We start from the raw sequence: 72,089 nt of genomic DNA on the forward strand, positions 1-72,089 counted from the left end.
GAGTTAGCACACGTTAGTAAGTGCTTAATATAAGATAGCTGTTATTATTAATATTATCCTACTAGAGATAAAATACATACTGCCTCTTCTTGAGAGATTCACAGATTTGAGTAGACAGTGTGTTATCCATAAATTCACATAAAATATTTTAATGGTAGCTCAACTCTAAATAAGATATGCCAGATAAATAAGACTTACCTGAGGGATTTCAACTGCCTAAAGTTTTTAGTTTTTCCTCTGAAAATAGTAGATAAGTGAAGTGGTTTATGGCACTGAATCGAGGGAAAAAAAAAAAAAGGATTGTCTCTAAAAAAGATCCCTCTAGAGTCCGTATAGAATAGAGAATACAGGTAGAAGAAAAGAAAAATGTCTTAGGAAAAAAAAAAAAGAGAGAAAGTGTGTTTATAAATGGTTAGTTGTGAGGAGGAGGCTTTTTTAGAATAAAATGATATTGAAAATGATAGCTAGTTAAGTGAATAATGTAACTTAGACAGAAGGAAAGGGCTTGAACAATTCATTTAAAAGAATTCTGAGGGGCCACTGCCTAGCTTCTATCTGAGTATTTACCTTGTCATCACATAGCATGGGACTTTGGTAAATGTGATAAACATGGCTATTTATCTTCCCTCAAGTCACTGACCCAGCCCATCTCTACTAAAAAATACAAAAACTAGCCGGGCGAGGTGGCGGACGCCTGTAGTCCCAGCTACTCGGGAGGCTGAGGCAGGAGAATGGCGGGAACCCGGGAGGCGGAGCTTGCAGTGAGCTGAGATCTGGCCACTGCACTCCAGCCTGGGCGACAGAGCAAGACCCCGTCTCAAAAAAAAAAAAAAAAAAAAAAAAAGGCAAAGCAGAAGACAACCCTATGTGGAATGTCACGCAGGTGCACTCATTAATCAACCTTTGAGTACCACAGTGGTTCGGTAACTAAAATGTACCCACTGTAAGTTTATCTAATCTACAAATATTCTCTTGCTCATTTTGGCCACTCAACTATTATTCACTAATGAACTAACCTCTTTCTGGGGTTCTTCATTTGTCACAAGTTATATATAAGGGAAACAGCGGAAAACATAATCGGGATTCCTTTAGCAGAAAGCATTTGAGTTGGTCCACTGAGAACTACAGGAAGAACTACAGCAAAGTCAGTGATAAAGTGCTTTATGGGTGCTTTCTCTACTCTGTTTTAGATTCTGGATTGCAAAGGAAAGGCCGTTGGCGTGAAACAATTTATGATACTATCTCAGTAAATATTATTTATATGTCACAATGGTTCTCCAACATTTTCAAGAGGAGCCATTATCAACTTTACTGTTCTCACTCATTCAGTGAATAGATGTAAAAGAAAGGCTATGAAAGAAAGAAAATCTTTATTAATTTTCTATTTTGATTCAATAAATGCAAATATCATTTAGAAATACTATGTCACATAGCTTCACTAAGGGATTGAATAAAATAAACATTAATAGTTCTATTTAACAGATAACTAAACTGAGAATCAGAAAGATTAAATGACTCACCAAGGTTACATTGCTTTTAGGCGGCAATTTGGTATTCAAAAGCTAGTTTTTGTGAATTAGAAGCTACCTTGTTTGCATCATCCTATATCCCAACATTTAGTTGCAGAATTGGAAAAGTGCTTCAGGTTATTGAAAAGTTTAATAAAATCTGCAAGATGGGCATTTGTCATTTATTTAATTCATTAATATTTGAATCCTCGTAGTGAACATGTGGAACTCTGCCCAGTGTGGAGCTCTGCCCAGATCTACTCAATGTCCTTTCATAATTTCTGTGTACTTCTTGGTTTCTGAAAGCCTCTGCGTTGCTCTCCAGCGGCTTGGACATGCAACTCTTTTTCAGAGGACTATCCTCAGGCTGAGATGCTTCCTCGTTATTTACAGAAAGCTAGAAGTGTCTGGAAATGTGTATTCCTTCAGGGTGCAGTTTTTAGTCAATGGCTGATGAGTTGGAAGAATGGAAAATCTCAGCTCTCTTGTCTTGAAGCTATAAAATGTAAGATAAATTTTATTCTGGGTGACCCTTTCATACCTTATTATCTGAGTGACAGGAAAGTCTCTGGACTCAACGGCTCCCCCAAACCAAGGCACAAAAGCGACTGGTGGGTTCTTGGTCTTATATAAAACATCTTTTTGTTGTTGTTGTTTTTTGTTTGTTTGTTTTTTTAATGTTCACTTCTATGTGCCATTCAATTTATTTCTCAACCCTCTGCCAAATGAGTGCTGGTATCTCCACTTTATTTTATGTATGCCACTGTTGTTTTACAGGTTCCTGGAGACCTTGCAGGGTAAAAACTCTGAGTCATGTATGAGGGCTCCTATATTAATATTCTCCATACCCCACTGGGTATTCTAACGCTTGCACTACCCAACATGAGGTTGTTTTCTGTTTCTACACTTCTGATAAACAACCTCTCTTTATCACCCCTTAGCAGAGGGAGTAGGTTGCAAAAAGTCAACATTTGGTTTTATTGATTATTTTTATTACTTTTCTATTTCATTGATGGCAACTGCAATTAAAAAAAAATTCTTCCTTATGCTTGCTTTGGGTTTCAGTTGCTCTTTATCCCATTACTTGAAGTGGAAGCTTAAGTTATGGTTTTACATCTTTATTGAGGTTAAACAATTCCTTCATTTTTATCTCACATACTTTAAAAATTTCAAATAAAGGTAACGGACACTTTAAAAAGCTTTTCCTAGTTGTACGCTAACATCTTAATTTTATCTAGGCATTTCTTTCTATATACTGGTATTTAAATAATGTTAATTTTAATTTCTTCTGCAAGGTACGATTGGGGATGATTCTGTAGTTTAGCCAATGTGCATATATCATTTTAACAACAAGTTATGTCAAATTCAAATTAATATAGAAATGTGATTAATAATATACCTTATGGATTCAATGTTTCTGCTTGTTATCTAACCAAAGTAACATAGACAATCGTCTATAACTCAATTACTTTCTGAAAATTTTTATTTTATAAGCTAAAGAATATTTCCAAAAATATTTTTACATTTAATGATCTATGATACATGGCTCACAGTTACGAGTCTTTAGACAGTATGATCAACTCTCTTAAAAAGTATTTGAGGCAGCTTAATATCAACAATAATACTAAATTTTTTAATTAAAATAATATAGGAGACCACCAAAAAGACTTATGGTGAGTAGTTATCATATGGTGTTTTGTGTGAATTAATTAAAAGTCAACATTTATTTCTATTTTTTATATATTTATAAATATATAAAAGAGTATTTTTAAAAATTTCCTGAGAACAAAGAGGAAACAGAAATTTGTTCCACGTGTTTTAATTTAAAGACAAATAAGACACAAGAAATACATGGAGTAATTTATTCCTATAAAATTTTGTATATAAGGCATAAAAGCTTTTATACTGATGCTTCTTATACATAGTATATGTAAAAGCTTATGCCATAACACTGAGTCAAAAGGTTGTCATTTCCCCTTCAAATATTACTTATAGGTTTATATTCCACCTTGTTTAGAAATGATGTAAGTATATTACAGTAAATAATTTCTTAAATAGGAACACACAGTAAAAACTTAGAGCTCTTATTTCCCTTGTCTTCCTGTGACTCTTTAAACATAAATGACTTGACAAGGCACCTTCTTTTGGAATTTTATGTAACCTGAAAAAAATAAAAGTAAGAAATTACATAATGATTTTTAAAAACACAATCCCAAATTTCTAGGTACTATATATACCAAAATAATAGAGAATAAAATAAATCCCTTAGAAATATAGAACCAGAAACTTCCCTTGTCCATTTGTTGTATAGATTGCTAATGACGGTGACCACTCAGAGCTGACTAGATTTAATTATAATTTGTAGCTTAAACAATATTTGAAAAAAGATCTTTCAAGCTCAAATTAGAGTCAGGTTATTTTCTTAGCTCTCAGAATCTGAAGGACATTATAGGGCTAATAAATAATCTGAAGGCTCTCCTCTCAAATGTGTTGTGTCTTTTCTTAAGTCACTGTTGAACTTCTGAAGATCCACAATCATAAAAATCTGTCTCTTGTAAACTGTGACAATTTGGTTCTATATACTCTCTTTGGATAATGAAATGTACTAAAATATTTGCTTCAAATTCCATTTATATATTGATTCATATATATATGTGGGTGTGTGTACATATATATATACACTCACACACACACCTAACATAGAAACACCAATATATCCAAAGCCAATTGAAAATTTCCATTTGGAAACTTTACAGTCATGATTAATATAAATTTATGCCTAAACAAAATAAACTAAAGTCTATATGAACAAATCTCAGATGAGCTAGAATCATGAGTCTAAACTTGCATAAATTAAATTGTTTTTATTCTATATGTTCACATATTTATATTTGGAAGTTTCTATATTTTACTGTATGTTTCTATCCTTTAAAACAAGCTTGTCCAACCTGTGTCCCGCAGGCCACATGTGGCCCAGGACGGCTTTGAATGTTGCCCAACACAAATTCACAAACTTTCTTAAAACATTATGAGATTTTTTTGTGTGATTTTTTTTTTTTTAGCAAATCAGCTATTGTTATTGTTAGGATAGTTTATGTGTAGCCCAAGATAATTATTCTTCCAACGTGGCCCAGGGAAACCAAATGATTAGATAGGACTGTTTTAAATAGTAATGTATTTTTTTTTTCAGATAATTAACCTAATGACACTTCTCTCTTAATTTTAAGAAAAATCAAATTTCGAGCTACTGTGATCTAATAGGAAAATAGGCTATCAAAAATTGGACATGTGCAAAAAAAGAAACAATCATTCATTTATAATTAGGAGACCAAATATACATTAGTACGCCTTTCCTGTTGATTAATTCATTTGCTATTCTTCCAGACTCTGTGCTGTTCTGGGACCCAGAGCTAGAAGAGCCTAGCTTCTAAAAAATCAAGAAGAGCAACTTCAAGATTCAGAGGAAGCTTAAAAGGCAAGGAAAAATACTTTCTTCATCTGGGATAATCTTGTGTTTATAGAATATAAATACTTTTTTCTATGTGAGTTTGAAATAGTAGAAAATAAAGTGAATGAGTGAGTTAGTGGCCAATATATGAATGAACTTAGACAAAGTGGCCTAAAATATATGGAAGGTTCAAAAATTGAAAGATACGTTAACAGTTACAAAAGGAATAAAACCTTTCTTCTATGTATGAGATGTAAACATGATTAATAGAGCTTTCGAGTGAACAGATCATTAGACAAATTGATCATTAATTAACTGGCAGTAAGCAAATTTGTTTTAGGTGGACTTGCTTTCTTCTAATTCAATATGTCTGAAACCAATGCAGATACTTTTATTTGAGCTCAGTTTCAAAAGTAGCACAAAATGTCTTTGTAAGTGTTGAGCATTTTGTCTATATTAAAATAAGGAGGATTGGGTAATAGGCACCAAAATGTCAAGTCAAGTAAGTAATTTAGGCTGTCCTTTTCACAAATTCATCTGAATGATCCATTTCCTTATAAAATGAAATTTAACACATGGGGTATTTTGAGATAATTTTTGACAAGCCATGGTACCAAGTCTACATAATTTTTTAAAGCATAATAATGTATTTTCTCATCAAAATGTCATTGAAATTTAGAATCTCAGCAAAACATGTGTGAAATACTTCGTAATATACACTATTCTTAAGAAGAATGATATATTTCTACTTTGTCCTATACAATTTAACTGTTCTCAAATAGATTGGCCCTGTTTATGTACATTAATTTAGTTTTGAGACATTTGTGGCATAATTATAGTTAGGTCTTATTTTCCTCATTAGCGTAAACACAAAGTTCTTATTTTAACAAACCAAAAACAGACCACCCACATTGTAGACTTGAAATCTCATTAACACAGTACAGAACTAGAATCCAACATACGATATGAATGTGTATATGTGCGTCTGTGTGTGTGTATGACAGAAAAAGACAGCAAAAGACATAGAGATGGACAGAGAGAAATTGAGACCTGAAATTTTCAGGGATATCTCAATATTCACTCCAGTGATTATGTAGTAGGGAATATAATACTCCTAAATCATGCCACATTTGTTTTCTACAAGATGCTTTCTCTGAGTTAATTAATTCAAGATATATGTTCTTATTGCCTACTTTCTAACATTTTCACTAAAAGAAACTGATAATTCAATAATGAATAAGTAACAGATCCTTCCAAACTGAATGCTATATAGCTTAATATAATGCAGTGATGAGAAACATGAGAAAAAGAACTCTAAGCACCTGAAACGTAGCCTGCTGTGAGTAGACATTCTTCCACTGTTTCTGGAAGATGTTCTGTCCACTTGATCTGTCTGCCTTTAATGCTAATCTTTTAAATGCAATGTTCAGTTGGTGTCACTAGGTTCTAATATCTATAATAATATCCAAAGCTATTTTAAAGTAATGATTTTATAAAGCCAGAAGAAATGATCCATGAAAATATCACAAATTACAATATGAAATAAGAATTATATACAGTTAATTGGAGTTAAATTATGTGTTTAGAAAGCTGTATCTATTATATTTCCTCACTAAGAATTGCTACAGTTGCTATGAAAGGTATTGCTATACTGTCCTGCTCCTTTTTGGTTACTCTGCTTTTAATATTTTCTTCAAGAGACCTGTCTTTGGATGATCTGCTTGAGGCTGCTAAGAAAATTCCCAAGGAATAAACAATGACAGACGAAGATTTGACTTTTCTTTTTTGCTCATGAGTTGTTCGAAAAACTAGTTCTTTGCATCATTGCTTTCTATTCTTCAAAATAATGTAACATTAAAATATAAAATCATACACATTTAAAGGAATAAAACTTCACAGAGACTAATTTTTATCTATAGGCCGAATAAAGCTAAAATTGTAGAGAAAAATACAGCTAGTCAAAGCCATAAGGCAACATAAAGTGTTAAATCTGTTTTTACTGAAGGATATAAAGGGAATGGTGCTTCCCAAACAATGAGGTTTGAAAGCATTTTGAAGAAAAGATTGATTTTCACACTCAATGTTTGTAAATGGCCTTTTGGAAGAGAGAAATCAAGCCACATCAAATCACAATACAACAATACAACCGAAATGTAGCTGCCACCACAGGACATCATGAAAACCCTCCAAGGGTAGTGTGATGCCTCCAGCTTTGTTATTTTTGTTTAGGATTGTCTTGGCTATATGGGATCTTCTTTTGGGTTCCATATGAATTTTAAAGGTGTTTTCTATTTGTGTGAAGAATGCCCATAGTGGTTAACATAATATTCAACATTAATATTTCACATTAATTTCATAATGTTTTCATGGAAAATATCGTAAATTACAATATGAAATAAGAATTACATTCAGTTAATTTGATTTAAATTATGTATTTAGAAAGCTGTATCTATTATATTTCCTAAGAATTGCTAGTAATAAATTACTACTAATAAAATTAACATAATATTAAAAATGACATTGAACTGATAAATTATTTGGGCATTATAGGCATTTTCATGACATTGATTCTTCATATACATGACCATGGAATGTTTTTTCATTTGTTTGTTGCCTCTCTGATTTCCTTGAGCAGTGGTTTGTGGTTCTCCTTGAAGAGGTCCTTTACTTCCCTTGTTAGCTGTATTCCTAGGTATTTTTTTTTCTTTGTAGCAATTGTGAATGGGAGTTAATTCATGATTTGGCTCTCTGCTTATCTGTTGTTGGTGTATAGGAATGCTAGTAATTTTTGCACGTTGATTTTGTATCCTGAGACAGCTTAAGTTGCTTATCAGCTTAAGAAGCTTTTAGGCTGAGAGGATGTGTGGGGTTTTCTAGATATAGGATCATGTCATCTACAAACAAAGATAATTTGACTTCCTCTCTTCCTATTTGAATACCCTTTATTATTATTTTTTTAATCTTGCCTGATTTCCCTGGCCAGAACTTCCAATACTATGTTGAATAGGAGTGGTAAGAGATGGCATCCTTCTATTCTGGTGATTTTCAAGGGGAATGCTTAGAGCATTCATGCTACCTGACTTCAAACTATACTACAAGGCTGCAGTAACCAAAACAGCATGGTACGAGTACAAAAACAGACACATAGACCAATGGAAAACAATTGAGAACTCAGAAATAAGACCACATACCTACAACAATCTGATCTTTGACAAACCTGACAAAAATAAGCAACGGGGAAAGCATTTTCTATTTAATAAATGGTGCTGAGAGAACTGGCTAGCCATATGTAGAAAATTGAAACTGGACACCTTCCTTACACCTTTTACACAAATTATGTCAAGATGGATTAAAGACTTAAATGTAAAATTCAAAACTATAAAAACCTTGGAAGAAGATCTAGGCAATACCATTCAGGACATAGGCACAGGCAAAGACTTTATGATGAAAATAACAAAAACAATTACCACAAAATCAAAAAGTGGCAAATGGCATCTAATTAAACTAAAGAGCTTCTGCACAGCAACAAAAACTATCATCAAGGTCAACAGATAACCTACAGAATGGAATAAAATGTTTACAATCTATTCTTCTGAGCAATGTCTAATATCCAGAGTCTACAAGAAACTTAAACAAGTTTTTAAGAAAAAGAAAACAGCCCCATTAAAAAGTGGGCAAAAGACATGAAAATACTTCCCAAAAGAAGACATTTATATGGCCAATAAACATATGAAAAAGAGTTCAACATCACTCATCATTAGAGAAATGCAAGTCAAAACCACAATGAGATACCATTTTATTCCAGTGAGAATGGCGATTATTACAAAGTCAGGGAACAACAGATGCTGGCGAAGCTGTGGAGAAAAAGGACTGCTTTTCCACTGTTGGTGGGAAGGCAAATTAGTTCAACCATTGTGGAAAGCAGTGTGGCAATTTCTCAGAGATCTAGAAGCAGAAATAACATTTTATCCAGCAATTACACTATTACGGCATATACCTAAAGGAATATAAATCATTCTGTTACAAAGATAGGTGCATACATATGTTCACTGCAGCACTAGTCCCAATAGGAAAGACACAGAATCAATCCAAATGCCCATCAATGATAGACTGGATAAAGAAAATGTGGTATATACACACCATGGATTACTATGCACCCATAAAAAGGAATGGGATCATATCCTTTGCAGGCACATGGATAGAGCTGAAAGCCATTATCCTGAGCAAACTAACACAGAAAAAGAAAACTAAACACCACATATTCTCATTTGTAAGTGGGAGCTGAATGATGAGAACACATGGACGCATTGGGGGATCAACACACACTGGGGCCTGTCAGGTGGGGCAGGGGGATGAAGAGCATCAGGAAGAATAGCTAATGGATGGTGAGCTTAATACCTAGGTGATGGGTTGATCTTATAGCAAACCATCCTGGCACACATTTGCCTATGTAACAATCCTGCGTATCCTGTACATGTACCCTAGAACTTAAAATAAAAGCTGAGGAAAAAAAAGTAGTAAGCTAGAATGATAAGGTCAGTTATAAAATCAATATATTCTTTAAAAAAAGAAATCTTTCAAGGACCTTATTTTCTCCTAAATCCTCCCTGTTAACCAACCACTAAATTAATCTCAAGATTTGATATGAAAAACAATAAATGAATGTTCCCTGCCTTTTAAACAGAATTTCCCTGGAATATAAATGACATAGGGAAATTTATAGAAAAGACTGACAAGTAAAGCATGAAAAAAAAATTAAAACCCAGAGAAAAGTACGTAATTGTATCCATATGATTAAAATACATCTGATGAAAACATATTATGCTTATCATGTTTACAAGTAGCATATGACGTTTCTGTCAACTAAATTGTGAACTCCAGGAGATTTTATGTTTATTAATTTCTTAAATGTTTAAGCATATTACAATGCCTTAAACACTATTTGAGAGTCAGCAAATAACTGTTGAATGAAAAAGCGAATTAATGTTAAAAAGATTCATGGTTTAAAAGTTACTAATATTAAAACTTTTCTATCAATTCAGTTGGAAATGAATTCAGCTGATGCTTGAGTATGTACCCAGCAGTCTTAATTCTACACGTACATTTACCAATCTAGAATCGAATGTGTCCAAAGTACTACAATAATTAAACAACAAATATAACAATAAAATAAATAGACAAGGCCTGCTCTCTTATGGAGCTTACAATTTATCAGAAAAAATAATATCCCAGGTCACTCCAAAAAAATATGATTAAGATGGAGCTAGCAAAATGTATTGAGAATGGAAACAACAGGAAGACTTAACACAACTTTAGCTGAAATCTAACGGATGAATTGGAGTTAGCCATTTGCAACTGTAGAGAAAGAGTTTGTATAGCAACTGGGTAAAATATATATATAAAGACTTGGATTGGGGGAAGGGCTTGATTAATCTCAGGAACTGAAAAAATATATTACAAATGGAATATGGGGACAGGCATAGCAAAACAAGGGACTGACTGACAAAATAATGAAGAACGAATTGGAAAAGAATGTTGTAAGACAAGATCACTGGTTTGGTTTTTATTCCACAGGCAATGAGAATCTGCTAGAGTTTTATTTTAAATATACTGACATTTTGTTAAGATTATTCTGACTGCAGTGTGGAGATTGAATTAGAGATGAAAGGCCAAATATGAAGCTTAACTTCTGCTTTATTCCTCATTTGTGTCTTGCATTAGTATCACTGTAGATATTAACTATAGAGACCATATTTACAAAAATCAGTGAAAGCTCTGTTAAAATCTTCGGCATCAAATAAAATCTGAACAAAATTTTAATAAAAAAAGTTATTTCATATCTAGGTCAAAAAGAAAAAAGAGTAAGCAAGAGAGCTAGGAAAAAGAAAAGAAATTGTACTAAATATCACACACAAGTACTTTAGCCTCACTGACATATATTAAAATTTAAAGAGTTAAAATAAACACATAAATCATGTTTATATATTTTACAGATAACACATTATTCCTAATACTTTTGTTGTCAATGCATGAACATTCAACAACCATTTACATAAAATACATATATAATTGTCATGCTTCAATTGTTATGCTAATAAATCCTCAGTATTTCTGATGGGGGAAATTAGCATAAGTATCTCATTACAATGTGGGAAATTTTCTACTAAACAAACCAAATTATTTTGCAAAGATCATTGAACAGCTGTCAAATGAAAATGACTTTTGGTCAAAATCAGTGGATGTCTGATTCAGACTAATAATATACAGGTTAAATGTATGTAAGTGACTCATCAGAGCCCCAAGTCTCTCTACCATTTAAACAAAGTTGTCAGGCAAGACAGGGCTCATGATAATTCTTTCCATATCATTAGCAAAACTATTGTGCAATGTTTTAGGTTAACAGACTCTGCATATCCAGAAGGCATGTAAATTTCCTGATGAATAATATATAGAATGATGCAAAAGTGTGGCACTGACTTCTGATGATTTATATGCACTTCTTGAAGATGATTTTAGTAAGCCATAGATAAAAGATACATACTGTATGTTGATTTGCTAATTTAAAAAAATTGACATTTTGTGATTAATTTTCACATTTTATTCACAATGAAAAAGTTATAAACACATCAGAGATAGTAAGTAATAAATGAAAGAAAACAAAGGCCAATGTAATATATGTATCTACAAATATGTAAATTTTTGTATGTAAAATAGAAAGGTCTCTATAACTTTGTTTTATAAACTAATCTGTGATTTGATAAAGGCAATTGACATATGTACTTTGTCATCTTAGCCATTTCTTCTATTTGTATTCTTTCTCCTTACCCCCTTCTATTCTTCCTCTTCATCTTTCTTTTCTACTATTCTGTAACAACTACTATCCATTATTATAATAATGACAGCAATCCTTCAATGATTTACTTGATATTTACTGTAAGCCTGGAACTCTGCTAAGCTAATGACATTAGATAATCTTATTTAATTCTCACAATAAATTTATGAGGTAAGAATTATTATTTTAATTTTCCATTGAAGTATCAGTCTAAAATAATTTAAATAGGTTTTCCAAGGTCACATAGCTAAAACATACAGGGTTGGTCTTGATATCTAATTCTATCTGATTCCAGAGTTCATCATCTTAGTTGCTTTACTATTTTGCCTTCATCTGGCAAAATAGTTTATTTAAGTCCAAGACTGAAAAAATGAATAGAGACAGTGAATGCACTCAAGAGTACAAGGAAAAAAGAAATAAAATTTTAAAAATAACTCATGAGTTTTCTGTATTGTTTGTGTTTTCATTTAATTTTTCTTTTATTGGCAACTTATCACCTCAGAAATGAGAGGAAGTATTAGAACAACAACATCAACAAAATGTTCTTATTTAGGAAAAATATCCCTCTGACAAACCAGAGAGGAATTAGATGGAGAAAGGATATTCATAGCTGCTGTCTGGTACTTCTTTTTTTTTTTTTTTTTTTAGTAGCGATGGGGTTTCATCATGTTGGCCAGAATGGTCTCGATCTCTTTTTTTTTTTTTTTTTTCTATTTAATGTATATATACTTTTTTAAAAATCCATGGTGTTGGTTAAAATGCCATTTTAGAACAAAGCAATAAAAGTCCTTCCTTTATTTTACTCATAACGTTCCAAAAAGGTTAGCAAGGTAATTACTTAAGAGAACTTGCAAACTTTAAGCTTTCTTTTTTTTAATTATTCTTTTTTAAAATTATTATTATACTTTAAGTTCTAGGGTACATGTGCATAACATGCAGGTTTGTTACATATGTATACTTGTGCCATGTTGGTGTGCTGCACCCATCAACTCGTCATTTACATCAGGTATAACTCCCAATGCAATCCCTCCCCTCTCCCACCTCCCATAATAGGCCTCGGTGTGTAATGTTCCCCTTCCCGAGTCCAAGTGATCTCATTGTTCAGTTCCCACCTGTGAGTGAGAACATGCCGTGTTTGGTTTTCTGTTCTTGCGATAGTTTGCTGAGAATGATGGTTTCCAGCTGCAAGGTCTCGGGTCTTGATCTCTTGACCTTATGATCCGCCTGCCTCATTCTTCCAAAGACTGGTGCCCTTTTAGTACACAAAGCACTTCCTATTTCCTTGCATCACAGCTCAGGTTTTGGAATGGAAAGACAGACTCTGTAATAGAAAACACATCATATTTTGAAGGATTCCAAGAACATCACGGCTAGTGGACCACTGGTCATTGATTATGGGAGGGTATAATAGTCAGTGACCCCACACTTTTCACATAGCGCCATATCCAATATAGCAGATACACTTCTATAACAGGATAGCCATGACTAATGGATAACAGGATAGCCATGACTAGTGGAGACCCAAGAGAGAAACTTCCCTGTACACTGTAGTATGGTGGGAAGAAAGTGATCAGATTCCCCTAGCCACCTGGAAGTGCTGATGGACAAGTGCAAAGAAGAAGCCTGGATAGAAATCTGGATGTTGCATTCTGGTGCATTCTACAGCTCCAGAGTGTGGCAGATATCAACTTTATAAAATTCAAAGAAACACAGAGATCCAGTGACACCACAGAACACACCAGCACCAGATGCTCAAGAGCAGACCAGATGAGCCACGCATTGGCAGACAGTTTCAAGCATGCAGTAAAAGACCAGAACTGTAGAGAATCCCAATATAGGCATAAATTACTTTGCTCCTGAAGACAGATAACATCATGGAAAGAGAGAGAGAGAGAGGAGACAAGGCCATTTGAGAGAGGACAGAAAAAGCTCTAACAGGAAGTCGAAACTTTAAAAATAATTTAGTATTTACCCTAATACCTGAATTAATCCAAAACAGATTATTTTAAAGAGGAAACAAAGAGTAATCTTTAACTCACTGGTGTCCCTCTTCTCTCAGGGGTCCATAGGTAATACACTGCTTCTGTTATCTCATGTATTTTGGGGAGCTGCCTCTTTTGTGTCTTGCCTGACCTAACTACTGTCCCAGTTGGGACTGTATTAGAGAGTGGCTGTCTTTGTAGGAACAAACTGGATTCAGGTCCGACAAGAGTTACAAAGACATCTGCCAATATAAACAAGTTTCCTGTGAGAGGACATCTGTCACAGATCAGACATTTAGGTTAAAGAAGTATCCTATGAAAGGCTTATTGTAAACATCCAAAACAAAATTCCTTCGATTCTTGGTCATGTTAGGGCTACTGCTTATGACCACTCTCTGGAGAGAAACCTTGAGACAAAACTAGAAAAAACTACAGATATTCTAGAAAATTTAAAATTACTTGCAGAAAAACAAAAGAAAAATAAGTAGTTGTGTATCTTTGGATAGTATTGCATTAATCTTGACCAATCTAACAGGAAAACAGCCACTCCCACTAGCTTAATATTCTAAACACTAGAGTAATTCACTTAACTTTAATAAATAGTGGGCCATTATTATTGGAAATAATTATGTGTGTTCCTCTTTAACAAGAGTAAAGCAAAAAGTCAATTAAAAATCAAATTAATCAATAAAATAAAAAGTACAGTCATTTTCACCCATCTACATAAAATGACATATCATTTTTCATTCTATTTATTTTCAAGTATAATATTCTAAAATGAGCATATGCCTAAAGATATAAATTAAAAATGTCAGTCATCCCAGGAATAAGACCCTTACTTTCTCCAATTTTTTTTTTTTTACCTCTTCGCTGCTTATTAAAGCTTTCATCAGAGGAAGAAAAAAAGATGAAACTATTGCAGACGACATTATAAATCAATCAAATGAGTGAGTTACTTCCACATTTCCTATTTTAAAAAATTAAAGAAATCAGAGATTTACAGATAATTCATATGCGGAGTCGTCTCTAATTCACACTTGGTTTTATCAATTTATATACAATGGAATCCTGTAGATAATATCTCTTAATTAGTATTCTAAGTTTAATGGTCAGATTTTATATATAGAAAAAGAGATAAAATTAATTGAGACAATACATGGGATAAAATTATACTTGGCATTGAAGGACAGCTAAAATGTAGTATCACAGAAAATAAGATCATTTATACTACCAGAAACACTCATGGAGGTATTGGTACAAGGAGTTTATTAAACATATGTTAAATATCATCTAAACAAAACTAAGTAAGACAGATTAAGAAAAGATTCTCTAATATATTAAGAATCCATCTTAGCTGGCATATGAGCCCTGCCTACTTTCTTAAAATCTCTCCCTATTGTTATCACAAAACCATGGTTAATAATCAATTTTTAAAGTAAATGAAAGAAAAACGGAAAGCAAAACGACCATTTAACGTGATTCTCCACTGCTCAGGCACTGTATCTGCCAGGTTCAGCTCTTTTCCATCCTCTCCATTCATCTTTCTGAGGTGCTGGGAACTACAACTGAAATAAGGGAAAACAGCAAGAAGTCTTTGGCCTGGTATTATTCCGCCTCATCAGAATTGGCAGAGGTCTTATGGTTTATACACCATGATTGTGGGTCATCAGAATTGGCAGAGGTCTTACAGTTTATACACCATGATTGTGGGAATGCTTGTGGGGATGGGATGCAGTGGGGGACTCTAAAAATATATCTTCTTATGTAAAAGAGGATTATGGATACTCTTATTTTTTGTCTTGCGGATCAGGGAAATACAGTTTTCTGAATGTACATAGAAATTTCTAATTCTAGTGGCAGTGTGGAACACATGCACTAAGGATCACTAGCTAAATCCTGAAGAAAATTCACTTTGTAATGAATTTTTGGATTTACTGTTTATCATTGTCAATAACAAACTTCATATACAAACTTTGAATGCAAACGTCCCAGTTCACACAAAGATCCTGAAATTAATTCTTAAACTAGCAGCAAGTTTGAACAGCTTACTTTTACATTTCATGTTGAAATCCAGGTGGAGGTTCCCAAACCCTAATTCTGGACTTCTATGGATTCACAGGTTCAACACTATGTGGAAATAGCCAAGGCTTGGGGTTTACACTCTTTGAACCCATGGCCTGAGGTCTACATTGGCCCCTTTCAGCCATGGCTGGAGTGGCTGGGATGCAGGGCCCCAAGTCTCTAGGCTGCATACAGCACAGGGATGCTGCTCCTGGCCCACAAAACCACTTTCTCCTCCAAGGCCTCTGGGCTTATGATAGAAGGGGCTGCTGTGAAGACCTCTGACATGCCCTGGAGACATTTTCCCCATTGTCTTATTGATTAAAATTCCTCTGCCTCCCTGTACATACGTATGCAAATTTCTGCAACCAGCATGAATTTCTCCTCAGAAAATTGGATTTTCTTTTCTATCACATTGCCCAAACTTTTATGCTCTACTTCCCTTATAAAACTAAATGCCTTTAACGGCACCCAAGTCACATCTTGAGTGCTTTGCTGTCTAGAAATTCCTTCCACCAGATACTCTAAATCATCTCCCTCCAGTTCAAAGTTCCACAAATCTCTAGGGCAGGGGCAAAATGCCACCAGTCTCTCTGCCAAAACATAACAGGAGTCACCTTTGCTCCAGTTTCCAACAAGTTCCTCATCTCCATCTGAGACCACTTCAGCCTGGATTTCTTTATCCATATTATTATCAGCCTTTTGATCAAAGCCATTCAACAAATCTCTAGGGATTTCCAAAGTTTCCCACATTTTTCTGTCTTCATCTGAGCCCTCTGAACTGTTCTAACCTCTGCCTGTTACCGAGTTACAAAGCTGCTTCCACAATTTTGGGTATCTTTTCAGCAACATACCACTCTCCTGGTACCAATTTACGGTATTAGTCTGTTTTCACATTGCTGTTGAAGACATACCCGAGACTGGGCAATTTACAAAAGAGAGTTTTGATGGACTCACAGTTTCACATGGTGGGGAGGCCTCACAATCATGGCAGAAGGTGAAAGGCACATCTCACGTGACTACATGGCTACAGACAAGAGAAAAGTGCTTGGGCAGGGAACCACTCTTTTTAAAACTATCAGATCTCCTGAGACTTATTCACTATCACAAGAACAGCATAGGAAAGATGTGCTCCGATGATTCAATTACCTCCCACCAGGTCCTTCCTATAAGATGTGGGAATTCAAGAAGAGATTTGGGTGGGGACACAGCCAGAACCTTATCAATCCTTTATCCTGTTGGCATAAATGGGCACCTCAAAACCCCCTGAGGTTCCACTTCAGAAACCCTCTAAAAACCATTTGAAGAAGTAACACAAGTCACAATTGTCTGAAAATCTCCTGTTGTCACAGTAAATTGTCATTATCCCAACTGGAAGAATGAGTGTCAGTGGTTTGAAATGTTCCTTCAGACATTAATGTTGTACTATTCTAATAAATACTTCATTACCATATTCCAAAATACCGTGCAATACTTCACAGAAGGTGAATATGAAATGGAAAAATAAATATTGATGATGTGAAAAATGAGGTTCAAAGTATTTAAGAATTAGTTATACTTAATTTATTTGGTTTATGTTATTCTTTTTATGTATACATAAATGTGATATGTAATAATAATAGCCATTATCAAATAATAATTTATTAGTAATGAACATAATAACTAACAGTGTTCTTTTACTCAAAATGGTACATAAAGTGACCTATTTTATAATACGTGATGTCTAAAACTGGATAAAATGGTGACCTAAACATTGATAGAACTACAGGGCGAGATTGCCAAATCCACGATCATAGTGCATTTCAAAATGTCTCTTGTATTGATTGATTTGTGATGAGCAGCACAAAAACTTTTAAAGGTAGAAAATATTTGTTCAGCAAAATTAACTGGTTTACCTTAATTGGCATATATTAACACTGTTAATACAAATTTAAAAATGGTTTTCAAAGACCATTTACACAGATATTCAGCCCTAAAGTCTCTCAATATATTTTAATATCTGAGCACATTTTTATCAGAAAGTAAATTTAAAAGTTAAATTAATTATAAAATTATACATTGAACACTAGTTTACATGTCTCACGTTTAAATACTATGATATAATTTCAGAATTTTAAGATTTGAAAAGAATGAGAGAACTTTACATCAAATTTGTAGACTGCAGCAAAATCATATTTTCAAAAAATATATGGCTGTACATTTTTAAGAACAAAAAGCCAGATAATCAATGTTACATGTATCTACTCATGAATTAGAAAATAACAAAACAAAAAAAACAGAATCAATCTAAAGTAGAATTAAAATAGTAATAAGGATCAGAGTAGAATTACATAAAATAGGAAGCAATATAAAGAGATAAAAAAACTAAATTAAAGATTTATTAAATTAAAAAAAATTCTGGTCAGATTGAACAATGAAAAAATAGTTTAAGGAACTTAAAAGGGAGGCATAATATTTAAATTTCTTAAACTATTTTATTAACTGTATAATTACCACAGTTAATAAAATTCATTAAGAATTTAATATAAATATAAAATTTTACATGAACAGATTCCTAGGAAATACTTAATTTACAAAAATTGTCACAAGAAGACATCCTAAAATTTACAAAAATTGACATGAAAAGACATCTAAAATAACCTATAATAATGAAATATACTGAATCATTTATTATGTCATCCTACAAATAAATCAACTCTGAAGATTCGATAGGTGAGCTCTTACAAACATTCAAGAAATACATCATTCCCACAGATACAAAATCTTATAAAGAAGAAAGAATTAGAATATAAACACCTCCAATCTCATTTTTATTCATCCCAGTTCAGCCTTAACACCGAAACTCTTCTGAAGTGCAAAAGATGGTACATAATATAAAAAGTGAACAGTTTTTCATATTTTCTGTAACTATATTAGCTGATTTTGTTTATACTTTAAAACAATACTTTATGTAATCAAATATTAAAATACAAATAAATTGGCCGGGCGCGGTGGCTCAAGCCTGTAATCCCAGCACTTTGGGAGGCCGAGACGGGCGGATCACGAGGTCAGGAGATCGAGACCATCCTGGCTAACACGGTGAAACCCCGTCTCTACTAAAAAGTACAAAAAACTAGCCGGGCGAGGTGGCGGGCGCCTGTAGTCCCAGCTACTCGGGAGGCTGAGGCAGGAGAATGGCGTAAACCCGGGAGGCGGAGCTTGCAGTGAGCTGAGATCTGGCGACTGCACTCCAGCCTGGGCGACAGAGCAAGACTCCGTCTCAAAAAAAAAAAAAAAACCACATAAATTGAGATCAACAGCACTGATAATAAAGCTCTAAAATGTCTAAACTCTATATATTCTTCTGTATCTATCTTAATTAAATTTTCTCATTAGTAACAGAAAATTTGATACAGTTTTCAAGCAGGTCAATGATTTACAGTGTTGATCAATATCATTCAGAAAAATCTTTGAGAATCTAAAAGTATTTTCTGCGATTATAAAATGGTAAAAAACATGAACTGAAAATTTCTCTGTCTCTTTCATCTGAATGTTGAAACATGACTGATATGCCTTGAAACAGACATTTATGACACTTGCTATTCCAAGAATCAAAGATTTAGGACCAAGAATCAGCAGAATATCAGCATGAGGAAAGGAAAAAAATATGTAAGATAAAAATATCATATATAAATTCTGCTCTCAGTCTGTCATCGGATATGATTTTGCTTATCGAATAGGAAAGAGAATAAAACTTGTTTATAAAAATTAGTTTAAATTTAATAGGTTTAGATCTTTATGTCACTTTTTAAAACATAATAATAATAAAAGATAAAAATGATATGAAAATCTAAAGGAATTCAGATGTCCTGAAAATGACTCACCCTTTTCGTAATTTAAATTTAGTATTTTTAAATTTACAGAGATAATTGTATGTATTTATTATGCACAATTCAAAACTGTAATGTTTTGCAGGATGACTAAATCTAGCTAATTAACATATGCATCAGTCACATAATTATCACATTTTCTGACGGAATACTCTACACCCTCTCTCTAAGCATTTTCCAATAATATGATACAGTATTACCTATAGTTACTATGTGGTACAATAGAACTTTTGAACGTATTCCTTTTATTGTTAGACAAAGACAAATTTCGTATCCTTTGAAGAACATCTCCCTGTCAACCAAACCACCCCAGCCCCTGCTAACCACCATTCCACTCTTCTATGAGATACATTTTTATATTCCATCTATGAGTGTATTTGTCTTTCACTTAACAGAATGTCCTCCATGTTCATCTATGTTATCATAAATGAGAGCTCAGCCTTATTTAAGTGCCTGAATTATATTCCTTTCTGTATATAAAAATATAAAATTTACCAACAACAAAAAGCCCAGAACCTGATGGCTTCACTGCTAAATTCTATCAATATTTTCTTATTACTGATTGAGTTTCCTTACTTGTCATTGGTTCATTTAGATTTTCTGTATCTATTTACTTCTGTCTTGGTAGGTTTATGCATCAGATAATTTATCTATTTCTTCTAAGTTATCCAGTTTGTTGGCCTATAATTATTTATAATCATCTCTTATGATCTTCTGCATTTTTGTTGCATCAGTTGTAATGTTTTTTGTTTTATTTCTGGTTTTATTAATATGGGTGTCCTCTATAGTTATTCTGGTTAAAATTCATTATTCTATTTATCTTTTTAAAATTAACTCAGTTTTATTGATCTTTTCTATTGCTTTTCTGTTCTCTATTTCATTTATTTCTGCTCTCATCTTCATTAGTTTCTTCCTCTACTAACTTTGAGCATAGTTTGTTCTTGGCTTTCTAGTTCCTTAAGATGAAATGGTAGGTTGTTTATTTGAGGTATTTCTTCTTTTTCAATATTGATGTATATTGCTGTAGACTTCCCTTTTATAGTTGCTTTTTCTATATTCCATATGTTTCATCCGTCCATATTTTTCTTCCTCTCTTTCCTTTTGGAATGTTATCACCACTAACTATACAGACCCAAATCTATTATTTCATAAGAAGTGTGTAAATAAGTTATTTTCTAATAGCTTCAAATACTTACTCATTCTTCAATTATTATCAGTTTCCATGTTTTAAAATAATGATTTTTCCCCTTAATATTGCTTAAAAGTAAAAAAAAAAAAAGTTGTTTTTAAAATTATAAATACGTTTTTGTTGGTAGTGATGTTTCCTTTTGTACTCAGACTTCAAAAAGTGTGATGTGCTGTAATCCATTGAAACCATTATTCTTTTATGTTTGGCCAATAGGAAGTTCTTCAAGTGAGCTCTAGATTGTTTTTGATATAATCTGAGCACTCTTATATAGGTAGTTTCTTAGCTCTGTGGTGGAATATAAAGTTCCAAATTTACATCGATGTTTTCTATCCCAGCCATGGAATCATCAGTTTCTTCATGTAAATCTTGTTTCTTTTAATGCAAACTGGAATGTATACACCATGAAAATATTACCCGCATATATATATATTATATATATATATACAGATAGATATATATATTTCTGCATATATAGCTACTATTTCAAAATAATAATATAAATATTGTGGCATATAATTATTGAGTCCAGTGCAGTTATTTTTATACTTAGGGCATTATTAAGTTGTTTTGTTTTAAACACATGCATAATTAACTTTTCTGCATCATTTTGGAATCAACTCAAATTTTAGTTAGATACATTTCATGTTGATTTCTGGGTTTAGAGTTTGCTTTCTTCCATTTTTATCATTTTTTAAATAATTAGTTGAAACATTTTTATATTTCTGAAGTCAAATTTGCAAAATGAAATATACGAAGAAATCTCTATTTTCTATACTTATTTTTTCCAGTCTTTGCCTGTTCTATCTGTAACATTTTACTAATCTGATTCATTACATTTTACATGTAATTCAAGCATGTATATACATATGTATATATGTATATATATGTGTATATATATACACACACACATATATATATGGCATACATATTTGCATGTATATATAAATAGCATATGGACAATTTATAATATATACACATAGATTTGTTTTTACACCTAGGTCTTTTAGTCTTTTATCATAGTAACATATCTTGGAGAACAATTCATATACACACACAGAATCAAATTAAGCCTACTCTTATTTCAGGCCAGTTTACTTCAGATTCTATATTGTTCCTACTGTTTGTTGCATTTGACCTTCTGTGCCCTGTGGTGTACTTTCCTGGCTAGGTTTTGTACTTACCACTTTCTCTAATATATATTTTTAATCTCATGTTTATTTTTATTATTTTTAATTTTTGTCTTTTCTAGTTTCTATTAAATGAAGGTATGAAGTTCATTCATTCATTCATTTTTGGGTTTTTTAAATTAATCTTTATTTTTGAAATGTTGGTTTTGAAATTTTATTTGTAATTCTTTTATGAGTTCCGGCAAGTCTCTTCACAATTTCCTTTTCTTCAAATATCTCATTTCTGAATTTATCTAAGTTGGATTCTTGCTATTCTTTCATAGCCTCCAGTATTCTCTACTTTTAGTTTTTTATTTCTTTTTCTTTTTGAAATATTAGATAACAGTTTTTAAACTATGTGTGGATAAGTCTTTCTGGGGTTCCTTCAGAATCCAGAAATAATGTCTGTAGGAATGTTACTGCCTTTACTCTACACTTAAGAGGCAGCTTTTTATGTGATTTAATTGCAATATTTTCTATAGTTCATGTTAAATTGGGATGAATTTTCTCATAATTCTTGGAGAAAAGGATCTGCCAGGTTTCTATTCGTATCTCCACAGTTCTGAGCTAATATCTACTATGAGCCACATTTTTTTTTTCAGACACGTGAGTGGCTTTGAGCTTTTTCACATCTTTTGAGTATTCTCTTCTCCAATTTTTGTTGGAAATTCTCCTTTCTTTCTGCCTAGAGTTTCTGTCCTATTACCTGGATATTTCACTATCCAAAATCTAGCTTTATCCTAATAAAGATTACAAGTAGTTAATTCCAAGAATTCACAAGGTGTGTAACCCTCCAATACCATCAAACATTATGGAAGTACAGTTGCTCTTACCTGCAAGTTTGTGCTTTGAAAGGCTTCTCTTAATTTCAGCTGTTCATCTCAGATTGTCCTGTTGACCATTTTTGTTAATAATTTTGGCAGATTGGGTATTCTTAGGTTTTCAGGGTTTTTTTCCTTTGTCTTCCTATTTTTTTTTATCCTTCCTACACAGTTTCTGAGAGCATATAGTGTTGTTATTATTGGCAGTTTGTCATACTTTAGGTTTCACAGTGACACTTTGTTACTTAGTTTTCTTTCAAGTGTTTTCGGTACATTTCTTGGTTTAGTTGCTTTGTCAGATTTTGTGGGTGGATTTGGGAAGATTGAAGAACTACAGTGCTGCTGACATCTGCCCTGATATATCTTGAATATACTGATTTAAATAAAGCTTCAATAATTTCCCTCCTTCCAGATTTCACTAATGTGCCAAACACTATTCTTTATTTATTTTCAAGATATTATAACATATATTCGGTATAAAAGATGTATTAAGAATCTTTACCAAGATCATTTTCAAGATATATTAGGAGGGAATATTAGTGCAATCAACTTGGGATATGATGAGCTGAAGAAAATGATGGCAAGTTTTCTTGCCTGGTAGTTTATACAGGTGTTGGTTATTGTCAGATAGTACTGGACTATAAAAAGGAGTATAAGGGGGGATAGAATAACAGTCACCAGTCATTTGGATAACAGTTTTGAATTCCCATGAGGGGCAAGACGTGTTAAAGGCAGACTTATTACTAGACTAAGTGCAATAAGAAAGAAAGCTTTGAAGAGGATGTGAAGTCACGTCCTCTACCAGTCTGCTGAAGAAACAAGTTATAGGTAAACAGAACATCTTTTTCAAAAGGCACTTTAAACAGGGTTGATTTTACAAGTCAAAATGATAGTATCTAAAATGTTGGAATTTCATGAAATCTAAAAATGATAATAATCATCATTACAACTTGATATACACCAGGAATTGTGCTATATGTTCTTTTGTACTTTCTGTTGTTGAACCTCTGAAATGATCACATAAAGTCAGTATTATCATACTAATTTTGTGGGTGATAAAGGTTGAATGACTCACCTCAGGTCTCATAGTTTGAACGTGGTAGAGTACTTTTTTTTTTTTTTTTTAATTTTTTATTTGAGAGAGAGTCTCGCTCTGTCACCCAGGCTAGAGCGCAGTGGTGCAATCTTGGCTCACTGCAACCTCCACCTCCTGGGTTCAAGCAATTGTTCTGCCTTAGGCTCCCAAGTAGCTGAGACTACAGGCACCTGCCACCACACCCGGCTAATTTTTATATTTTTAGTAGAGATGGGGTTTCAGCATCTTGGCCAGGCTGGTCTTGAACTCCTGACCTCATGATCTACACACCTTGGCCTCCCAAAGTGTTGGGATTACATGTGTGAGTCACTACGTCCAGCCTAGAGTACTTTTTGAATACCAACCTTTTAACTGGACATAAGACTGTATATTTAACCTTAGGAAACCATTATAACAAAAAGGTAAATAAATAAACTTCTAACTCAAAAGACAAAATTGTTCAACAAGTGAAATAAAGCATAAACTATAAATAACAGTAAGAAAAGCTTTAAAACTTTGATTTAAAACCACAAGGTTGTGCCAATAATCTTAGGTTGTGGCTTAAAAAAGGTTATGATACAAGTGAGAAAATGGGTTTCTGTTATGGAAAAGCATGCCAGATGATTTTGGAGGAAGCATTGAGATAAGGTAACTTAAAACATAGCATACAATTAATTTTGCTGTGATCCAGCTTTACCATGTCTGACTATACGATTTTTAATAATAATTTTCCATCATTATTTGATTGTTCTAAATCTACTCTATAACTCTTCATTTATCTTTCTTGGCCTGTAAACTTTGTCTTTTAAAAAAAATTCTACAAGGTTTATGTGCTCCTAAATTCACTTCTTTACATGTAAGTATTCTAGGCTACTCCACTTAATGGCCTATTAGCATACAATTTCACTTTTTGTATTTAATTTAAGAGATATACTATCTGCTCTTGTCTAAATCTTTATAAATACAGCCAAAATAATTAGTTCTCTGTTAAAAATGATTTTGTAACATTCCATGAGGTCTTATCTATTGTCTTGCTCTCAGTGCTTACCTCTAATACCTGATAGCTGATTGTAAAATCATTCACTTGGTCCCCATTTGGAAAAAAAGAGTGAGGAATTCAAATTCTAATTATAACTTTACAAATGGAAGCTTGATATGAGATAAACGAATTATCTCAAAGCCTGAGACTCTTTCTTGACAATCACAAGAGTGACCTACAAATGCTCCTTTTCTGCTGTCTAACCTTATTGTCATCTTTGGCAGGTGTTTGTTCTATTTTCTTTGTGCTTTCTTCACCATTAAAAAAATAGGCAGTATTTACTTTACTTTTATTTCTAAAAGTTTATTTGATGGTAGGCTATTTTTAAGTCAACTCAGTCAATATCCATTTTGAAAGTGCGATGTGGCCAGGTGCAGTGGCTCACGCCTATAATCCCAACACTTGGGAGGCCGAGGTGGGTGAATCACCTGAGGGCAGGAGTTCGAGACCAGCCTGGCCAACATGGAGAAACCCCATCTCTACTAAAAATACAAAAATTAGCTGGGCATGGTGGTACGTGCCTGCAGTCCCAACTACTCGGGAGGCTGAGGCAGAAGAATTGCTGGAACCCGGGAGTCAGAGGTTGCAGTGAGCCGAGATCACCCCACTGCACTCCAGCCTGGGCTAGAAGAGCAAAACTCCATAACAACAACAACAACAACAACAACAACAACAACAACAACAACATGATGCAATAAATGGTAGAGGCTATCAAAACTTATGAATTACAAGAAGTGGAAAGAGAAAATGGTTGTTAAGAGCATAATAGGTACATGGCATTGTGTGAGGTACTCAGCGATTTCTGTTAGTCCTCAGAAAAACCCTGCAAGTGGCAATAATTATTATTTATCATTTGTATGTGTGTGCACATGTGTGGGTAGGTGGTTGCGTGGCTGGGTGTGACACTTCAAGAAGTAATCTCTTTTTAAGTTTTTCTAACTAAAAATCTATAATTTTGCCTCTATCTATATTGTATAGTGTTTGAATGCACAATCTGGAAAATTAAAAAACCATTTCTGCATGACTCCATGTGGCTATTTCTGCAACACAGAGTCCCAAGTTGATATATCCTTGAAAGAAACAGGAGAAGGACTTAAGGATCTTGTGGTTCTCAAGAATCTTTGTAGTTATAGTGCCTGCTCTTTACAGGTGAGATAATTGTGGAAAGAGGAAGGGTTACACACAGCTGTCTTCGCTGGTAAGTGGAGCTAGCATACTTTTCAATTTGCACATTTTCAAACTCACATAAACTCTAGTAGATATTTTTTCTTCCATTTTAGAAAAGATATAACAGCAGATCAGGGAATTTAAGTAAATTGCTGTGGTAGTTTTGTACTGTTTGAACTTTGCCCAGGTGAAACTACATTTTCCAGTATTCCTTCCTCGTGTGGTTCTAGTTTAGGCTTGACTACTAGAAGAGATGAATTTGAGATTCAGAAGATGGGAATGAAGCAGCAGCCACTACTCTCTGGAATTCAGCATAGGGTTCAGGTGCTGCTGCAGCTGCAAACACACATTTTCCCTGCTCTGCTGGCTCACTTTGTCAGCACAGGGCAAGCTCACGGCAACTCCAGCTCTGCGTTCAAGTGTCTTTCTTCTTGCAAGTCCTGGGACAGACATTTGTGTAGGTTCACGATGAAGGTCAAATCAGTTTATTCTGTAGGTCACAGAGGTTGGAGACAGTGAAAGATAGAGGCAGGGTTCACTTTGTCTTTGTGAGTCTTGGTTTCTCCCCATGAGTCCTGGTTGTCTTTGCTCTTCCCACTTCAAATTCAGTTTTTCTTCCTAGCCGCTAGCCCTGCTGACCTACACTGACTGCAGAACTGCTAAAGACACAAAGGTAACAACTTATCGGCATCGGCACTCATAATTATGTAGAATCAAATCTCACTAATACATTTCTAATTCCACATCACTCATAGTAGCTCTACTTCTCGATAGATCCTAAATTATGTACTTGCTAGTTTCCATACAGCTGATACATGGGTAAGATTAAAACTTCAGTCTGCTTGTATAATACATGCACTTTCCCCTTCACCAGAGTGAATTTTAAGGGAGGGAAAAGAAAGTGCAGGAGACTCTAATTCCCCTGACCATTAATAATAACGTGGCTAGAGAGTTTTCTCCAGATTGAGTCCTTCCTTTTACTCTTTCATGTGTAGACGCATCAAAGGGAATGTATGATTACTGCTGAAATCTGTGCGGAACCACCAAATATTCCACATTCTAAACCCCTCTCTATTGGATACTACTCATTAACAAGGTAAAAAACAGTTATCCTGGGCCTGACAGCTCTTTTTTATTTTTCATGCATCACAGTAAGCCTTTTTCATATAAAATTATATAGTCACTCAAAATGTTCATCTTTCCTAAATGTACTTTTTGCAGCTGTAATCTATCTGCATCTAGATGATTTTGGCCTTTCAAATGGTTGAGAAACTTCTTTACTGGGCAGTTAATCCCATTTATGTTCTGAGTGACCAAATTGTTGGTTATATTACCTGCCATAATATCTCCATTGTACATAATATATATTTGATTTAACACCTGTAATCTTACCAGACTGCTGTTTTTCAGTCAATTGTCTTCACGGACTTGGATTTTCAGACGAAATCTTCCTGAAACTATAGTCAATAACTATCTAAGAGTACTACCTCTGCTAAAAAATGTCAGCTCATCAATAGCATTTTCATATTATCAATATTTTTGTATCTTACATAAAATCTTTGCTTTATTCATGTGGAATGTTAACAAGGACTAGTTCCCGAGCTCCAATATTTAGCCCAAAACATTGCTCTTTTAATGATTTAATGATTAACAATTTATTTTAGAAATTGTTTCATGGGTATTATTATTTTTAGAAAGACAAAACTTTTGCCATAAAGACATTATTTCCCTTCAGTACTGAAAGGTTATAAGTTGAAGTGTCCTTCTTGCATGCAATAATTCACAGTGATTTGGTTCAAAGATTCTGCATATGCACTAAAATACATTGTGATGTTAGTATTGAGTGCCAACTTGATTGGATTGAAAGATGCAAAGTATTGATACTGGGTGTGTCTGTGAGGGTGTTGTCAAAGGAGATTAACATTTGAGTCAGTGGGCTGGGAAAGGCACACCCATCCTTAATCTGCTGGGCAGAATCTAATCAGCTGCCAGTGAATATAAAAGCAGGCAGAAAAATGTGAAAAGGCAAGACTGGTCTAGCCTCCCAACCTACATATTTATCCTGTGCTGGATGCTGAATGCTTCCTGCCCTCAAACATCGGAGTCAAAATTCTCCAGTTTTGAAACTTGAACTGGCTCTCCTTGCTCCTCAAGCTTGAGGACAGACTATTATGGGACCTTGTGATCATGTAAGCTAATGTATGATTACTGCTGAAATCTGTGCGGAACCGCCAAATATTCCACATTCTAAACCCCTCTCTATTGGATACTACTCATTAACAAGGTAAAAAACAATTATCCTGGGCATGACAGCTCCTTATTATTTTTCATGCATCACAGTAAGCCTCTTTCATATAAAATTATATAGCCACTCAAAATGTTCGTCTTTCCTAAATGTACTTTTTGCAGCTGTAATCTATCAGCATCTAGATGATTTTGGCCTTTCAAATGGTTTCAAATGGTTTCCCAAATGTTAATATTTTCAAATGGTTGAGAAACTTCTTTACTGGGCAGTTAATCCCATATATACACACACACACACACACACACACACACACATACACACACTCATATATATGAGTGTATTTATATATACTCATATATATGAGTTTATTAAATATTATACTATTATACTTATATGTATACTTATATATACTCATATATATCTCTCAGATATATCTCAGATATATATATCTCCCATTAGTTCTGTCCCTCTAGGGAACCCTGACTAATACACACATTTCTAGTATTAAAGATCTTCAGTCCATGATTTTGTTAAGAGCAGACATTGACTAATTCCCATGTGTTAAATTTAAAAACAATTTTATTTACTTTATTTCATAACTTTAGTCCAATCAGGTCACACGTGTAAAGTTCTCACTTTTGGTTGAATGAAGTTATATGTAAGGATTGACGTTTGTAGCTAATACATAAAATTACTCCAATGAAGCCCAATTTGCACTTTACCTACCAACCATAATTGTTGAGTGATAAAGAGTCACCAGAAAAAGGTAATTAAAGGACAATTTGGATCTTGAACTTATTTTGAAATGTCTTCTGAGTACCAGGGTCCCTTGACCAAAATTAAAAGTCAAATGGAAAATCTGGGAAATATACACTTTATTTATTTATTGAGACGAAGTCTCGCTCTGTCTCCCAGATGGAGTATAGTGGCAAGATCTTGGCTCACTGCAGACTCTGCCTCCTGGGTTCAAGCAATTCTCCTGCCTAAGCCTTCTGAGTAGTTGCGACTACAGGAGTATGCCACCATGTTCAACTAATTATTGTATTTTTAGTAGAGATGGGGTTTCACCACGTTGGTAAGTCTGATCTCGAAGTCCTGAATTGAAGTGATCTGCTGCCTCAGAAATACGCACTTTCTGTACAACTTTGGGAGTAATATTTTAAGTGTATGCTTTACAATTTTGAAATGCATTATGTGTAGTACGGTTTATTCTTCACATTTTGCTTTTGTTTCAGTGAAAACTATGATGTATCTTGTAGAGATTTCTTATTGTCTTTTGATGTCTTTAAAAAATTTTTTTCTATAGGAGTAATAATGTTAGCTTGACACATGTCCACTCAGCATAAAAACTACACTTTAAAGCCTCTGTCTCATATTACTATGTCCATGTGACTACATCTTGGTCAATAGAGTCTTCTGTGACTACTTTCTTGAATCTTTCCTAAGAATCATTTCGCCAGTTATTTGTCCCTCTTCTATTTCATTTCTTTGTTCCGTTTTCTGGAACGTACATGCTACCACATTGGATCATGAGGATGATAATTTATCTAATAGATAGATTATGTGACGATAGCCATTAATTAACTATAAGATCAAGTCTCTAGGATATTAACTGAAATGGAGGCAAATATCTAGCTTGATAGCTATATGTAAGCAAAGTGAATTATTTATATGGTTGAAAGGAAGGGGATGTTCCCTCCTTAAACTAGCTTAAACCAAAGTCAGCATAGATTTAATATTCTAAAAAAGGTTTTTAGTTTGATACATACAAGAATGTAAGACACAAAGTAGATATTCAATAGTAATAATAGCTAGTATGTATTACATACACCATAAGGCACAGTTTTCAAGATGTTTGGTTATTCATATATTTAATCCTTAGAAAATATTTTGGATTTGAAAGTAACTTTCCTCCTCTGATAAGCTCCTAAGTCAGAAAATAAATTAAGTTTTTAAATCTCTCCTGATGGTCATGATAGAATTTTTAGGCCCCTTCCTGCATGAAGGCAACTTGCGAGAATAAAATAGCAGATAATTGCCCTGACTCCCACTACCACTTTCATAAAACAAGTGGATTTAACAGAAGCCTATGTAAGAAGTTTCCTGTCAGAATTTAAAACTTAAAGGCCAAAAAAGCCCCTTTCTCTCCAAATTCCTTTTAAACAATCTCTAGGACTTGAATTTGAGGTAGAAGGTATGGAACACTTATGTCTCATTACCGATTTTCTAAATTATTTCTGGTCATCTCTTCCATTTCCTTAGACCTCAATTATGGCCTCATAATTATTCTCATTATTATTTTTTCATTGCTTTCTCCTGTGTAGGGATTTCCCTGAACATCTATTCTTTCTGATTCCAGGACTATGACTTATCCTAAATCACCATTCTCAATCAGAGCAGTATCATCTCTCTCGGGGGCATTGTAATGTGAGAAGGCTTTTGAGTTGTTGTCACAGAAACTGGTACAAAATAGTGGTATTTTTATGCAGTGTCCAAGAATACAATTCATTATTTCGTAATAAGATTGTTCCCACCCAAAAAGACTGCCTTTCTCAAAATTCTAGCAGTGCACATATTTAAATACTCAGGTCAAAATGATGAAGAGGGTGCAGGGATGGAAGCCAGCTTAATGTGGCTGAATATGCATTCATCATTATAAAGTGCTCAACAACATCATACAACTGATGAATCAATGCTACTTTCCTGTTTAAAATATCCCACTGGCTCTTCATAACCCGAGCTCTAACATCTGCTCACCCTCAATTAGCAGAATGTCTCACTTGCTCTTTATACTTGGCATCCTAAACTCACAATACCTCAAATATGTCAAGCTCTTCCAAGGACTGACCTATTTGGGCACTATTTTTTTTCTCAACTTAGACTATTTATTCACTTTAACATTATATTAAACTTGTAAGGGCTTACATAGTTCTAAGTATCAAATCATCTGTGAAAAATGCTTTGACCTGGTCAGGGTGACTTTGAGATTTCTTCCTCTGAACAGGGGAGGCTTGACTATATTATCATTGGGTCTCTTTACATTGATCATAAGTATTGGTTTACATTAGAAATTCTTCCTTTAGAGATTTGTGAATTCTTTAAAGACAATTGGTTTAATCTATGTATCCTTAATATTTAACAAATAATATAACCTATAATAGATTTTTCAAGAAATACTTGTCCCAGAAGTAAATTTAAAAATGATGAGGATAACTTTTTGTCTAGATAAGATGTTTCTTGCTCTTCCTGGTCATGTTAAGAACAATGGTAAGTCCCGGAAACAGTGCGAGAGGCAGCCAAATATGAACTTGAGAAGGTAGAAAGAGGGAAATTAACTGACTTGAAACCCCAGGACCAGAAGACCATCACAGCAGCTGGGTGTCTTACATCCTGCCACTCAACAGAACAAAGTGATCCATACCTGGCATTTACCAATTTCCAACCTAACAATGGAACACAGCCCACAGAAACTGATTCCTGCTTCAGACTAGCAGAAGTTCTTCTAACAATACAAAGTGGTTTGGCATCAATGTCAAGAAGGATAAACAAATAGTTCCACAAACAAACACAAACAAATAGAAAACAAATAATACAATGGTAGACTTAAGTACTATAATATCAATAATTACCTTTAATGTAAATACGACAATCAATGACAGTCTGACAGAATTAGTAAAAAAAAGTGATGTAACCATATGCTGTTTGCAGTAAACTCACTTTGTACTCAATAGCATAAAGTTGTTAAGTAAAAGTACGAAAAATATATACCATGAAAAGATTAACCAATAAATAGAAGAATTAGTTATATTAATGTCTGATGAAGTAGATATTAGAGTCAAGAAAATTACTATTAACGAACAGAGAAATTCATAATGAAGAAAGGATCAATCCATCAGAAAGACATAACAATCTTAAGTGTGGATTCATTAAACAACACAGTCTGAAAATGCATGAAGCAAAACTTTACAGTGCTGAAAGGAGAAATAGAAAAACCCACAATTATAATTGAGGGCTTTAATACCCCCCTCTAGGCAACTGATAGATGCACTAAATGGAAAAATGGCAAAGAGACAGAAGATCAGAGCAACACAATCAATCAACAGGTTCTGATTGGCACATGTAGAGGACTTCACCCCAAAAAGCAACAGACAAGTTTTTTCAAGTTCCTACAGAACACTCATGAAGAGACTATATTCTGGGTTATAATACAAATCTCAAATCTCAACAAATTTGTTTTAATTGAAATCATCAAGAGTTTTCCTCCAGGCCCAGTGGCATCAACCAAAAATTAATTAAAGAAATATGAATAGTAAAATCTTTAAACGTGTGTAAAGTAAATATTATACACATTTTTTTTTTTTTTGGAGATGGAGTTTTGCTCTTGATGCCCAGGCTGGAGTGCAGTGGCACGATCTTGGCTCACTGCAATCTCCACCTCCCGGGTTCAAGTGATTCTCCTGCCTCAGCCTCTTGAGTAGCTGGGATCACAGGCATGCACCACACCACCATGCCCAGCTAAGTGTTTGTATTTTTAGTAGAGACAGGGTTTCATCATGTTGGTCAGGCTGGTCTTGAACTCCTGACTTCAGGTGATCCACCCACCTCAGCCTCCCAAAGTGCAGGGATTACAGGCATGAGCCACCATGCCTGGCTGTAAATATTACACTTCTAAATAAGCTATAAGTCCAAGAGAAAGTCTCAAAAAAAAAACCCTAGAACTAAAGAAAAATAAAAATACACTATATCAGTGTATGTACAATATGGGTAAAGCAGGGCTGAGAGGAAAATGGTGGTACTACATGAATTCAGTACAGCAAGGAAAGGTCTCAAATCTAAGTTTCTATCTCAAGGACCTAGAAAAGGAGGACAAAACTCAAAGAAGGCAGAAAGATCAGAGTAGGAAAAAATAAAATTGTGAATAGAAAAATAGAGAAAACCAATGAAATAAAAAGCCGGCCTTCAGAAAAATCAGTCACCTATATAGTGTACATCATAACTATTAGGTAATTTCTCATTTCTTACTCCCCTTTTACCCTTCCGCTTTTATGAGTCTCTAGTGTTTATTATTCTCCACTCTATATCCATATGTACATGTAATTTAACTCCAACTTATAATTCTGAACATGCAATATTTGACTTTCTGTTTCTGAGTTATTTTACTTAAGGTATAGTCTCCAGTTCAATTCATGCTGCTGTAAAACACATGACTTCATTCTTTTTTATGGCTAAATAGTATTCCATTTCATAAAGAAAATGTGGTATATACACACCACATTTATTTATTTTTTATTTTTTTACTTTTTTAAAATTATACTTTTAAGTTCTGGGTTACACGTGCAGAACGTGAAGTTTTGTTACATAGGTATGCACATGCCCTGGCGGTTTGCTACACCCATTCACCTGTCACCTACATTAGCTATTTCTCCTAATGTTATCCCTCCCTTAGCCCCCCATCCCCCAACAGGCCCCAGTGTGTGATGTTCCCCTCCCTTTGTCCATGTGTTCTCATTGTTCGACTCCCACTTATGAGTGAGAGCATGATAGGTCACATTTATATATATGTGTATATGTATATATCTCATTTGTGTATATATGCACACATTCCATTCCATATAGATCCGTACATTCCCTTGATGAATACTTATGTTAATTTCATGTCTTTGCTATGGTGAATCATGTTGTGATAAATATAGGAGTGTAGGCATCTTTTTGAGTTTTTGATGTAATTATTTATTTTCCTTTGAGTAAATACCAACCAGTGGAATTGCTAGATTGAATGGTAGTTTTATTTTTAGTTTTTGAGAAACCTCCATACTGTTTTCCATAGAGGTTGTACTAAGTTACATTCCCATCAACAGTATGTAAACATTCACTTTTTAATAATAACCATTCTGACTGAAGTAAGATGGTATCTCATTGTGGTATTAATTTGCATTTATCTGGTATCAATGACATTGCACGTTATTTTTTTCATATGCTTGTTGTCCAGAAGTGGACTCACAAAAATATGCTCAAATTATTTTTGGCAAAAGTATAAAAGACATCAATAGAGGAAATAATAGGCTTTTAAACAAATTGTGCTGAAACAATAAAGCATCTATAGGCAATAAATAACATTGGCCTAAACCTTATACATTATACAAACATTAACTCAAAATGGATTGCAGACTTAAATATAAAACTATAATATGTTTAAAAAACTTTAGGAGAAAATCTTTGAGTTCTATGTCTGTGTAAAGAATTCTTCAACTTAATAGTAAAATAGTGACCCATAGTAGAAAATTTTGATAAATCAAACATTACCGAAACAGCTAACTTTCTATGTGGGGGGAAAAAAAAAACCTCAAAAACAAACAAACAAACAAACAAAAAACTGTTAACTGAATAAAAAGACAAGCTACAGACCTGGAAAAAACATTTGAAAATCATATCTCTAATGAAGGAATGTATATAAAGAACCTCCAAATGTGAGTATTAATAAAACAATCACTTAAAAATGAGCAAAAAATCACTAACATATATTTCACTGATGAGAACATATCAATTATGTGTAAGCGTGTGAAAAGATGTTCAACATAATCATAAGGAAAATACCAATTAAGGCCATATGTGTGTATGTGAGTGTATGTGGACTAAGTTTTGCACCATTTTATTACCTGTGTAGGTTTATGTATCCACCACTGCAGTCCTGATGGATGAGTTTCAAAGACACGAGAATCCTTTGTGTTGCTTCTTATAACCACACCTGCCTACTTCATGCTCTACCCACTACTCTCACCCCCTTAATTATTTAAACCACTAATTTGTCCTCCTTTTCTAACATTTGTCATTTCATAAATGCTTAAGCCACAAGGTAAGATCTTAATGTAATGTAAGACCACAAGGATATGTCAATACACACCTATATGAATGATTAAAGTAAGAAATTGTGACAATACCAAATGCTAGTGATTATGTGGAGAAACTGAATTATTCCTGGCAGGGATTTAAAATGGCACTGCTACTCTGGAAAAAGGTTTGGTAGCTTCTTATGAAACTATAGATGCAATTGCCATAAACCTCAACATTCGAACTCAGGTGTTTAAGAGAAAGAAAGATGTATTCTCACACAAAAACCTGAATGTGAGTGTGTATAGCAGCTTAATTCATAATTTTCATTGGAAACAGCTCAACTGTCTTAACAAGTGAATGGTTTCACAGACGAAAGCATATACATCTGGCAGAATACCAATCAGCAGTGAAAAGAATGATCCTTTGATATACACAATGTGGATGTATCTTCCGTGAATTATGCTGAATGACAAAAATCAAATCTAAAATATCTTATATTACCTGATTATTCCATCGATACAGCTTTTATGAAATGACAAATTTTAGAAATGGACGACAGTTTAGCAGTTTAAATAATTAAGGTGGTGATAGTAGTGAGGAGAGCATGAAGTAGGTAGGTGTGGTTATAACAAGCAACACAAGTGATCCTCGTGACTTTGAAACTCTTCCATCTTGACTGAAGTGGTGGATACACGAACCTACAAAAGTCGTAAAATGGTGCCATAATTAGTGTACGTGCACACATACATACACACACATGTATGCATGTGTGTAGGCAAGCAGAAATCTGGAAAGGTCAGCACAGGACCAGTAGATGGTATCCATGTCAATATCTATATTTGGGTTGTCATATTACATCACATTTTTTCAAAATATTGCTTTTGGGGAAGCCAAGACAAAGTATACACAGAACATTTCTGTATTCTTTCTCACAACTTTGTATGAATCTATAATTACCTCAAATATCTTAATTAAAGAGTAAAGAGGGTTTGTTGATTGTTGATTATGTTAGCCTCACCTCCGTCTTTGTTTCTCCTGTTCATCTTATATCTGCTTATCAGTGTCTACAAAGGTTTCATTGCAACAGCAGCAGCAGCAGCAGCAGATTTTTTAAAAAATAGCAAAAATAATAGTAATATTTTAGGACAGTGGATGTAAAAGTGAAGTTTGTGTTAGATAATAACAACAGCTTAAGAAAAGGCTCAGTTTCAGAAGAAAACCATGCCAAGAAGAAATGGATAAAATTGAGATTAGAATTAAACATGACAAGGTAGAACCACAGATAACTAAACAAAAGGAAAGCAAGATATATATATATATATACACACACACACACAAATTTATACATGTACTACTATATATATGTAATATATACATGAAATGAATATAATCCCATATTTAAATGCCACTGTGTATAGTTTCCAAAATAAACAATTTATTTATTTTTGAAAGTACATGTATGTTTCATTATCAAAGGAAATAAATGATAAATGTAGCAGGATTTCACTGTATGGTTTTCCATTATTTTATAAATTATACAGTGTAAAAATCAACTAATCATCAGAGTATGAGGTCAAGCAGCCATAGAGATTATAGGAGAGGAATCTGGAGGCACTTCTCAACGATTTGGAAATAAGTTAAATAGGACTCATCTTATTAGAGGCAAATTACAATCACTGAATGTAGAGGCAGAAAAAATATGAAAAACTTTAGTGCTTCTCAAACTGTTTCATCAGAGCAACCTCAGTTCAAGAGAAGGGTTAGTCCTCAGAAGATCTAGAGAAAAGGAATTCGATGCATGTGACATATTTTCGGAGTCTCAGGTTTTAGATTTGTGTTTGAAATTTGCATTTTATCCTGTGATATATTTATGTAAACACAGTAATGTTATATATCCTTCTGCTCCATCATGTAAAATTTTTGACTCAGGGACTCAAATAGTTTATTACAAGGCTTCTACCCCAGTTTGGGAAGCAGGGCTTTGCAAAGGCAAACGGCTTTTACTTCAGAGGAGGTTTGATCTAATATCTTAACATTTAAGAAACAGTATAGATATATTGTAGCAGTGAGTCCTTCCAAGCATGTCCAGAGCAGTCAGTAGCTTGAGTCATGATTTTAAAATATTATTGTCCTATTGGCCAGACCATCCTAGTATGGAAAACGATGAATTAGGTAGATTTCTTCAGCCTAATTATTTAGCTTATTCTCCTTATTATGACTCACTGCCAGCCAAGCAAGTGTCAAATTTTAATTTTTTCTTACAAACTCATAACTACAAAAGTGAAATAGTTACCTAAAGTAATGCATATAAATGCATATATGCATATAAAATAAGAAAAATAGCATTCTGTGCCTATCTCTCTGTATGTTTTGCTTACAGTGGTTAACTCATGAGAATTTGATTCATTCTCTACAAACAAGAAAAAAATCCCCCTTTTCTTTTCACAAATCTAAATTCTAGAACAGTGAAGCCTCCTTGGTAATCAGCTGCACTTGGAAACTCCATGGGCTTTGTTACTCTCCAAATCAAGCTTCTAAGCCAATGGAAGTGTTTCTGGTTTTATAATCTGAAATTTTCATGCTTTCATTTTATGGTAGATGGGAGAAGAAAACATACTTTGAAAGGAGAGATATGGAAGTTGCCTAAGAGTTTTCATTAGAACAGAATCTGAGAGACAGAGAGAGAGAGAGAGAGAGAGAAATGATGGGTATGTAGAAAAACAAAAAAACCAACATTAGGTAAAGAAATCTAAGAGGAAAATCAGAAAAAACACAAATATTCACCAATTAGAGAGCTAGATGATGATTTGTCAATACAACAAAATACTATTGTGTTATTAAAAATATGGGTAATCTATAACTAATTACACATACAGAGACCGAAGATAGTGTATGTGTAAACTGTAAGTCAGAATTTATGGACTGATCTCATTTCACCTCACAAACATGTACACATATCTGAGTATATATATTTTAATAACATGCATTACTTATATCATGAAACAAAACAAATACAAAATGGGAGACCTTTTAGATAAAGAAAATTTTTTTTTGTTTTTATTTCTTAAACAGTATCTTTATCCATAATTGTAAAACTAAACTTATTTAATTTTTTCAGCATATATTTACTGCTTATCAAGCCCTGGACTAGGGGCTAGGGAGTCAATAGAAAACAGAAATAGATATCATTGCAGCAAGTAGTACTGAATTATTTATTCATGAAGAGTTCTTAAAATGATCTGTGCCTTGAAATGATCACCCCAAATGCAGTACGGAGAAGAGTGTTGAATGTTGGAAGAATGGATATGGACAGACCGTTAGAGACACGACTGGAATGCTTCATGTGGAAGATAATGGTCACTTGTACAGGGATGGTGGTAGAATCAGGACACAGTCAGGAACTGAGGTAGCATTAATGATATTTGGTGTTGAATTGCTGGTAAGAAGGTAGAAGGGATCCTCTAGCATGACTTTGAGATTTTTGTTCCTTGATTAATTGTGGAAATATTCACTAACTTTTGAAATACTGAGAGAAAACCCAACATGAAGAGTAAAGAATATAGTTGTAGACAGCAATACTGATTAGGCAGTGTTTTAAGAAATATTATTTGAATATCAAGGAGGTAGATATTTGAATCTAGAGCTTACAGGGGAAAGTAGGTCTGTTATCAACATGTAGATAATCATTAAACTACAAATAAGGATGAAGCTGCCAAAGGGTAGAACATGAATTGAAAACAGAAGATAACAACATCTGATTATTAGAGACCTCCAGCATTTAATAGCTGAACATTGTAGATAAGCCCATAAAATATATTAGTGAAGGAAAGCCAAATACATGATAAAAAGCTACCTAGTTAATGTTTTGCTTTTAACTCTATGGTTAAACTATTTTATGTAGTTTTTTTTTTTTTTTTTTTTTTTTTTTGCTATGAAAACCATCTTGAAAGAATTTAGTGGCCTAAAATAACATTTATTTTTTTAAATCATAGTTCTAAGAATTGATTGAAGCTAGTTAGGAGGTTTCTGCCTGGCACCTCTCATATGGATTGAGTCAGATGGCAGCTGGGACTGAAGACACCCAAGGGCTTGACTGCTCACTAACTTGGCTGACAGTTAAAGTTGGCTGTTTTCTCAAAGCTGTTAAACCTTTCAATCACTATACTACACTTGGAGTGAAGAAAAGAATATCACAAGAGTGAGCATTCTATGAAAGCGAGCAGAAATTTCTAGTAATCTTAATGCCTGGGGATGAAACAGGTGTAGTATTAAGCTTGCCATATTCTATTGTTCAAAGATGACATAGGCCAGTCCAGATTCAAGAGGGTAGAAAAAGAAAAATAAACTCTGTTTCTTGGTAGTGTAGAGTTTCATAGATTTCATAGCTATCTTTAACCAAACACAGATAAAATAAAGAAAGAGAGTGTTTCAAAGATGAGAGTAGGATGCTCTTAAATGAAAATGAGAACTCCCAAGTTAAAACAGTAACAAATAGTGGCTACTGGATCTTCTTAGGCTCACCTCAGTCTATTTTTCATGTATTTATTTTTTTTTCGTTGAATCAATTATATACAGCTTCTTGTTTCATTTAAAACAGAGCAGAAATTAAAAGGAGACAAAGAAAAAAATAGAAGTACTATACTCACTCTCTTTTCATTACATTTTTGATATGCAGCTCAGGTCCATCTGGAACCTTTCCCATAATGAACAAGGGGAGCAATAATGTCATACCATTCAAAGGAAACTTTATTTCTTTTTTTTAACATAAAGCAAAATAATTTCTCTCTATTTGAATATACAATTGCAAAACAAAGTTGAAATTCTACAAAAAAAGACCTTTAGAAGCACATTCTAATAGCTAAATCAGAGAATAATGTAAATGCGTATCTTAAATGTGTTTTATCAAAATTAGAACACCAAGAAGCAAACAAAGATATATTTACTGAATGAAATTTCAGATCAGAACTTCACTCCTTAATCAAATATTGCATGCAAATAAAGTACAAGATCACTAGAAATACTGCACAGCGTTAGTTCATTTAAAAGAACTTCTTTTTGAAACAAAAGTGTGTGTTTCTACTCATCCATAAATTGTTTTAATAACGAAAATAAAATTAATTTATATATGAAATAGAGCTAAACCACTAAGGTGGAAGAGCTTCATATAATGCAATAAATTCTGCTTCATAGAGTATAAGAAATACCAATAGATGAAAGGGAGAAACAATCTGGAATACTGACACAAAAAGTGGCAAAATTCATGAAAACATTTAAAATTGTCAAAAATATGTAAGAAGAAAGCAAACAGTATTGGACTTTTAAGCCTAGAAACTTTCAGATGAATTTCTAGTTGGGATAAAAGACAGGCAGTGGTGTAGGAATGATAAAACACAAGACTGGAACGACAGTATGCACCTATGCTAAGACAAGAGCTCTGAAAAATGATAGGTGTGAATTGCCATGCAAGGATTTCAGACCATAATAATAAATAATTCATTTCTGAACTTTTGAAACATGTGGAGGGAAATCAATAAACAAGAATTCCTTGAGCTCTGAATGTGGAAAATAAAGCTTTAATTGTATTTGGAATGACTCAATTTTTACACATAACCTAATGCATTTGTCTTGTCTTACGTATACATGTACATCACATTCATCAAGTGCAGATACCAATGTGAAACACAACAGCCATGTAAACACTAGGCAGTGATTGGATTTAACTTCATATTCCCCAAAGCAGTTGACTGACACATTGTTAGGTCTTTGGGTGTTTATGTCCCTGCCGCTTTTAAAATAATTGCACATAGGCAGTGCACTGTCATCATATATAGTAATCTAGAAAGTGACAAGTATTTTCAGGTAACAACTGTCAGACAAGTAAAAAATATAAACCAGTAAAAAAAAAATGCTCCAATGGCCAGACAAAATTAAAAGTTTTTATTTTAATTTATTTAATATAAATACTATTAATACAGATTATAACATAGTATATATGATCATATAAAAATATAAAATGCAATTTATGTAAATCACACTGTGTCTCCTACCTATTTAAATAATGCCTATACATTTTGAGATATTTGATATTAGATAAAATATGAAGTTATATTGCTTTAGTTCTAGTGACCCATGAATACGTAGCCAGGCAAAATCTTATCTTGCCTTGGTGGATCAGAAGTGAGTATTTCCTAAAACAATTTTTTTAATTGAGGTATATCTTTCGTATAGCAAAATTCAACAATTTTATGAGTGTAGTTTGATAAATTTCTACACATACTACTCAAATCATTATATACAGTATTTTGGAAACCCTTCTTCTCTATTTCAAATGTTTCAAATAACTCTGGAGCCATTATTCTGACTTCTGTCACTATAGCTTACTTTGCCTATTTTTGAACTTCACAAAATGGAATCAATACATATGTTCTTCTTTGCGTTAAGCTTGTTGTTATTGTTAAACAAAATGTCTGTGAGCTATATCATATTGTTATGTGTATCAGTAGTCCATTCTTTATTATTGTGTCATTTTCCATTGAATTAATGTGCTGCTCCTTATTTTTCATTTTCCCATTGATAGATTTTTGGGCTGTTGCTAGTTTTTAACAGACAGTTCATGAAAGAAAATATATGAATGATACATAGCACAAAAAATATGTCAACAACATTATTTATTAGAAAAATGTAATTTAAATAACATAACAATACCACTGTACGTCTGTTAGAATGGCTAAAATGAAATGACTACACCAAATATAAGCAAGGATGTAGAGCAATTGAAACAGATGCACTACTGCTGAAAATGGTAATTAGTAAAATAACTTTGAAAAACATTTTGGAAGATTCTTAAAACTTAAATATACATCTATTATGTGAGTCAGCCATTCCATTCGTAAGTAGATAAATGAAAGTAGATGTCCATGCAGACTTTTATATGAATGAAAATAACAATTTGTAATAAGCCAAAAATTTGAAACAAACTAAATTCCAATCAGTAGGTGGATGGAAAAACAAACTGTTGTGTATGCGTACAATGGCATGTTATGCAGCAGTGAAAAGCGATGGACTGTTAATACTCACAATATTGATTAACATCCAAATAATTATACTGACTGAAAGAAGCTGGAACAAAATTTGTGCATACTGCATGGTTCCACTTATATAACATTTTAGGAAATTCAAACTATATGTATTGTATTATAAAATAACTGTCATTGGTGTATGAGGACAGAGAGGAGAGGAAGAGAGGGAAAAAAGCCTGTGGATATCTTAATTTCTTTGAATTTGTTGATGATTTCACAGGTGTTTGCATTGTCAAAATATATCAAGCCACACACACTTGTGTGTGTGTGGTTTATTGTGTTAGTTACTTCAAAACACTATTAAAATAAAAAGTTTCATTTACAACAATCGTGTGGAAGATTTCCAGTTACTCTACATCCCTTCCAGCATTTGATATGGTTAAGCTTTTACATTTTAGGTACTCTCATTCTAGCTGTATTTTAATCTCCTTGCAAAACAATGTTATTTAGCATGCATTCCTATGCTATTGTCATATGTTTATTCTTTTTGAACTACCCATTTACCATGCCCACCAGCTAAAGATAGCCAGGAGCACATCTGTCATTAATCATACTTGAGTTTTTTACTTGCTGTTGTAAGGGGCCAAACATCATGGGAAATCATGAGGCTTCTCCATAAAAGAGTGTGAGGAGAGGTTCACCATAGGGCTTGGACCTGAGTTTGTGTTTAAGAAAATAGGGTTTGCCCTGATTTAGGTGTTATCAGAAAGCAAGGACAACTTAGCGGTCTGGTCTGCTGAAAATTTTTATGCAGGACATGGGAACAATGCAGTGTGGCTAAACTTATAATTGGTAAAATATCATTAGGCATTCATGGTAGCTGACCGAGGAGGGTATTTTTTAGTTTTCGTGGCTTGCCTTGCTTTATTGTTTCTCTCTGTGCTTAGATACGATTATGGAGAGGCCTGTTTTTGTTCCATTTCATTGCTGTCATAGAGTGAACTCATGTGATATTATGTTAGGTGCAATTGTTTATGTTTCACAGGAGAAACTTAGCAAATAGTGCTGAGATTCCCACCAATGGAGAGCTGTCAACTTATCATGGCTGCTTCATTCTTAGTATGTATTTTGCCAGTTTTAAATTAGAGTGTTTCTCTTTTGGTTAATGATTTGTAGGCAGTCTTTTAAAATTCTGCATATGATAAAATAGTGCTTGATAAACCTATACCTATCTATATGTACCTAATCTATATCGGTCTAACCTATCTCTCTATCTAGGGATTTCTCTCTTTTCTCAGAATGTTTTACCTGAGAACAGATATAATTTATTAATTATTTGTCTTTTAGTTATAGTTCTTTTTGTATCCTTTGAGATTTTGGTTTTTGCCTATTCAAGGGTCACTATGAAAATTTCTAGATTTTATTCTATTGTTTTATTTTGTCACTTATAGTTGTCACCCTCATATAATTGATTTTGCCCATAAGTGAGATAGGAGTCAAAGATTTTCTTTCATTTGCTAAAACATTTAATGGGCATCAACCTCATTTGAGGCAACTGCATAGATAATGATGAACAAAACATAATTCATACTCAATTTAGCTAGACTGTGGTTGTTCCACAGTGCCTATAAGTGAAATGTCTGCATTTGAAACAAGCCCCCTGTGGGTGAAACACCATACAGCACACTATTTATAAAACCAACTTTTATGATGCTCAGTAAATATGGAGCAGGTTTCTATGAGAATATGTTATCTTTGCTGATAGTGTTTTTGAAAATAAGTTAGACTATCACCTTATAAAAAACTTAGAAAGTCGATTTGTTTCGTTAGACATGGGGCATAATTCTTTACCTTCTCAAAAGTGAGGAAAATTTGAGCTTTTGTAGAAGTGTTAAAGTTCAGAAATTTTCTCTCTGCATTTTGAAACACAAATTGTGACTGATACACACACACACACACACAATGTAATATTACTCATCCATACAAAGACAGTCTTGCCATTTGCAACAACAGGGATGACACTTATGCTTGATGAATTAAGTCAGACAAAGAAGGACAAATGCCATGTTACCTCATTTATATGTGGCATCTAAAAATGTTGAGCTCAGAAACAGAGAGTAAAATGGTGGTTATCAGAGGTTGTGAGGTGGGGGAAATGAGATGCTGGTCAAAGGGTAAACACTTTCATTTGTAAGATGCATAAGTTCTGGAAATCTAATATGCAGCATAGTGACTATAATTAATTAAAATGTATTAAGACTGTAGATCGTAAATGTTCTTACAACACACACACAAAAGATTACTATGTGAGGTGATGGATAAATCTATTCATCAAAGCCACCCATAAATTAGATGCTTCATGGTAGTCGTTTCACAAGGTAGTCATATATATGCGTGTGTGTACATGTATATATAGAAAACTTCACTTTGTACATTGTAAACATCTTTAATTGTCAATTCCTAAACAAAACCGGACTAAAAGACAAGGAACAAATTTTCCTTGCAATATATCTATGCAAGATGCATTTTCAAAATGGAATAGATAATAAAAATGATTAAAACTCAATTGTTAGATATCTCTCTGAGAAAATGTTCATAGTCAATTATGAAAACAGTCTTGCTACAATCAAGTATTAGGTGACTTCCAGTCAATTGTATATAAAATGAGTGTGATTGGTTATTATCATTTTGAAATGTTACACTGTGCACATAAAAGCAGAATTAATTATTGTTGTATTGGAATTACTTTCAATAATTTATATCAGTCCAGAGCAGCAAAAATGTCTTTATGTTATCATTTACAAAGACGTTTTTAATAGGAATAGATATTGAGATGGTCAATTCATATGCAAAAGTTTTACTTGCTAATTAAAAATTTAATGTTGCATTTTACAGAAATCTCTGATGTTACCTTGACAACATAGAACATTCTGCATACTGGCAGTGAAATAATAAAGGGAAATCAAAAAACACCTACAAATTGAAAGCCTAAAAATAAAATCAAATAAAATAGCAAGCTTAAGTTTAGGCTCTGTGATTTTCTTACATAGTATAAGGATTTGTAGTTTATTATTTGGCTTTACCGCAGACAGAAATGTTTAAATAACCTATGACTTTCATTGCAAAGCAGATTTCTCCTGTCTCCAAACAAATAATTTAGAAATAATTTATTATGAATCAATAGAGCAACATTCCCTCTGGTTCATTCCACTTGTTATTACGCTTTCTTTAAAAGTGCCAAAGAAGGAATTTAAATTTATCACTGCTCATTAAACTTGTAAAAGCCTGTGTTAATTGGATGTCAACCTCTTTTTACTCACATGCTTGCTGACATTAAGGGGCATATGATTTAAAAGCAACCCAAATAATATGAAGAATATTTACAATATTTACTAGTTTATAGGGAAATAAAATACAGGTCCCATCTCCATTAAACTACAAATACTCTGCATGCAATAAAAGAAGCAATCACTTTTTAAGGGACAGCAAGAAGACACATTCCTTTATTTAATTAAAAGTTATGAGTTTAAACTATCAAGATCTGCAAAAAAAAATGAATGGGCAGTACTTAGAAATGTAATAGTAAGGAATGCTACATGAAATCTCATGTCAACTTTCATAGTCTGTGTATGTTAGATTAAGAGAACAGAAATTACAAATCATAACACATATACATACACATTTTTAATATGTGAGTAGAAAAAAAGTCTAATTTTTCAATATTTTGAAAATTTGTTGCTGTCCTTCATAAGAACTCATTAATGCGTTGTAATTAAGAGAGAGTTTTAAAGACAAGTACCACATAATTGTTTCGACAACCATGAAAAAAGTGGGTCAGAAACTGACTCCATCCTGGCAACTCCTCCTAATTCCAAAAAACAAAGAATTTAATTCATTGGGAATTATTTTGGGAGAGAGAAGCAGTTGATATACATTCTAGATTCTAGCACAGCCTAAAAATTCCATAACATCAGTGGCCTGACTTCTACTATAAACCTGTAAAGCTGAAGAAATTAGACAACACAGAGGAAAACAGCAAAGAGCTGCCATTAGTGGGAGAGTGAATTTTCAATATCAGTCATTAAAATGTACCTTTATTTAAAAAATTTTAGGCCGGGCGTGCTGGCTCACGCCTGTATTCCCAGCACTTTGGGAATCTGAGGCGGGCGGATCATGAGGTCAGGAGTTTGAGACCAGCCCAGCTAACACGGTGAAACCCCGTCTCTACTAAAAACACCAAAAATTAGCTGGGTGTGGTGGCGGGTGCCTGTAGTCCCAGCTACTCGGGAGGCTGAGGCAGGAGAATCGCTTGACCTCGGGAGGCGGAGGTTGCAGTGAGCCGAGATCATGCCACTCCACTTTAGCCTGGGTGACAGAGTGAGACTCCATCTCAAAAAAAAAAAAAAATTATGAATGTATAAGTGTAGAAAGTTAAACAATTCGTTAAATTGAATAGTCATGTAAGCAGCATCTGGATCAGGAAACAGGATATTACCAAAACCCCAGAGTCCATCTGCCACTTTTTTCCAGTCACTAGAGCTCCATACCCAAATGGAATCCCTAGCCTGACTTCCAACACCATATTTTATTATTGAATGTTAATTAAATGTATGTAATATATCTTAGATGTACTCTTGTGTACCTGGCTTCTTTCTATCAATAGAATGCTTATTAGAGTTGTCCATATTAACTCATAGTAGTCTGTTCATTCTCATTTCTATATATTATTCCAATTTGTGAATATACAATAATTTATTTTTATGTATCTCTGTTTAGTCAAATGACATCTTGGTAATGTTCACTTGGGAGCTATGGAGAATAATTATCATGGGCAAGAGTAGACTTGTCAATATGTTATGGTGAAAATGTGTATACATTTCTTTTGAAGACAAACATTGAAATGGGATTCTTAGCATAGGTATGTACACAGTGTAAGTATATACACTGAATGGTTTCCAAGTGGTTATACCAAATTATGGCCATACCAGAAAGGAATAAGAGGAATAATTGTTTCTTACCCTGGCCAACATTTTTCACTTAAAAAAATTCTAATAGTTGCCTAGTGGAATCAGTTTACATTTTTATGCAGACTAACAGTAACTTTTCATGTTTTTATCAGCCATTTGGCCATTCTCTTTGAAAAAATACACTTACCAGGTTTTCTCTTTGCTAGTCTATCATTTTCTTATTGATTTTGAGGCATGATATATATATTCCAGATACAAATATTTTTATATATAAGGACTGAGAATATTTTATCTGACTTTGAATCTTGATTTTTTGTTCTTTTAATGTAATCATCTGATTGTACTTTTTTTGTTTATAGAGTTTAACTTTATTTTTCTTTTTGAGATGGAGTCTTGCTCTGTAGCTCAGGCTGGAGTGCAATGACGTGATCTCAGCTCACTGCAACCTCTGCCTCCCGGGTTCAAGCAATTCTCCTGCCTTAGCCTCCTGAGTAGCTGGGATCACAGGAGCGCACCACCATGCTCAGCTATTTTTTATATTTTTAGTAGAGATGGGGTTTTGCCATGTTGGTCCAGCTGGTCTTGAACTCCTGACCTCGTGATCTGCCCACTTTGGCCTCACAAAGTGCAGAGATTACAGTCATGAGCCACGGCCACCACACCCAGCCTAATTTAACTATTTTATAGGTAGTAACTTCAGTGACCTTTTAATAAATTATTGCTTTTCAAAAATTAATATATTAGATTTTCTTTTAAAGGTATTTTTGTTTCAATCTTTACTTTTATTTAATATTTATAATCCATCTGATATTTATTGTATATGATGCGACATAGAATTAAATATTTATTTTTATCATATATTCAATAGATACAATTACCCTTTATTACAGTCATGCCTTTGCCATAAATCCAGTGCCCATATATATGTAGGACTGTTTCTGGATTCTATTTGTTACTCTGGTCTTGATGTCTATCCTTGTGCCCACATTACGCTATCAACCCACTCGGGGATTATTCTTATAAAAACCATTCTTTTTGTTGGCAGTCACTTCCATGAATATATATACATATAGAACAAGGAAATAAATCTTCAGAGAATATTTTGGATGAAAGTTGGGAGCATTCATTTAGTTGTATTCATTATAATAATCACTCTCAGATTAATACACATCAAAATGTCATAGTGTATGAAATACGAAGTGACCACCATATCTAAAGTCCACTAGCAGAATGCTGAAAATGGCAGAAAATTAAAGGCTAATTCACAATAGCATATTAAATAATACTATGTTCATGTACAATGCAAATAAAACTAACAGGAGAAAAGTGATATATACAGGGTGAGTACGTTTAAAATGAGTGGAATAATCAAAGCATAATTAAACTTACAAAACTTCAGGAAGAAAATGGAATGTTGTAGCTGCAGAGGTTTATGGCATGAATTCTCATATGATTATTCTAAATTAATACATGAATGGTCAATTTTATTAAAAATTTGCTATTCAATAATAACAAAAGCAAAATAGTTTACTATTTACACAACTAATTTTGTTAAATCAAATTCCAATGAGTTGAGATACAGACAACATTAGCAGGTTAAGTGTAAGTATAATCAGTGGTTCAGTTCTTAAAATAAAACCAGCTATGAAAAAAAAAAAGAGCAGGAAAAAGATACGTAGTATATGTCCTCAGAGGGCCAAATTAATGTAGTTAATATTTTTGAAAGAATCCAGTTAGAAAATAATTATAACTTAATCACCTCAAGATAATGTAAGAAGGATTAGAGGAAAAAATGAGAAGTTAAGTGGATGGATTATTTCTCTTTCTCACTACTGTCTCTCCTCTTTCCTTTTCTTTTCTTTTTTCTTTTTTTTTTGAGACGGAGCCTCCCTCTGTAGCCCAGGCTGTAGTGCAATGGTGCAATCTTGGCTCACTGCAACCACCACTTCTTGGGTTCAAGCAATTCTCCTGTCTCAGCCTCCCGTGTAGCTGGGATTACAGGCGCACACCACTATGCCCGGCGAATTTTTTGTATTTTTAGTAGAGACGGGGTTTCACCATGTTCCCCAGGCTGGTCTCAAACTCCTGAGCTCAGGCAATCCCCCCGCCTTGGCCTGCCAAAGTGCTAGGATTACAGAGGTGAGCTGCTGCACCTGGCCTCTCCTCTTCCTTTTTAACCAGACTATTGAAATAATCTAGACAAAATGCTTCACTCAAAATACTATTTCCCCTTGGGTGTTATATATAAATGTATACACTGCTACACAGAAGGCTTCACAAAGGTATAATACAGTGACAAAAAGACCAAAAGTAGAGCATACCCCATCTGAGAAAACAAAACCTGACCATGTGTCGTGGTCCCAGCTCCTTTCCCATGCAATTTAATAAGAGAACACTGCGATTTTACCTCACCGTTAACTTTCTCAATCCCATCTCTTTCTGTAGTCGGCCATCGCTTTCACACACATCTAGATCCCATTTAGGTCTAAGTCATTCCACAGCCCTCTCACTTCATGCCACCTTAAAGGCGCAAAGATAAATAGCAAGAGACCTTCAGTTTACTACATAACAATTGTCCTTTCTCTCATTATGTGTTCCTACCTGTTTTCTTTCACTCAGCTCTGTTAGGTGAATGCCACCCCTCAAAACCATGCCCCTCCTATAAAACCTCTACTGTTTTTTTGCAGATACTTAAACATCTTTTTCTCAGAGGAATGATTTTGTAATCCTTTTAAGAGGGGTGTGTGTGTAGTGTGTGTGAATTTCATGTGTATGAATGTGTAGTATGATATTTATTTTATGCCACATACAAAACACATAAATACATGTGTATATATAAATGCTACAGAGTGTTTTGATGATATTTAATTGATAATATTTAGTGCATACATAAATAAAGCAAATGAATTCTAGCCGAACCTAGATGCTTGGTTCGTAATAAAGAATCTATTAAGACTGTTTGCACTGGAAGTTAGAACCAAGGTAATTCACTAAATACATTGAACTTAAATAATGTTTATTAAGGATGCATTACAGAAAGATAGTATCTTACTTAATTTATGATAGAGTCTTATGAAAGTTGCAAGGGGCTTAAATTTTCATCCTGTGCGAGCTTAGGCAAACCTTAAAACTTCCCTGAGTCTTACATAAAATGAAGCCAGTAATTGCTGTTTAACTGCTTCACAAGGTACTTGTGATTGTCAGATTAGAAACTGTATCTCAAAATGATAAGTAGAATTTCATTTCATATAAAACATGAGTTGTATTTGTCTAAATAAAAAGCACACTTGACTATACAATAAGATTTAAACAATAAAAAACTTTTCAAGAAGTTCAGATACAGTGAAATTATAGGTTAATGTACTACCATCATTTGGTTTAAAACCTCAAAAGCCGTGTTTTGTCCTTTTCAGCTATATCATAAAAATATATGTACAGTCTTCAGTATTTCTTACATGCATTATATTATACTATATTGGTCATATTTACATTAGTGAATTCAACTGAGTAAATCTTTTATTTAACACACTATTTTTTTAAGCTTAGTGCTTATAACAATTATGAAATAACAGCATAACAATAAAATTCAAACACTTCAGCCTGGTTGATGAAAACAGTGGCATAATGGTCCTTTTGCCTTCATCTCATGTTCTTTGGGTTGTTTATTAATTCCTATCAGTTTAAAAATATATTTTGAACCTTGAGTTACAATTCAAACAAAATTCTCACTACCCCAATTCTGATAACTTTATACAATTAATAACTTTATTTAAGAAAATTCTTGTAAGTCCATAAGTATTCTTCGGCTTGAATAGTTTAATATATTTATCTCTACTTAGCGGAAAGACATAAATATTTGACATTAATATAAATAAATATCCCATGTGTGTTAGATATGTTGATTTATATTTTACATCAATTTCTGTCTTCTCTATCCTCTCCCATAAAACTAGGAATAGAAAAGTCAACTTTATAATCTTCTAGGTAACTTTACAGCTAGGAATCTAGAATATAATGCAAAGTAGTTTCAATGAATGAAGTCTTAAATAATGTTTATTAAGGATACATTTCAGAAAGACCGTATCTTAGGGTATTTTTCCAGATTTGGAACCAGATTTTTCCTGCTGCACTTTTGGCTAGCAAGTGACTTCAAGAAGCTGGAGTGTTTAGCAGCAGTTGCTCCTTATAGATTTAGTATTTCTGGCCAGGTGGAGTGGGTCACGCCTATAACCCCAACACTTTGAGAGGCTGAGGCAGGCAGTGTTTGAGCCCAGAAATTCAAGATCAGCCTGAGCAACATAGTGAGATCCTCGTCTGGACTTGGTGGAGTGCACCTGTGGTTTTAGGTACTCCAGAGGCTGAGGTAGGAGAATCACCTGATCCTAAGAGGCTGAGGATGAAGTGAGCTGCAGTTGCGCCATTGCACTCCAGCCGGGATAACAGAGTGAGACCCTGTCTCAAAAACAAATTAAAAGAATATTTCTGTGCTTTTCAGTTTCCTTTGTATGCCCACAGGAACAGTGGCAGCAGAGGCAGTGGCGGCAGCAGCAGCTTCCTACCTCTAGACTTTTCTGTGTCCTTTATATCAGCCATACTGGCAGCCCTCCCTTGATTTTCACTCCTTCAGTGTTTCCAGAAATTTCCTAAGCACTTAATACCCTACGTTAAATACCTTGATATTGAACATGCCTGCAATGTTTTGTGTTTCTTGTCTTGAAACTTTGACTGATAGACTGAGGAAAATCATCATAAAAGGATTTACAAGTTGCACAGCTCCAGAAACATCTGGTGGAGTGTGAATGTCACAGAGGTTACCTTTGGAATAAAAAGAGCTAAAAATGGAAGAGTAAGTTGACCAAGTTTTGATTCCACAGAACACCCATCTGAATTTTTAAGTACTTTTCTAAAAGAAATAATGAACAATAATTAATTTATAAGATATGTGATGTATGATAATATTGATAAAGCTGGAAAGAATCTGACATCTTGTAAGGATGAATATTTTTGCAGAAGGATTAGAATTGTATTATCTTGTGTGAAGTTCATTATGGTCTCCTGGGCAGAAATAAAAGGGATTAAAGTTCTTTTTTTTTTCTGTTATCTTTTTATAGTAGATTTATTAAGCTTATTTTAATAATTCATAAAAGGAATGAGAAAGGAAAGGTGACTTTTTCATTATTTATGATATTTATAGACATCTGTTTAAAAAGACACCCAATTCCACTAATTTTGAAAATCGAAGTGCTGCTTCTGCTTTAGTATATATACTGGTTATTCTCATCGTCATCTTTTTGATTCATCTGCAATTTGTGGTGGTAATATGTCTCAAAATATAATGTAAATGAAGCATGTTAAAAAATGATTCACCATAAAAATTTATAAAAGGGTATTTTATATTTTAATTATAATAGAATATGATTTATTTAGGAAAGAAGATCTAAATGATAGTCTTCATCTTCCATATAAATAGTGAATAACTAGTGATAGTTTGGCAGAAATAAATGACTAAAATCTAACAGATTGCATACATTACTGTCAGCTATTAAATTATATACATTCATTCTTCAAAAAATTAGATAGATAATTTGTTCAGTTACATCTGAAACCATATCAAAATAGCAATAACCCTCAGTATGTTTGCAATTCCTTTTACATTTAAAAAATGGAAAATATTTTCAAAACATTTTTTTCTGTTTTTCCAATGCATGTATAAACAATTATTAGAGAACTACTAATGCTTGTAATTTTAAGAAACATCTTTATTTTTATTATTTTACTGGTTTCTTATGATGGCAAAAGTCACATTCGACAATGCAGCATGTTAAATGTATCAGATTTTCATTTATCCACATAAAAGGTTTTGCATTTGTGTGTGTGTGTATATATGTGTGTATATACATATGTATATACAGAGAAAGAGAGATACATATAAGTATATATATGAACATATACATAATTTTTAAACATATGAACCTCCAAAACACTTTTCAACATTAACACTTTGTTTTAATACTACTATTAACTTGAAGAGGAATTTTGACAGTCATTGACAAAATATGTTACTGTCTGACAGGCTATGGTCTGAACATATTCATTTTGTTAATAGCTATGTATCTTAATCATGTAATAAAAATAGTTTGAGTTATGTGTGAGATTTAGTACTCACATTCCTCTCCGTCTACCAAACTCAATTATAAAATCTAGACAGAATGCATGAAGCAGCTACTTGAGGAATCTCAGAAGTAAAGAGAAGCAGATGAATTGGAGAAGACTCAAATGCAAGGTACCAATAAATTCACAATGAGTTTACCATTTGTTTCCCTTCTGCTATCCTCATTCTGAATGCAGTGAACCCAAGAACCTGGAAGGTGGCTTTGAGCACACATAGAAGGAACTCTGAGAACAGCCCTCTATTTCTGATTGAGGAGAAAGAATTAAATTCTTAATGCCCAGAGAGCATGCATAAATGTTCCATTTTCTTCCTAATTTTTAAAATAATGTTAAAATGTATTATTATTATTATTGATTGTATCCTAGCCCCTAAGCAATCCTATGACCCATAGGAGTTAAATTCTGAGGGTAAGGAATCTTTCTCACTGATCTATGAAACGCTGTTGCTCTTTTTCTTTTCTTTTTTTTTTTTTTTTTTTTGTCCTCCTGCTACTTGCCCACAAAAGAGGTCACAATCACAGAAATGTATAATAAAATAAGGGAAATAAACTCTAGCTTTTTGGCCGAAGAAAGAATATGGGGAGCCTCTGAGTAAGAAGAGCCACAGAGGACACAGAGAGGGAGGAGCTTAGGCAAAAGACCCCATGAAGAATTTATGACATTCAAGGGCTAGCCTCAAAGCATGTATCTAATTAATAATAAGATATCAAAGACATGCAGAATGGAACTAACAGGTAGACCACAGCACAGTTCCCAGACTGGCCACTGGCTAATGAATATGCTGGCAGATTCAAACACCACTGCAAAGACTTTCAGGCTAAACTCTTTCTTCCAAGTCAGTTAACTTGATTACAAATCAGTAAAAATTATTCAGTCTTAACCAAAAAGTAAAAAGTAAAAAAATTCAAAAAGGATCAGAAATTCAGGGGCATGTGAGACAAAAACCAAAGGTCTAACAACTGTGTAATTAACCACAGGACAAAAAGCAAAATAATAAGGTGTGGAAAAATATTTGAAAAACTAATAGCTGAGACTTCCCAAGTTTGGTGACAAATATAAATTTAGAGATTAAAGAAGCTCAGTGACCCTCACACAAAATAAACCCATAGATATCTACACTAAGACATAGCATAATTGAATAGATGCGGCAAAATCAAGCTACTCAAAGAGTAAGACAAAAAGTCCTTCTGTTATGTGTGAGTGTTTATTGTGGCTTTATTCATAATTGTTAGAAACTAGAAACAACCCAAGTGCATTTCACCCAGTTAATGGAAAAACAAAGTATTTTATATCAAAATGGAGTACTATTCAGCAGTCCAAAAGAATGGATTATTGACGAATGCAACAACCTAGTTGCATTTTAAAGATTATGTTGAGTAAAAGAAGCCAGTCTCAAAGGTTATAATTTGTATGATTCCGTTTGGACATTATCAAAAAGAAAGAAATCAACAGTGATGGAAAACAGGTGAATGGTTGTCAGGGTTTAGGTTTAGGAATAGGGTATGACTATAAAAAATAGCACATAGGAGTTAGAAGAAAACTCATAATTTTGGTGATGGTTACACATATCTATCCAAAATCTTTATACCAAAAAAGTCAACTTACTATATTATAATTTTAAAAACAATACAATATCCGTAAGGACCACAAACCAATTAAAAGCCAGAAGGTAATAAAATATTAAATAGAAATCTTATTATGCAACTTTTAATTTTTTTAAATTGTAACCAATTCTGTAACATTTCACGAACATGTATTACTATATTTAATATGATTAAAAACATTCTAGAATGTCATCATGTTTCAGAAAAGCCACAAATTTAAATTACTTTAATGTGGAGAATATTTTAATTTTCTTTTAAAATCAAAGAGAAGCATTAAATTATTTAATTCATAATAGTTATAGTGATTGTGATCATGTTATGTTGGATGTTGCCTAGTGTTCTCTATGAAAGTTAGATACTCTGACTATAAAAGCTTAGTTAATTATTAAACTGATAATAAAATAGCTATAGCATTATTTATTAAATAAACCCCCATTGTCTTGATCCAAGGTTGCATTATTGCACTGAGTAGGCAAAAGCTTCTCATTGATCCATGTGCAGTTGCAAATAAAAATGACATTCTGGAAGATTCGTGCTTCAAACTCTGATATATTAATATAGTGGGTTTAAACTGAAAAATTTGCAGTTATTTTATGGTGGCTTTTTTTCCTTTATTTTGGTTTAATGGGAGCCAGAGAAAGTTAAGAATTCTGTTACAAGAAGAAAAAAAAAAGCAAGCAAACAAGTAAGAAAGAAAGAATGGGGAGGAAAGGAGAAGGAAAGAAAATGTCCGCACAACTGAATCTAGATGTTTAAATATTGAATATTTTCAAATTAATTAGTTTAAAAAATTATTTTCCTATAGATGTATATCCAAAATTTTCACAAAACAAATTGTCATTAAGTTATATAGTAAATGTAATTATCTCATGAAAAATACAAGAAAACATACATAAATATCTATACTACTATACCAATGACTCTCATTCTGGAGGAAAAAATGTATAATCATTGCGTTGGTCTACGAAGAATCCTATAAATTTTCATATATTATAATTATGCTAGGTTTGGTGAATTTTTCAATTATTAAATGAAATTCAAACCATTTAAAAGCTTCATTTGACTTGCTGTGATATTTGTTATAAATGTCAAAATATAAGTATTTTATTGACTGACAAAACAAACATATTAAAAAGTAATTCATGCAATAATGTTATTATAAAATATTTTATAATGTTAGCTTTATTAAAGACACTTATGAAAAGTTTTCTGGGACTCATATTCATCACAACAATTTTAATTTGGAAAGTTAAAGATTATACCTAAATATATAAAACCTTGCCTTGCAAATTAAATGAGGTTGAAATATTATGCTTTTCTTTTTCATGGCTTATCTAAGCTCCTTGAAAAGTGCATGAGATTATGTGAGATTAAGTCTATAATAGGAATTCATAAATCATGGAACATTTAAAACTCAAAACTCTTATTATTAGAGACTTAATTTCCTTACATCTTGGTGATTGCGAGTATCATAGTGTTGTGTCAGCATTTTATGGACTTTTTCCTCCCTTTCTAATGAGGTACATGCCAATTTTTGTGCTCTGTGAATAACTAAATAATGAAAACATATAACAACAGAGTCACTACTAGGCTGAATAATAATGTATTATAGCTGCAAGCTTCCCTTAGAATGCAAGGACAATTGAGGAGATCCAGAGAATGCGTCATGTAGTCAAAATCTTCAACATCCAAAAAGGAGTAAGAAACTAAGTGAAAAACCCTTGCAGTTAGAACCTGTGAGTGACTTATTCAAATATTATTAGAGTTGATGGGCAATGTTCATGACAGAGTTAGTGTGAATGAGTAGAGAGAGAAAGGATTTGTGAGCCTATAAGTGAAAGTGAAAAGGGCAAAGTTAACTTGAGAGAGGGAGAGAGAGAAAGAAAGAGAAATGCACTCCTTAGTATATGCCCTCAATATAACAGTCGATAGATGACTGCATTACACATGTAATGAGGAAGCTTTAGAAAGTTAATTCATATAAAGAAAAACCAATGGTCAATAGTCAAGTACCTTGTTTAACTGTCAACTTCCCCATTAGGGCCCTGCTGACAGCCATTGGCTCCCAACAACTCTTTCAATTAAAAATAAAATATTGGGTAGAGAAAATACTTTAATTTCTAATTGAAGTTAAAATAGTTATTGAGCCAATTTGTTGTATGTGATGCTGTTGAAAAAGTTCACCTGATAATAATAATTTTATTTTATGGTCTCCTACTGAAAACTTCAGCTTCCAAAGTGAGATGTTTATCTATTTAATCTTCTTAAAAGCTTTGAATTGCCTGTTCAGTCAAAACAGAGGTTTTAAGTGATGGACTTTTTTGTCAGGCTTTTTATTTCATTTCTAGTGATGGATGTAGACATATTGAATGAAAATTCCCAGTTTGAAATAGTTTTGTGGAAAAGAAATCCATATCACTTATAAATCACAGTGTTCATTCCCATTTTATGGTGATTGTACATGACTGTCCCTGTCATTACTGCCAGCTCACACTTTTTTACGTCTGTTACAGGAAATTATTATTTCTCCTATATCATTAGAGTTTGAACACTAAGAAAACCTCCAGAACCTCTTTTAATAGGGGGAAAAAACACAATGATCTCTCTGATTATTAAATTTGAAAGTAAAATGGGGGACGGAAAGATAACTGGAAACAGCAGAGTTCAGAAGCCGCCAAAAACAAACAAACAAACAAAACATAATAAGCATGTGAATCCTTCACTGGCAACCAAAGTGTCCAGGTTCTCTCATCAGAACTGACTAGGAGGCTGACAGGACCTACGAAGAGAAGGAAGAACAGCGTGGTGTGGCGGCCCACCTGACAGCCACACAGGGCAGGGGAGTCCCTCCCTCAAGCCAAGGGAGGTGGTGAGTGAGCTTGCTACCCAGGCAGGGAAACAGTGCTTTTTCCACAGAACTGTGCAACCCACGGTTTGGAAGATCCCATTCATGAACTCATACTACTGAGGCCTAGGGTCCCAACCCTGGAGCATGCAGACTCTTAACAACCTCTCAGATGGAATCTGCTTAAACCTGTGAAACTCCCATGGGGGAAGTGAGGTGGAGCCAAGCAGCACCACTGCCGCTGCCTGCTGTGTAAGCCATTTGAGCTCCTTGATGGTGGAGCAACAGTCAGCACTGGGTCTCAAAACTTGCTAACATGCTAAGCTCCCTGGGCAGGGGAAGGGCAACACCCATCTCTAAAGCTCCAGGCTATGCTTTTCCCCTGCTAGAGCCAGGGAGGCTAGATGGCTTGGTCTCAAGACTTTCCCCTACAGCCCAACACACCGATTGTGGCAGTTTATAGCCAGAGGACCTCTTTAGGCTTAACCCTGATCCATCTTTCCTCAATGGGCAGGGATTTCCAATAACTCCAGCCAGTGGCTCAGGGATGGACCCTGGATCTCCCTGGACCTGAACCCCTAGGGGTAGGGGTGGCCACAATCTCTGTGGCCCAGCAGATTTAGCCTTTCCTCCTGGTAGTTTTGAGGAATCCAATCAGTCCAGATGAGTGGGTTTTCCCCCAGCGAGGCACATCCCCTCCACCAAGGAACATAGTACTTCATTAAATGGGTCCTGTTCCCCTTGCCACCCAACTGAGTGAGACCCTCCAACAGGGATTGCCAGACACTCTATACAGGAGCGATCCTACTGCCATCAGGTTGGTTTCCCTTGAGATCAGAGGTCCCAGAAGAAGAAGAAGGCATCCATCTGTGCTGTTCTCCAGTGTGCTTGAGTGACATCTCCAGTCATGGGAGTGACAGATGAATAAGGACTGAAGTTAACCCCCAGCACACTGCAGCAGCTCTACAGAAGACAGACTTGACCATGGAAAGAAAAACAAGCAGAAAGCAACAACAACAGCATCAACAACAACAAAAAAGCCCCCACAAAAACCCCATCCAAGTGTCAGCAGCCTCAAAGAACAAATCTAGACAAACTCACAAAAAAGAACCAAAAACAACAACAAAAATGCGGAAAACCCAAAAGACCAGAGTGCCTTTACTCCTCCAAATGATTGCAACATCTCTCCATCAATGGCACAGAATTGGATGGAGGATCAGATGGACAGATTGACAGAAATAGGCTTCAGAAGATAGGCAATAAAAAAACTACACTGAGCTAAAGAAGCATGTTCTAACCCAATGCAAAGAAGTTAAGAACCTTGATTAAAAGGTTAGAGGAATTGCTAACTAGAATAACCAGTTTAGAATGGAACATAAATGACCTGATGGAGCTGAAAAACACAGCACAAGAACTTTGTGAAGCATACACAAGTACCAATAGCCAAATCAATCATGGGGAAGAAAGGCTATCAGAGTTTGAAGACCACTTTGCTGAAATAAGGCCTGCAGACAAGACTAGAAAAATAAGAATGAAAAAGAATGAACAAAGCCTCCAAGAAATATTAGACTTCATAAAAGACTGAACCATGAATGATGGGAGTACCACAAGGAGCCAGGGAGGGTGGAAACAAGCTGGAAAACACACTTCAGGATATCATCCAGGAGAACTTCCCAAACCTAGCAAGACAGGCCAACATGCAAATTCAGGAAATACAGAGAACACCATTAGGATACTCCACGAGAAATTAACCCCAAGACACATAATCCTCAGACTCTCCAAGGCTGAAATGAAGGAAAAGCTGTTAAGGGCAGCCAGAGAGAAAGGCCAGTTCACCTACAAAGGGAAACCTATCAGACTAACAGCGGAACTCTCAACAGAAACTCTACAAGCAAGAAGGGATTGGGGGTCAGTGTTCAACATTCATAAAAAAAGGAATTTCCAACTCAGAATTTCATATCCAGCCAAACTAAGTTTCATAAGCAAAGGTGAAATGAAACCTTTTCCAGACAAGCAAATCTTGAGAGATTTTGTTACCACCAGGCCTGCCCTTCAAGAGCTCCTGAAAGAAACATTAAATATGGAAAGGAAGAGATGGTACCAGCCACTGCAAAAACACACTGAAATACAAACACCAATGACACTATGATGAAACTGCATCAACTAGTGTGGAAAATAACCAAATAGCAGCATGATTACATGATCAAATTTACATATAAGAATACTAATCTTAAATGTAAATGAGCTAAACACCCCAATATAAAGACACTGAATGGCAAATTGGATAAAGAGTCAAGACCCATCCATGTGCTATATTCAGGAGACCCATCTCATGTGCAAAGACACACATAGGCTCAAAATAAATGGATGGAGGAAAATTTATCAAGCAAATGGAAAGAAAAAAAAAAAAAGAAAAAAAAAAAGGAGTTGCAATCCTAGTCTCTGACAAAACAGACTTTAAAGCAACAAAGATCAAAAAACACAAAGAAAGACATTACATAATGGTAAAACGAACAATCCAACAAGAAGAGCTAACTATTCTAAATATATATGCACTCAATACAGGAGCACCCAGATTCATAAAACAAGTTTTTAGAGGCTTAAAAAGAGACTTAAATTCTCACAAAATAATAATGGGAAACTTTAACACTCCACTGTCACTATTAGACAGATCAACAAGACAGAAAATTAACAAGGATATTCAGGACTTAAACTTAGCTCTGGATTAAGTGGACCTAGAAGACTTCTATAGAACTCTCCACTCCAAATCAACAGAATACACATTCTTCCCAGTGCCACATGGCACTTATTCTAAAATCAACTGAGAAGTAAAGCAGTCCTCAGCAAATGCAAAATAATTGAAATCATAAAAAACAGTCTCTCAGACCACAGTGAAATAAAATTAGAACTCAGGATTAAGAAATTCACTCAAAACCACACAATTTCATAGAATTGAACAACCTGCTCCTTAATGACTACTGGGCAAATAATGAAATTAAGGCAGAAATCAAGAAGTCCTTTGAAACCAATGAGAAAAAACATACCAGAATCTCTGGGACACAACTAACACAGCATTAAGAGGGAAATTCATAGCACTAAATACCCATGTCAGAAAGCTTTAAAGATCTCAAATTGACACTCTAACATCACAATTAATAGAACTACAGAGGCAAAAACAAACTCTTCCAAAAGCTAGCAGAAGACAAGAAATAACTAAGATCAAATAAGAATTGAAGGAGATAGAGAGACAAAAAAACCCTCCAAAAAATCAATAAATCCAGGAGCTACTTTTTTTTTTGAAAAAATTAACAAAACAGACCACTAGCTAGACTAATGAAGAAGAAAAGAGAGAAGAATCAAATAGGAATATAAAAAAGGGGATATCACCACTGACGCCACAGAAATACATACTACCATCAGAGAATACTACAAATACCTCTATGCAAATAAACTAGAAAATCTAGAAAAAATTGATAAATTCCTGGACACATATACCTTCCCAAGATTAAACCAGGAAGAAGTCGAATTCCTGAATAGATCAATAACAAGTTCTGAAATTGAGGCAGCAACTAATAGCCTACCAACCAAAAAAAGCCCAGGACCACTAGATTCACAGAAGAATTCTACCAGTGGTACAAAGAAGAGCTAGTACCATTCCTTCTGAAACTATTCCAAAGAACTGAAAAGGAAGAACTCTTCCTTAACTCATTTTATGAAGCCAGCATCATCCTGATACCAAAACCAGGAAGAGACACACACAAAAAAACAGAAAACTTCAGGCCAATATCCCTGATGAACATCAGTGCAAAAATTCTTAATAAAATACTGGCAAACCAAATCCAGCAGCACGTCAAAAAACTTATCCACCATGATAAAGTCAGATTCATCCTTGGGATGCAAGGATGGTGCAACATACACAAATCAATAAAAGTAATCCATCACACAAACAGAACCAAAGACAAAAACCACATGATTATCTCCATAGATGCAGAAAAGGCCTGTGATACAATTCAACATCCCTTAATGTTAAAAATGTTCAATAAACTAGGTATTGATGGAACATATCTAAAAACAATAAGAGCTATTTATGAAAAACTCAGAGCCAATATAATATTGAATGGGCAAAAGCTGGAAGCATTCCTTTAGAAAACCAGTACAAGACAAGCATACCCTGTCTCACCATTCCTATTCAACATAATATTGGAAGTTCTGGCCAGGGCAATCAGGCAAGAGAAGGAAGTAAATTGTATCCAAATAGAAAGAAAGGAAGTCAAATGTCTCTGTTTGCAAATGACATGATTTTGCATCTAGAATACCCCATCATCTCAGCCCCAAACCTACTTAAACTGATAAGCAACTTCAGCAAATTCTCAGGATACAAAATCAATGTACAAAACTCACAAGCATTCCTTTATACCAACAAGAGACAAGCAGATAGCCAAATCATGAATGAACTCCCATTCAGAATTGCTACAATGGGAATACAACTAACAATGGATGTGAAGGACCACTGCTCAAGGAAATAAGAGAGAACACAAATAATCCATGATTATGGGTAGAAAGAATAAATATCATGAATATGGCCATAGTGCTGAAAGCAATTTATAGATTCAGTGCTATTCTCATCAAACCACCATTGACATTCTTCACAGAATTAGAAAAATCCATTTTAAATTTCATACGGTATAAAAAAGACCCTGTATAGCCAAGACAATCCTAAGCAAAAAGAACAAAGCTGAAGGCATCACTCAACCTGACTTCAAACTACACTACAAGGCTATAGTAACCAAAACAGCATGGTACTGGGACCAACATAGACATATAGACGAATGGAGCAGAACAGAGACCTCAGAAATAACAGCACAAATCTACAACCATCTGATCGTTGCCAAACCTGGCAAAAACAAGTAATGGGAAAAGGATCTCCTATTCAGTAAATGGCTCTGGGAAAACTGGCTAGCCATATGCAGAAAACTGAAACTAGACCGCTTCCTTACACCTTATAAAAAAATAACTCAGGATAGATTAAAGACTTAAATGTAAAACCCAAAACCATAAGAACCCTAGAAGAAAACCTAGGCAATACCATTCAGGAGATAGGGATGGGCAAAGACTTCATGACAAAATGCCAAAAACAATTGCAACAAGAGCCAAAATTGATAAATAGGATCTAATTAAACTAAAGGGCTTCTGCTCAGCAAAAGAAACTATCATCAGAGTGAACAGGCAACCTACAGAATGGGAGAAAATTTTTGAAATCTACCAATCTGACAAAAGTCTAATGTCCACACTTCACAAAGAACTTAAATTTACAAGAAAAAACAAACCCCATCAAAAACTGGGCAAAGGATATGAACAGACACTTCTCAAAAGAAGACATTTATGCAGCCAACCAACATATTAAAAAAGAGCTCAACATCACTGATCATCAGAGAAATCCAAATCAAAACCACGCCAGTCAGAATGTTGATTATTAAAAAGTCAGGAAACAATAGATGCTGGTGAGGCTGTGGAGAAATAGGAACGCTTTTACATTGTTGGTGAGAATGTAAGTTAGTTCAACCATTGTGGAAAACAGTATGGTGATACCTTAAGGATCTAGAATCAGAAATACCATTTGACCCAGCAATCCCATAACTAGGTATATACACAAAGGAATATAAATCATTCTACTATAAAGACACTTGCACACTTATGTTTATTGCAGCACTATTTACAATAGCAAAGACATGGAACCAACCCAAATGCCAATCAATGATAGACTGGATAAAGAAAATGTGGTACGTATATACCATGAATACTATGCAGCTATAAAAAGGAATGAGATCATGTTCTTTGCAGGGACATGGATGAAGCTGGAAGCCATCATCCTTAGCAAACTAACAGAGGAACAGAAAACCAAATACTGCATTTTCTCATTCATAGTTGGAAGTTGAACAATGAGAACACATGAACAACACACACCAGGGCCTGTAGTGGGGTGGAGGGTTAGGGAAGGGAACTTAGAGGACAGGTCAGTAGATGCAGGAAACCACCATGGCACCCGTATAGTTATGTAACAAACCTGCACATTCTGCAAATTGATCCCGTTTCTTTTAAAAGAAATTTAAAAAATAAAGTATAATGGACATATATTAAGAAATATTATTTATTATATATTCAATTTCAATAAATCCCAGAACTTTCACTTGAACTTGCCATGTTCCACAGAGTTGAAAATAAGAGTTAAAGTGATCATGAATTTATATATACTCCAAGAAACAGAGCAACAGGATCTCACAATACAACCTAAGTGAATACAATAGTTTTTCTGTGGTGGGATCCAGTGATTCTGACAGAGCAATTGAGCAAATTTCTCTTTCTCTATTATGGTGAGACAACACGTAGAGTGTAACAGAAAATGCCACCAAGCAAGACTTTCAGATACGATGTTTTAAAATGATTTAGAAAAGCTCTAGTATTTGGAATTATTTCTATTTAAAATTTTTAACATAAATATTTTATTCTAAGCAAACCATAAATAGTGCAATTTTAGGAGTCAATGTTCACAAAACAGCAACTCTCTCAGTCTATCCTATACTGCACTGCTGGCAGCAGAATGTGGCTGGAAGAAACACTACTTTGCTGCCAATGCTTGTTCATTCATGCCTCTTACTCTCAAGTGAAACCTTAAGGAGCAGTTATATTATCTCATTTCTGTTCATTCTCTAATAATTCTTTATGTTAATTTCACCACCAATAATCATCTTCTAAAATTCCAGTACTCTTTCCTTTCTCCTTTCAATTGGTGAACTCACTTCCTATGTACAAAGAGCGTTTAAAGAATTAGAGATCATTTGCAAGTATCTACCAGCACATCTAACTATCTGCCTACACTCATGTATTTTTACTTTTTCTTGGAGTTTTTTACAGGTTTAACTGCCTATGCTCCTAATAAATGCAGACGCTGTCACTCCTGGGTCAGCTTCATGCCTCTACTTGTTCAAGGAACTGTCTCCTACATTTCCCCTTTATTCCTCCTGCAGCTTCATTTTTTTTCTAATTCTGGAAGAAAAAAAGATTTTTTCCTTAAAACAAACAAAGAAGCAATAACAACAGAAATGTTGTCTTGACCTTACTTTCCCCTTTAGTTTTCCTTTACAGCAAAATTTCTTGAGAGAGTTTTGTATACTTGCTGTCTCCAATTTTGCTCCTACCAATCTCTCTTAAATCCACTTGCCTCAGACACTTTCCTCATCATTCCATAAAGGCTGATTGCCAAGGCCAACACTCAGATTTACATTACTAAATCCAATCTTAAGTTCCCAGTCTTCACTTATCTTCATGAACCAGCAACATTTGGCACAGCTTATCATTAAATCCTCATTGAAACATTTTTATTGTATTGGTTTTCAACACTCCATATTTTCCTTCATTTCATCCTACCTGGTAGCTATTCCTTCTCAGTCTCCTTTGATACTTTCTTTTTCCACCCTATGTTAGAACCACCCATGACCTTCTCTGCTGATGCTCAGTCTAGGCAGAGATCTCACCCAATCTCAGAGGACTTTGCATACCATTCACTAACTATTGCCCCTGAAGCTGTATGTCTGGCCCAGAAATCTCCCCTCAACTCCAAATTTTATATTCAATTTTCTATTTAATGCTTCTACCTGTATTTTAGTCAGTACCTTAACCTTAGAATGTACAAAATTAAGTTTTGGGTATTAACTCCTCTGTGTCTGTATTTTTCAGGGTTCTCTAAAGTGAGACAACTAATAGGATAGATGTATATATGAGGGGGAGTTTAGTAGGAGAATTGACTCACACGATCACAAGGTGAAGTCCCTCAATAGGCCGTCTGCAAGCTGAGGAGCAAGGAAGCCAGTTCGAGTCCCAAAATCTCAAAAGTAGGGAAGCCAACAGTGTGACCTTCGGTCTGTCGCCAAAGGCTTGAGAGCCCCTGGGAAATCACTGGTGTAAGTTTAAGAGTCCAATAGCTGACAGACTTGGAGTCCGATGTTTGAGGGCAGGAAGCATCTACCACGGGAGAAAGATGACCAGAAGACTCAGCCAGAATGCTCTTTCCAACTTCTGCCTGCTTTATTCAAGTCACCCTGGCAGCTGATTAGATGGTGCGCACCCAGATTAAGGGTAGGTCTGCCTCTCCCAGTCCACTGACCCAAATGTTAATCTCCTTTGGCAACACCTTCACAGACACACCCGGAATAATACTCTGCATCCTTCAATCCAACCAAGTTGACAGAATATTAACCATCACAACATCCTAAGAGATCTCTCTGCCTTTCCCCTTCCCCTCAACTGAGTAACCAGATCATCATCCTTCAAAAATTTGAATCAGACCATGTCACACTTCTGCTCAATATCTTCCAGTTCCTTTCATTTCATTCAAAGTAAAGCTAGAATTCAAAGCCTGATGCCTCTGATGTCCTTTCCACCTAACTCCATCTTCCAGTGTTTTTTATTCTATTTTCTCTGCACTAGCCCCACTGGCCACCTGGCTGTTCATTGACTACTTCACATACATTTGAACCTCAGCGCCTTTATATTTGTAGACCCTTTGCCTGAAATATTCCTTCCATTGTTTTCTACCTGACTCCCTAGTGATCATACTTATGTCTTTGCTCATTTCCTTTGTGAGGATTTCTCTAAGGCCTCCATTGAAAATTGCAATTCTAATATAGCCTGCTGCACTTTTTATACTTAAACATTACTTTTCTCCATGACATCTTTCGCCATTTAAATGATATATTTATTTAATTTATTGCCTATCTCTGTCTTCCATAGTGGTATTTCCACTAGGGCATGGATTTTTGTTTATTTGTTTTTCCAACTGTATCAAATATACCTAAAAACAGGACTTAGAGTATAGTTGAAGCTTATTACAATTTTATTAATTGATTTATGAGCAAAAGCATGTGTGAATGAAAACATTCCCAAAGATTGATGCCAAATATTAGGGTTTCAGCTTTTTCAAAGAGACAGATAAACTGAATTTTGAGTTTTGCAAAGTAAACTTCATTATAGTGTCTGAATATTCTATGGATACATTTCAGGTTCAGTGTTAATCAAATGTAAGTAGAATACAAGCAGTAGAAACGTTTACAGTAAAAAGTTAAAAACATCAGCTTTGAAATTAGGGAAAAATGGACTCAGAACCAGTCATTAAATAGTCTTGTTTTTGTTTTCTGGGGGGCGGGAAACAGTTTAGTCTGTCTAAGCCTTTATTTCATTTTCTCAGAATTGAAGATTAAAATATAAATTCCCTTTGAAATGAGGATTAGTTGGGAGAATGTATACAAAACCCTTAATATACAGTAAACTCTCAATAAGAATACCACACTGAGAAGGAAAAAAAATCTGAATTTAGGTTTACTTTTAAATGTGTCATTATTTTATCATTTTTGGTGTGTATGGATTTTTCTGTTAAAAACTTTTAGGTAAATAGTGGTTATGAGATTCTGGGAGGTGAGAATAGCATTCTTTGGATTTTATGAAGTGGGTAATACTTTTCTACAACATTTTTATAGTTTTGTATATAATTTTATATACTAGAATCTTTAGACCCATATTAGCTATTTTTTTACATCTTTATTCCTTTTCATTGCCTAATATACATAGACTATTAATGTACTTGTTCAGATATAAATATAAGGAATTTCTGACACTTTTAGCAATTACACTTCATAAACTGGTGATAAAAACCATGCACATTTATGATAATATACAAGGGAAATTCGGATTTCTCCAGCCTATGAAATAATGTTCTTTAAGCCACAACTATACTATGGGATGGTAGAATTAAATTCATATTCTGTTCAATTCACACATTTATAGAGTCTGTAAATCTTTTTTTTTTTTTCATTTTTTAAAAAATGCCTTAAGCCAGTGAGAATAAGTGAATAGCTTCTTGTGAAAAATTTATTTTAATTTAAAAACTTATTTTTAGGTAGAAATCTTTTACATTTTAAATTAATAAACTTACGTTACAGAATAATCTTTCAGGTTTAAATATAAATGTCCAGCACTAGTAACTTGCAAAATTAAATTAGTTTGTGCAAGTCATTTTTCTTACTATGCATCTTATTGATATGGAAAATTGCCCCTTTTCATTATGAAAATTCCTGTGTGGGACTATATCTCAGCTCCTATAAAGTTGTATCAGCATATGTGAATTCAACAAAATAAGTTAATGCAGTTCTTCACTATGGAAAGCAAGTCTGCAGAAAAATATCATGGGAGATGACAGCTGAGCTTAACCTATCTCATAGGCTTTTGTCACTGTACATCCTTGAAGGTCTTTTCAAAATTTTGTGCCATGTAGTGGATCATTATTAAAGGTGAACTGACTTTTATAGCCTGTTTCTGAAAGGTCATTCCAGGGTAGGCATAAGATCTTGGCTCTTACTTTTCATCAGTTTTTCACATAATGTTGCTCCATATTCTCTTTAGTCCTGCTTTCTTACCACACCTCCCCACCACTGGCTTCTCCTCTTTACCATTTTCACTTTTCTGTCATTGGCAAAATAAGATGATGGGAACAGCACTCACCTGTGACACTTCACAACTTTGTTCCAGAAATAGACAGAATTGGAAAGAAAAAATAAAATCATACTCCTGTTGGGCACAACAACAAAGGTAATATCTAAGGGCTCATGCCAGGTAGGACCATGTTTTACTCTGAAGTCAGTTTCTTATAGATCATTATAGTCAGTGGTAAGTTGACTATCATGACATTCACTCAATTTTCTTGATTTCTATTGAGATTTATCATGATAATGGGGAAAAATGTGATTGTGAGAAAAGTATAAAAGAAGAACATAAAACAGAAAAGCATGAAATATTGGAACCCAGGCATTAATGTGATTTTATGTCTACTGGTAGAGGATCCTCTTAAAATTACCCAGTCATTTTAAATAAGTTCAATCTCTCATAAAGTCATTTCTAAATGTGGAAACTGTAATTGTGCCTTAGGATAATTCTCAGTGCAAATACTGTAATTAGTAGTTACTGTGTACAATATGTATACATTTCTTTTTCTGATTAGTCAGATAAAAGCCTCCCTCTTTTATGAGAATCGAATTCTTTCTCATTCCAACCATGTGATCCTGTTGAGGCTTATCAGTTACTCCTTGGCTTCAGAAATGGGCAGCTGGCCACATTTAAAACAATTGTAATACTCCACCACATACAGCAATTGGTATAGAGATAACAAGCTGGGACATTAGAATTATTTCTAGATGCTATTCTAGTTAGATTTATAGACAACTGCCAACTCTCATTTAAAAGTTGTAAGGAGGTAAGCCAGGAGTAACTAGTTTCTTTCAGACAGCCAGTTTTCGTGAATGAAGGTGATATTCAGAAAGAGCATGGATGAAAAAAAAAAAAAAAAAAGAGAAAGTGATTTTTACCAGTGTTTGGGCACATGGGTTTTAACCATCCCTAAGGATAAATTTACCCATGGCTTTGCATACATAATATACTCAGGTGAGCGAATGGGTGAGTGTTACGGTTGTTGTTTTTAATACAATATTATAGGTAGTTTTGATCTTGTTTTGATGAACCAAAAAAGTCCTAACACAAAGTTGTCATCATCTTTTTTTTCTAGGTATAGCAGTTTCAATACAAAAAGAGCATATAGGTTGATAATGTATAATTTTAGGTCAGCTTCTCTCTATGGGACACAACATGTTCACATGAAAAGAAAGGTTTCAATCTGATGGAAGTCTCTAAAAAACACGGTATCAAAGGAATTAATTTGCATAAAATAACCATTTTTAAATTTAAATGAAAGTTCTAATACATCTCAATTCAACTTCACAACAGAAAAATGAGTGTTATGATAATTTGATTTGAAAAAGCAAATTATCAAATCAAAATACAGGCTTTCTGGTTCTCTGAAGTTTTTAATTATTTTACAGAAACCATAACCAAATACCTCTAAGTTGATACAGAGATGAACAAAATTCGTGTTAATATATAACTGAATATAACTCAATTTGTAAAAGCAAATAATAGTCTAATTATTGTCTGGTTTTCCTGGAAATGACATTTTGGCACTTCGTAAAATACATTTTGTATTTTACCAAAGTAATTATTTACACAGACCTCCACTGAAAAGTAAATTCCAGCTGTCATTAACCTGTCTTAAGGCTCAAAAACAACTTCATTTTGTGTTAGTAGTAATTGTACTTGAGCACATATTGATAGTTCACTTTATTAGATAGTTGGTAAAATATCTAGGGATGTCAATAACATGATATGGCACAGAATTCTATTTCCAGAAAAAGAAATTCTTCAAAATAAAGGCAAACTAGTTAGACTACCCCTCTCCCCCACATAAGAAAACATAATTTGTTTGCAGAAACCTTGTGTTAATGTCAGTGCTGAAGGATTGAAGAGCATGCCTCTGAAAAGAATGATCTTAGGTAGACGCACTGCAAAGTTGTAAGAAAGTCATAGCAGTGTAAAAATATGTTCATGAATATTCACAGAGCCAATGTGGGAAAAAACCCAATTATCCATTAACCATATAATGGATAAATAATCTCTTACATGTTTATACAACAAAATACTATACAGTAGTAAAAATGTACAAACTTAACACCGTGCGACTAGCTCGATAAATCTCACTGACATAATGCTGAATAAAGAAGTCAACTGGACTAAAAATGCACAGTGTATAATTTTATTCACATAACTATGTAACTTATTTCACTTCAAAAATTCCTGAAGTTTGAATATAAAAGAAGCTGAAAACATTTCAATTAGCTGTAGAAATGTTAGATTGGTAGAAACTGGGAGGAGGCGGAGGAGAGAACTATGTGGTACAGGGAATATTTTATTTCTTCACTGTTGGTTACACTCTCTGCTGTTTGTTATAATCCATGAATTGCTTACAGTTTGTATACATTTTCACACAGAATATTTTTTAGTAATTTCTTTTCTTTTAGAATCTCCGTTTTCTGTAGATTGAATAATTTGTAACAGACCAATGCTGCAGATGAGACAACCAGACATCAGATGGGTGTGGAAGCCACAGAAAAGAAAGGGAAGACCTTTCTTCTAGAACTGAGCTCTCTGGAACAACTACCTCCCCAACACCCACCCGCAAGAGTTTGCCTGTTTGAGCCACATGCTATGGACAGCTTTGGGTAAGGGTTGATGGTAAAGGAAAGAGACATGGCAGACCTTTTACCTGTCATGTAGGGGTAAATTTAAAAAAACAAAAAACAAACAAACAAAAAAAAACAAAACAAAAAACTGGAAACTTGAGAGTCCTTAATACACAGTCACTTTCCTCTGACTTTTTACAGACATCTGAGAAAGGGGTTGTCTGTGGTAATGGACTTTGGCTATCAAGGGGAAATGAGTCCTGGAGTACATCCGTAGATTATTGTGTTCAGAGGTAAATAAAATTTAACTACATAACATTTTGGACTATGTAATGCCTCTTGAATCTTATAAGTTATCACAGGAGGGAAAGTCTTCAGATGAAACAGGAAGCTATCTAATAATGGGCAACATTGAATTGGAAATCATGTATTCTAAATGAAAAAAGATCATGACTTTAGTCTGGACCTGAATCTGGATTCCAAACATATCTGTTATGTGGATCATTAACTCGCACTTAAACTTTTGTTTAAATATCTGCTGCTGAAATGTAATAATATTCTTCATATTCTCTCTCTTACTCCCCATCTCCTCTCTACTACTTTAATAAAATAAAATAAAATTTTTTTGCATAGGTAGAAAAAGGCTAGTGGATCTGGTGAAGGAAAGCTCATCAGGTAGAGATGATTGATGCCTCTAAGACCAGTCAACATTAAAATGATGTATTTTAAAATGTCCAATGAGTATACAAAAGTTGCACATGGTTTTGTGCTGAAAGCAGCAAATACTGAAGTAGGAAAGGAAGTACTAGAAAATGTTTCATGAATGCCAGCTTCTAATGATTCTGGACTCTCTCTGCTTGTACAAAGTTCCCTTAGATTCAGTGATGAGTGTATACACATGATGAATCCCATTCACTTGAATAGTTTTATCTCTTTTGCAATCAAATTCTTCCTTAGAAAAATATTCACAACTTCTCTAAGAATTTATCTCTGATTTTAAACACCAATATTTATTTTTATCTTCTTGAATTTAAATTGGTCTTATTTTTTAAAGTAACTACATTAAGCATTTTTTTTTCTCTGGGATCTACAGCTTTTTTCCCATATAAAATTTTAGATCAAGGTTTTTGTGAGA

The sequence above is a fragment of the Macaca mulatta genome, chromosome 5 (assembly GCF_049350105.2).
Source record: "Macaca mulatta isolate MMU2019108-1 chromosome 5, T2T-MMU8v2.0, whole genome shotgun sequence".
Lineage (NCBI taxonomy): Eukaryota > Metazoa > Chordata > Mammalia > Primates > Cercopithecidae > Macaca > Macaca mulatta.